The 68,422-nt window shown below is 52.8% G+C and overlaps 2 protein-coding genes and 2 pseudogenes across 2 annotated transcripts; 3 read left to right on the top strand and 1 right to left on the bottom strand.

Moving 5' to 3' along the window:
- Nucleotides 1-12,376: 12,376 nt before the first annotated feature.
- Nucleotides 12,377-13,304, top strand: LOC135999699 (olfactory receptor 14A16-like; annotated as a pseudogene).
- A 9,601-nt stretch (nt 13,305-22,905) lies between these two features.
- LOC135999698 (scavenger receptor cysteine-rich type 1 protein M130-like) lies at nt 22,906-40,296 on the top strand (annotated as a pseudogene).
- Nucleotides 40,297-46,015: 5,719 nt separating this feature from the next.
- Nucleotides 46,016-46,948, bottom strand: LOC135999599 (olfactory receptor 14J1-like). The gene has a single exon (XM_065653163.1). It carries the CDS (start codon nt 46,946-46,948, stop codon nt 46,016-46,018), a length of 933 nt encoding a protein of 310 aa, XP_065509235.1.
- An 11,975-nt stretch (nt 46,949-58,923) lies between these two features.
- On the top strand, nt 58,924-61,564 carry LOC135999697 (olfactory receptor 14J1-like). Its single transcript, XM_065653256.1, has 2 exons — nt 58,924-59,508; nt 61,448-61,564. The coding sequence occupies exons 1-2, from the start codon at nt 58,924-58,926 to the stop codon at nt 61,562-61,564; spliced, it is 702 nt and encodes a 233-aa protein (XP_065509328.1).
- Nucleotides 61,565-68,422: the final 6,858 nt, after the last annotated feature.

The following is a 68,422-nucleotide window of genomic DNA, read 5'->3' as shown; positions in this document are numbered from 1 at the left end:
GCTGGCAAGGCTGGAAGGGACCAACAGAACCCAGGTCTCTGTCCCCTTGGCCATGGCAGTTTTCTGTGCCACTGAGGCCTAGGAGAAGACATGTTGTCCTCATGGCACTGGGGCCTCGTTGCCTCCTTGCAGCCCCATGGGGAAGCTGGAAGTTGTTGTACCAGTGTTGTCCTTCCCTCGGCCTTGCACACCCACATCCCACGGTCCCAGGAAGAGCCCTGAGCCGTGTGTGAGGGACAGGGTCCCCCTTCCCTTTGCCTGGAGGTCATGGCTTCTCCTTTCTGCTTCAGAAAGCAAAGCAAGGGGTTTCTCAGCATCAGAGCTGAAGAAAGGACTAAAAGGAGACCTCATGGTGGCTACAGCTTCCTCACAAGGGGAGAAGGGAAGGTACTGATGTCTTCTCTTTAGTGACCAATGAGAGAACCCAAGGGAATGGAAGGTAGATGTGCCAGGGAAAGTTTAGGTTGGAGATGAGGAAAAGATTCTTCACGTAGAGGGTGCTGGACACTGGAACAGGCTCCCCAGGGAGGTGTCACGGCCCCAAGCCTGACAGTGTTGAAGAAGAGACTGGACAACGTCCTCAGATACATGGTGTGAACTGTGGGGTTGTCCTGTGCAGGGACAGGAGTTGGATTCTATGATTCCTTGTGGGTCCCTTCCAACTCAGGCCATTCTATGATTCTATGAAATACTAGGTCAAAAATCCATATTTTCATTGTACAGATGAGTTGTAAACATACACATCATGTGCATGTCCATTGTGTGCATGTGGTAGAGATGAACCCAAGAGAGCACAAATGCTATCAGCTATTCTTTGGGGTGCCATATATATCATTGGGATAGAGATAGTGTTCAGGGGTCAATTCCAATCTGCGTTATTGTATAACTCCATGAATCTTTGCCCTGGAGAGCTCCTTCAAGATGGAACAGACACAGGAAGAAGAAAAAAAAAAAAGGCAGAAGCAGAGATATAAAGTGTACCCGGGTAAATAGAGCAGCTCCTCTGAGGAAAGTTTCTCCACTCAAACCCTTGATAGGAAATCTATTAGATAAATTTGATGAAAGCAGCTTAGTTTTATCTGCTCACACACTGGACCACAAGGAGGGTGATGGCTGGGTACGATGCCATGTGCTCAGCTGTGTCTCAGGAACTCATAGGCCAGTAGGAAGCCAATGGCTGTGGAGGGGACTGCGAGGTCACTTGTGCCTCTGCAGGGGATAGATCAATAGCAGGAACATGGCTGGGAAAGGGACTGTGAGGTCACACATAGGAGATGAGCAATCGGGCCCAATCAGTATGATTTATGAAAGGCAGGTCCCGCTTGACCAGCCTGATCTCCTTCTATGACAAGGTGACCGGCTTAGCAGATGAGGGAAAGTCTGTCGTGGGGGAGTGAATCCGCCACACAGGCTGTGGATGTTGTGTACTTAGACTTGAGTAAAGCCTTTGACACTGTATCCCACAGCATCCTCCTGGAGAAGCTGCAGCCCATGGCCTGGATGGTGTATCTGTGATGGATAAAGAACTGGCTGGAGGGCCGGGCCCACAGAGTTGTGGTGAACGGAGCCAAATCCAGTTGCGGCCGGTCATGAGTGGTGTTCCCCAGGGCTCAGTATTGGGGCCAGTTTAATCTCTTTATCAATGGTCTGGATGAGGGCATCGAGCGCACCCTCAGTAAGTTTGCAGATGACACCAGGTTGGGTGGGAGTGTTGATCTGCTGGAGGGTAGGAAGGCTCTTCAGACCAATATGGAGCAGCTGGTTCATTGGGCTGAGGTCAATTGTCTGAGGTGTAACAAGGCCAAGTGCCAGGGCCTGCACTTGGGTCATAACAACCCCATGCAAGACTACAGGCTTGAGGAAGTGTGGCTGGAAAGCTGCCTGTCAGAAAAAGACCTGGGGGTGTTGATCGACAGTGACTGAACACGAGCCAGCATGTGCCCAGGTGGCCAAAAATGCCACTGGACTCTTGGCTTTTATCAGGAATAGTGTAATAGGCACAACCGGGGCAGCGATCATCCCCTTGTACTCAGTGCTGGTGAGGCCAGAAGTTGAATCCTCGGTTCAGTTTTGGGCCCCTCACTTTAGGAAAGACCCTGAGGTGCTGGAGTGAGTGCAGAGGAGGGGACAAGGCTGTTGAGAGCCTGGAGCACAAGTCTTCTGAGGAGCAGCTGAGGGACCTGGGGGTGTTTAGCCTGGAGAACAGGAGGCTGAGGGGAGAGCTTTTGCTCTCTACAACTATCTGAAAAGAGGTTGTAGCATGAAGAGTGTTGCTGTTCTTCTGAGTAGCACGAGATAGGATGAGAGGAAATGGCCTCAGGTTGTGCCAGAGAAGGTTCAGAATTGGTATTAGGAAGCATTTTTTCATGGAAAAGGTTGTGAAGCAGTGGAACAGGCTGCCCAGGGCAGTGGTTGAGTCACCATTCTCTGTTCCATAGCAGAGCTTCTAGGAGGATCTGTTTCATGTTCTTCCCAGGCACAGGTAAGAGGCTGACAGGTCAGTAGTTTTCAGGGTCCTCCTTTCTACAGTAGAGGAGAGAAACACTGCCACCCTCAAAGGGTAGTGCTGTGGTACAAGAAATCATCCAGAAGGAGCATGAGATCAGTCCACCACCTTGTGTTTCGAGGAACAGAGCATGAGATTGGAGACACATCAGTCAATGTATGGAAACTCCAGGGTGAGAGCAGGGGGAGAAAGCGAGTTGGGTGTCTACGGACTGCAGGGAAAGAGAAGCAGCCATGGGACAGTGTAGGACAACCTGTGGTGGAGATGGCAAAGGGCACTGGCAAGGCTGGAAGTCACCAAGAGAACCCAAGTCTTTGTCCCCTTGGCTATGGCAATCATCTCTGTCACCAAGGCCTATGAGGAGCCATGTTGTCCTCAGGCACTGGGGCACCTCATGGCCTCCTTGCACACCCCCAGGAAGGCTGGGAACTGTCACACCATTGTCCTTCACTCAGCATCACACAGCCCACATCCCCCTGCCCCAGGAAGAGCCCTGAGCAATGGGTGAGGGACAGGATCTGCCTTCCCAGGGGCTGGGGGTCAGGCCTTGGCCTCTCTGCTTCATCCAACAAAACCAGGGTGTTCTCAGCACCTCAGCTGCCTGCACATGACCCTTTGTTTATCTGCCATCATGGCCTCCAATTCTCTGCTCTAACGAGTCCCTGGGGAGGCTTTGCTGGTACTTGCCCTCAGTGGAACTCATTAATACTTCAAGGTACTCAGTACTTTTTTCTTCTGACTTTGACTTCTGGCAAGGTTTGTGCAATCTCCTCTCAGCACCTCAGTGAGTTTCAAGGACTCAGTACCAAATGCACCATGGAGCTCATTACACAGAAGAAAGCTCTAAGAAACCATGTCTCTTCTTGTGAATTCCTTCCAGTCTGTTACAGTGAATTAGAGAGGTCACTACTGTAGCTATGGAGAGTGATTTCAAAAATCTTCTAATAAAAATGACTTTTTTTTTTGGTTTCAGGGTATAGTTTAATTTTTTTTTTAGTGTGGAGAAGAGGTGATTGCAGCATTATCTGATATTGATCCAGGGTCTCTCCTAAGGAGGTCTGGGCTGGTTGGAGAAGGTCTGACACTTGAGGCCTGACACTGTGTGGACAACCTTGCTCCTCACCTCCCCAACCCCATCATTTCTCTCATTGGCCACCTGGCACTTGCATCCCTTTTCCTTACCCCAGACTTCTCCACTGCAGGCTGCAGCTGGATGTTCCAGCTCCTTTGCACCAGCTCCCACCTGCTCTCCTTGGAGACCTGGCTGCACACAGGCAAAGAGGGACTTTTCTTTCCTTTTGAACAAACAAAATAAAGCTGATAAGATTCATGATTAAAAGAAAGCACACTCCTCAACTGTGTGCCAAGGACAAACTGCCACCAATGAGATTCACCATTCACAAGGCATAACCATGAGAAAATATTTTAGGCAGAAATGAATTACAAAATAAACACAATAAAAGAGTTGGCTAAAGACAGAATTAGACAGACTACCGAAAGACAAGGAAGCTTTTACCTCCTTGAAGCTGAAAGCAGCAACTGGATTGTTGACAAGAGTCCGAGTGACCAAAGAGTAAGAGGAAGGGAAATCCAGAGAGCAATCGCAAGTGCTTGTGTGCAGATCAGCTGCTGGAAATGGGACTTCAGACATGGTCAGTTTAGTTAGGGCAGGAAAAAATACATAAAAGATGAGGGAGATCGAATGCACAGCCTAAGACAGAGAGTGCTGAGTAGGGAAATCTTGTGTAAGATCAAAAATTCTCCTCTAGCTATTAATGCACATCCCGAAAAGTCTCATTTTGATGTCATGGGAAAAAACTGACATTTAAAGTATTCAAAACAAAGAAAAATAATTATAACACTAACAATGTTTGATGCTTAAAGTTGCAAGAAGACATTTCCTTCACTCTACATCTTTCATTTCGTTTCTTTTTCCCTCCATTTTAAAAAAATGTTCTCTAGATTTCGATCCTACCAAAGCCTACAGCATTAAGAGAGATAATCCTTGTATCTTGCACAGAGTGAAAGGCACCAAAAACTCCACTGCCCTGGACTGTCAATGCCCCTTTTTACCCTTGGCACAGAGTGAGTCATGCTCAAAGCTCTTGGCCACTCTTACCTGATGGAGGAAAGAAGGAGAAAAAGGTTAATTGAACTGTTCTTTTTTAAGATGGCCATGTTGGCAGTGATCTCAACAGACCTGTGTTATCTGTCTTTCTATGTGATCATAAGGAAAAATATGTATTTATGTGTTGGTAAATATATAGTAAAATATATAAGTGTTGCCAGTTACTCAGCAAAATACATTTCCTACCAGCATTCTCAAAGGAAGAGTCTTTCTTCTGAGGAATTGCTGTCTCCCAAGCCTCTGTGACTGGAGGCAGGAATCTGGAGCAGAACAACCAGCAGTGGGTGGGGATGAAGTCAGGGATCACTGGAACTAACACTCACTCTGTGCCAGAAAGTGACCAAAATGTGTTTGGATAAAGCTCTGAGTAATCTGGTCTGATCCTGCTTTGAGCAGGAGGTTGGACAAGACACCTTCTGAGGACCTATCCAGTCGGGATGACGCTGTCCTTCCTTTCCCTTCAGGTTTTCTAGTAAGAGAACACTCTCAGTTTCTCTCTGGTCACAGAAATCATTCACATGAGGCACAGGGCTGCTTTACAAGTAACCAGAAACAGTCCTGACCACAACTTTTGCATCCCTTTTCATTTGCCCCAACCCAGCTTCTTCTTTTTTTCTGTGCTAATACCCTTCCAGAAAGAACAGGCCACCTTGTCAATCCTTTCAGAGCAGGTTGTTCAACAGCTGTCAACGTCCACGTACAGATTCTGCACATCAGCCAGGCATAAAGGCACCATTACAGAAATGGAGACGAGGAACTCGACCAGCTCCTTGAACCCAGGAATCAACACGCCTTGTCTCTTGAGATTCCCGGGAACACCTAAAGTTTAAGAACACAGAAGCGTGAGTCCTCGCTGAGTATCTCGGCTCATCTCCTGACCCATGTGGTGCTTCAGACTGTGAAGAGAATCAAAAGCAACTTTTTGACTGGGGTAGTTGATTTTAAACGCTGTCACACAGGGCAGATGAAGGGAGATCAGAACTCCAATCTCTGCTGCACTAAGAGGCTTGATACCCCATCCATACGTACATATCTCTGTGCTTCAGATAAAGGGTGGTCTTGCAAAAGTCACCCTTTGCGTCCCCAGGTGCACGGACACTGCTCATGTTCCTCTCCAGAGAGTGGCAGAGGCTGGATCCCTTTCTCAGGAGAAACTCCTTGCTGGAAAGGCACAGCTATGGAGGTGGCTCAACAAGGTTTTATTGCATTTCACTCAGCATCAGATTTGATATATTTGGTGCTTTTCTGGGATAACACCTGCACAGATGATCACATAAAGACAAGCATTCCATAAGAGCTGGTTATGAAGGCCCTGACATGAACAAGGAAACTCACCATGAGGTCTGCAGGGAGCAAGAAAGATTATAACAAGCACCAGGAGGAACCAAGAAGTTCAAGTCATCTTCTGAAGAGCGAGAGGCCCTGAGCAGCAGTGACCGCCCATGTGTGGTGTGGGAGAGGGTCAGGGGATGTGAGGTAGAAAAGGGTGATGGCTGACGATGTTAGTAGATCCTTACAACCATGTCTGAGCCTGCAAGTGGAACGCGGTTGATGTCTGTGGGTGGAGGGGGAACAGGAGGAAGGTTTTTAGGGGGTTATGGAAAGAAGGCAGGCTTCTCTTGGACTAATCATATAAGGCAGTGACATTTGCATGCTGTGGGCATGGCTGTGCCTGGGAGATGGGGAATGGCTGCTTCTGGGGCTGGCTGTGCTCAGTCATGGCCCATGAGCTGACCTCGCTCTGCTCCTCTCTTACACTGACCACACTTGGATGGTCCTCAGGAATCATCCATGAGCCTGGAGGAAGCACCAACCTCCTGGAGTGTTGGCCTGTTGCTGGACGACAAGAGCGAAAGGTTTGTGAGACACATGGGAGTGCAGGATGAGAGTGGTCTATGCGTAGCAGTGAGTGTGTTAAAGGCAAGAAGAAGACCTGAAGAGCATGGGCTGGTCATGTTAATGTGGAATCGACTGCCTTTGGTTTTAATTTTAGGGCAGCAGAAGAAGGAACACGTGCATTTCAGTGCTGGGGCATGGATCCAAATTGAGGATTCAAGCAAGTTTGGGGCTGGGACAGCTTAGGTGATTGAGAACCACTGCCAGGTCTATGAAAGAAGCTGAATGGGTTTTGAGGACCTCACAGGCATGGCCAAATCCTCAGAAAACCAGAGCCTTGTGGATAAAGCAACAGCACTTGGCACCAAACCCACACCCAAAACACAAATACCTTCACAATGACCACAGGCAGAGCCTGAGAAATATAAGAGAGAAATGATCTCCTTTGGCTGGTCCTGGGGTCAGGGCTCAGCCATTCTGTCCTGGTTGAGACAGACAAAAGACATAGACCAAGTTCTTCCAGGATGAAAGTAGTAGATGCCATTTATTGCCACAAGTGCATTTTTATACAGTTTTACCAATTTATGTGTCTCTTCACTACTGGTTACAAGTTACAGAAGTAACATCTCATTGGCTGATTTTGCTATCATAAATGTTACTTTTCTACTCCCTTCTCTCTCACGGGTATACATTAATATGTCCGGATACTCCTTTACTCCCATCTTTCTCATGGGCAAGCCTTAATATCTTCAAGGCTGATCTCTGTTCCCATGCCCTCCGTCAGGGAATCCACGGACCCACTGTAGTCCCCCACACCATTCTGATGATGAACAGCCATGAAGGGCTCACATGGCATCAGAGCGACCTGCACATCACCTTTACCACCTGTAGCCAGTGTCTCAAGGGTTTTGCTTCACCAGCCTCCAGGGACAGGGACCTCAACTGCTTGTTTCCTTCAGCGCTGGGTCAGTGATGGCCCTTCGTGGGGTCCCAAACACCCTCACACACTTCAGTTTGTTTCTGCCTTTCACTTCATTAGAGGTTTGTTCATTCTTTCAGCATCTGCAGTTCAGGATCATGGCAGCAGAGGGCTCATTAACATCCAAAATGCTCTTACCAGCCAAGGCTCTGTGCAGCATTTTCCTGAAGGCTTCAAGTCTGGTGTGGATGATTAGGGAGATTTCAGGATTAGCCAAACAGAGAGCATTTCCATCATAAATAGGAATAAAGCCACATTTCTTCTATTTCCTTCCCTGCTCACCCTTCCCTCCCTTTCCAGAACAGGTGGTATCAGCAGCCTCCAGTGCATATGGATGTGGAGCATCTCCTGATAAAGACTGAATATGTCAGAAAAGTGGGTGCCTAAATCACCACGTGAGTGAGGAGATAGTCCAGGCCACCTCAAGAGGAGTCACATCCTCTGGACCAAAGCAGGGTGTTCCTGGGAATCTCAGATGCCACAGCACAGCTATACCTGTGTTCAGGGAGCTGGTCAAATGACCCATCTCCTTTTCTGTAATCGTGTTTGAGTTTACTCAGGTAACCCCTGACTTGAGCCCCATCCACTCCTGGGTGTTCTCCAGAATCCTGCGTTCGGGAACAAAGTCCTGGGAGACCTTGCTGGTGAAGATGAAGACAAAGAAGCCATGAAGTACCTCAGTCCTGTCTGATTCTACTCTTAGGAAGTTCAGCAGCAGGCCCATGATCGCCCTGTCTCTTCTTTTACTGTAAGGAAGCTGTGTCAGCTCATCTTGCTGCCCTCAGCCTCCCCTGCAGGTATGAAATCCAGGGCAGCTTTGGCATCACTCCCTACATCTATAGACAAGGTTTCTAAATTCCCCCTTTGCAGCTTCCCCTGCTTCCACCTCCTGTGTGCTGCCTTTTAGCCCTGGAGCTCCATCAGTTCAGACAAGCAGCCTCACGAGATAAATGCTTCTTTTCATGGGTACTTGGAGAGATCATTCTTGTGCTTGAAGCAGGCTGTCCTGTAAGGCCGATCAGATTTCCTGAGGTCCTTCACCCTTCACACCTACTTCGATGTCACCACCTCACCCACCATCCTCCAGTTATCATCTTCCAGGAGCCTCAGCTCCACTTTCTCATCCCTGACTGTTACATCCCTGACCAACTCTTTCTGGTTTGTAGGTGTGAAGTCCCACAGGGCACCTCACCTCACTGATCCCTCAGTCACCCGTGTCAGGAAGATGTTGTCAATGAGCTCCAAAACCCTCCTGGATGCCTGGTACCTTGCAGATATTGGGATATCTTAGGTCTGCAACAAGGAAACATGAGGCCTGGAAACATGAGGCTTCTTTCATTTATCTGAAGGAGGCCTCATCTAATTCCTCTTCCTGATCAGGGAGCCTGTAGCTGATGTCCAGTCACCACAACATAGCCCATTTTGTTCTGCCCTCTCATGCTGACTCCTCAACGTTCAGCTGACATTGTCTCCATGCATTCCAAATGCTCTCCCACATGAAGGCAAAATTCCACTCTCTGTGTCCTGTAACTCCTCATGCTGTCGTCTTAGGAGAGACACCCTCATCAGGATAAGCCATCCACATGCAAACATTAACAGCTGAGCAAATGGACCTTCAGTCAAGGGAGAGTCCAGACCTTGAGAAAATCTGGCATTCGCCCATCAGAAAGTTCTGAAACTGAACAAGGAGAAGTGAGCAGTGCTGGGGAGGCTGCAGTAATAGGAGAGAAGCCTGAGAGTGCTTGAAGGGTGGTTTCAGAGGTGGAGGTTTTCTTCATAGTGGGAAACAGCACGAGAAAGAAATAATGGCACACAGTGCAGCTGGCGAGGTCCAGGCCGAACATAAGCAGCAAGGAATGTGAGTGGAAGGGCAGTGCTGTGGTAAAGCAGGTCACCCAGAGGGAGTCTGCATCAGCCCAAGGCTTTGTGCTTCAAGGAACAGCTGGGGAGGATGGAGAGAGATCAGCAAAGGAAGGAAGATGCTCAGACAAGAGCAAGGTGGGGTAGCAGGAGGGATGTCTCCAGCCTGCAGGGAAAGAGGTGCAGGTGATGCCACAGCATAGGACAGGCTGTTGTGGAGATGGTCAAGGGATGTAAAGAGGCTGAAAGCCCCCAACAGACATGAGCTCCTTATCCCCTTAGCGATGGCTGTTGTCTCCACCTCTGATGCCTGTGAGGAGACACCTTGTCCTTACAGCACGGGGGCCTCATGGCCTCCTTGTCCCCAGCCAGGAACCTGGCAGGTGTTGGACAATAGTCCTGCCCTTGGCCTTGCACAGCCCCACATCACACTGTCGCAGGAAGAGCCCTGGGCAACGTGGGAGGGATGGGATCTGATTTCCCATGGTCTGGGGGTCAGGGATTGGCCCTTTGGTTAATGAAACACATCCAGGTGTACTTAGCATCAGAGCCACCTGTACTTTGCTTTTAGTGACTTGCCATTTCTGGCTCCAGTTTTCTGCTCTACACAGACCTTGGGGATGGTTTCTCAGTAGTGTCCCTCAGTGGGACCCATTAACATTACAAGAAACTTTGGAGTCTGAATCTGACTTTGACTTCTTGAGAAGTTTCTTCAATTCCTCTCAGGCTGTGAGGCTCATGGACTCAGCACCAAAGCCACCAGAGGGGTCATTAAAGTGCCTGGGGCTGCTCCTGTGCTGCTGAGCTGGGCTGGGCTCCTGGGACAGAGGGAGCTCATGGCAAGCGGCAGCGCTGCAGAGAGACAGCTCTGCCCAGGAGCAGCTCCTCTGCAAAGCGCAGCAGGGCTGAGGGCTCTGCCTGGGGATCTCAGGGAGACGAGCAAGGCAGAGAGAGATTAAAGGTGGTCAGGATGGGGAGGATGACTGAGAGCTCACTGGAGGAGAACTGTTTGCAGCCCTTGACACGGTAAGTCTCTGGGTGCAGGGCAATGCAGCTGTAGCTCCTGGAGGCATCTCCTAAAACTGGAACAGCCACAGCTTTTCGTATCTGTCTGAAGGGGCCTCTTGTCAGGCAATGTTGGACAGACGTGAAGCTTGGGGAGCACCCAGGGGTGCCCAGGGCTGTCCTGCAGAGCAGGGTCCCTGCACCCCAGGGCTGTGCCGGGGCAGGGACTCTGCCGCCTGCCAGGGTCAGCGCTCAGCCTGCCCGGGAGATCCCCACCGTGCTGTGGGGAGAAGCTGTGTGGGGAAGAAGCAACCTCTGGCTGGGCAGGGTCGTGCTATGAAGTGGGTGCTGCGTGTGTCAGGGCTGCTTACAGCTCCAGATCACTTTATAACATGCTCAGGAGGCTTTTAAAGAAGCACAGCAAGAGAAGGGCTCTGTGAAAGGGAAGGATCCTATTCTATCATAATCTGGGTTGTCTATGTGGCCAATGGCACATGGAAATTAACATCTCAGTTCAGGAGGAGGCACTGAAATTCCAAATCTGTTACTCTTAGCAGTGAATAAACCTGTGAGTATCAGAAATCAACACACCCTGGCATACAGACAGCATCAGGATGACTTTTCCATGCTCATTATTGTTGGTCTGACGTTCCCACCAGAGCCGGCCCACACGGAGCTGCCCTTGGGCAGTGCCCGGCTGCTGGGAGGGGTCTGCAGGGCAGAGCTGAGCACACAGCGGCTGGGATGGGGTCTGTGACACTGACAGGAGGAGACCTGGGCACAGAGACACAGCTGCAGGCAGGGACAGCTCCAGGCAGCAGAGCAGGGGCTGGTCAGGAGCTCTTTTGCTCCTGCTCTGCAGGTGGCTGCTGGGGGTTGTCTGCTGGGCAATGATCGGACTGTCCCTTTAGCACATCCCATCTCCAGGAGCCCTGACTCTGCTCTGCCTGTCCTGCTGGGCTCACCAGCTGCCCCCAGAAAGGCCCAGCTCTGCTGTAGGATGCCAGGAGTGCTGAGCCTTTCCTTGGGGTCCGCACTCTCCTGCCAGAGTCCTTTGCTTCTCTGGGTGAGGGGTCGTGTCCTGCTCTCTCCATCATATCTTCATCTCTGGGCTGGGACAGAGAAGAGTTTGCAGATCTGCCCTTTCTAAAAGGGCTCCCCTGCTCCAGTGTGAGTCCAGTTTTTTGTATTAATTAGATTAATTTGTGTCTGATGTCATTTTCAAGGTAGCACAAGCAAAAGCACAGGACAGATGAGTGAAAGACTGATGGACACTGCTGCTCTCCGGACTAAGCATTGAGCCACAGAAAACTGAGCCATTTTGCCTGCCCTCTCTCAAGACTTTTCACATTTTCCCTCATAAAAATTAGGATTTCTCCCCCTTATCAGATATGGTGGCGGAAAATAAAGTATACAGATGAAATATTTATAAAGACATGCTATGTCTCTACTCTGCAGCCCACTCTCTACAGAATCATGAGTGCAGGTATTGCACATTTCCATTAAAGCTGGACAGATGAGTAAAATCCTGATGGACACATCTGCTGTCTGACTGCACAGAGCCAGAGAAAGCTGAGCCTTTTTGCCTGTCTCGCCTCAAGACTCTTCACATTTTCAATCACAGAAATGAGGCTTTCTACCCCTAAAAAACCCCAATCACCTGATGTGGTGGTGGAAAATTAAAAAACACAGATCAAATATTTATAAAAACATGCTAATTGTCTCCTCTGCAGCCCAAGACTTTGAGAGTCATGAGCACAGATATTGAGGTTTTTCACTGAAGGTGGATTACATCTGCCATTCCTTGAGAACGTCAGAGGTGTCACAAACCAGCTCCCCCCATGTCCCCACTGCAGCAGAGCAAAGCTGGCTGCTTGGCAGTACACGGGCAAAGGTCCTGCTCCTCACCACACACTCAGCCATAACACATCAGAGAAAGGAAATGCATTTAAATTGGGGTGATGCCTATGAAAAATCATGTGGCTTAGCTCGGAGGACTCTGTCCTAATTTCATGTTGCTTTTTCTTTTTCTGAACAGAGCCCATATGCCCAAAACCAGCAAATGTCCAATAGCAGCTCCATCACCCAGTTCCTCCTCCTGCCGTTCGCAGACACACAGGAGCTGCAGCTCTTGCACTTCTGGCTCTTCCTGGGCATCTACCTGGCTGCCCTCCTCGGCAACGGCCTCATCATCACCACCATAGCCTGTGACCAGCACCTCCACACCCCCATGTACTTCTTCCTGCTCAACCTCTCCCTCCTCGACCTGGGCTACATCTCCACCACTCTCCCCAAATCCATGGCCAACTCTCTGTGGGATACCAGGGTCATTTCCTATGCAGGATGTGCTACACAACTCTTCCTGTTTTTCTTTTTAGCTTCAGCAGAGTTTTTTCTTCTCACCATCATGTCCTATGACCGCTACATTGCCATCTGCAAACCCCTGCACTACGGGACCCTCCTGGGCAGCAGAGCTTGTGTCCACATGGCAGCAGCCGCCTGGGCCACTGGGTTTCTCAATGCTCTGCTGCACACGGCCAATACATTTTCACTGCCACTGTGTGAGGGCAATGCTGTGGGTCAGTTCTTCTGTGAAATCCCCCAGATCCTCAAGCTCTCCTGCTCAGATGCCCACCGCAGGGAAGCTGGGCTTCTCATGTTTAGTGCTTTTTTTTTTTGAGGGATGTTTTGTTTTCATTGTGGTGTCCTATGTGCAGATCTTCAGGGCTGTGTTGAGGATTCCCTCTGAGCAGGGTCGGCACAAAGCCTTTTCCACCTGCCTGCCTCACCTGGCTGTGGTCTCTCTGTTTGTCATCACTGGCATATTCGCCTACCTGAAACCCCCCTCCATCTCTTCCCTATGGCTGGACGTGGTGATGGCAGTTGTCTACTCACTGGTGCCTCCAGCAGTGAATCCCCTCATTTACAGCATGAGGAACCAGGAGCTCCAGGATTCAGTGTGGAAACTGATAACTGGACGTTTTCAATAACAAACAACAACAAATTGTCATTGTCTGCATAGAAGTTATAGTGTAACTCATTGCAGGCTCAGCCATTCTTATTTTGTTGCTGTCATGGTGGTGGTGTTTTGTGATAATGTTCTCATCCCTTATTCACTGTCTGCCTCTTTTTTCTGACTGTCTATGGAAATGAGTAGCCATTTTCTCTCTGTTTAAAAAAAAAATAAAGGGCCCTGCACTGTTTTGTTTTGGTTTGGTTTCCCCCTGAGATCTCCTTTTAAGGCCTTTTTGGAGCTGCAATGACAGTTTCTGTCTGCATTAGTGGAGAGGAGCAGAGTCCCAGCCTGGCAGCGCTGCCAGGGAGCAGCAGCCCTTGGTCTTCCAGAGCTGTTCTCGTTCCACTCCCACACTCTCCTTCTCATCCCTTGTGTTGGTGCAAGGCCTGAGTGCTCTGGCAGCTTGGTCACCGTCCTGCTGTGTGTCAGTCCTGTGAGCGCAGGCAGGGACAGGCAATGGGCACTGCTGTGACAGAGCTGGCCTCAGAACAGCCTTTCCAGAAAGAACGGTCATCTCCTCAGGGCAGTGCATGATGGTTTATATCTTCTTGCAAAGTTTCTCTCAAGCATATGCCTACAAAAGTGGCCCACAGATGAAACACCATTGTGCAGCTGCACAGTGTGTGTGTGCAGGGCTGGGCACACAGCAGTGTCCTCTCACAGCCAGGCCTCCTGCCAGAGACCTGCAGGACCAGCAGAGCAGGGGCTGGGCTGTGCCCGTGTGCACTGGACACCCCTTGGGAAGGAGCCTCAGGTCAATCATCATGCACTGGCCCCTCACAACCACCATTTCCTGCACTGGCCTCTCACCCACAGAGGTTGTTCTTCCCTCCATGGATGGACACTGAATGGGTAGTTCAGCCGTCCATGTTTGCATTGTACAGATGAGATGTGAGCACGCACGTCATATACGTGAGGTGACATGAATGCGAGTAAGCACAAACACCAGCAACTATTCCTTAGGGTTCCATGAAGGCTTGTGGCACAGAGGAGGTCTTGATGTCACTTCATGTTGAGAGGAACACCCCATGGGAAATCACCTGAGTGCTGCACCGGGATGTGATTGCTTGAACTGTCCATTCCTCATGTCATGGGACATCTCAGATGAGTGCAGAACAGGGTGACACACCGCAGGGCTGAGGTGTCTCCCGTCCTTTGGGAGTGGCAACCGGGAGTCAGAGAGACACTGTGACTCCTACCTCTGTCTCTGAGCATGCCTGGGTGCATAAGGAGTCCATGAGGTCAGCTCAGATGTGGACAACTGACAGAACCCTGACATTTCTGTGTGTGACTCCAGGCACACACTCCACTGTATCAGTGAGACTGATCTCAGCCGCCTTGGACAGGCTCATTGCAAGTGCTCCTTTCTGCTATGTCACACTTGCCCGTGATTCTGGATTATGCTCTCAAAAACACCAGAGAAACCAGAGAGATTCTGGTGTCCTTGGAAAACACAGACATCAAAGCCATCTTCAAGAATGGCAGGAACAAGAATTGGGAGAACTGCAGGTTGGTCAGCCTGCCTCTGTCCCTGGGAAGGGGATTGGACACGTCCTCCTGCAGCCATTTGCCAGCACTTGAAGGACAAGAAAGGGATTGCTGAAGCAAAATGTGCAGGGAAAAGGAAGGTATGTCGTGTACATGGAGTTTTGCAAGGCCTCAGACTTGGTCTCCCATGGTGTCCTTATAGCCAGATGGGTGCTGTCTGGGCTGAAGAAGTGGACATTGGGTGGCAACTTGGCTGAATGATTGAGCACAGATGATATGAAAGGTACAAATATTTCTGTGCAACCAGTTACTGGTGACATCTCTCAGTGACCAGCATTGGGCAAACACTGTTGAATGTCTTTTTCTCCCCCTGTATGATGGGACGAGTGCACTTGCATCTCTTTTAAGGATGATGCAAAGCTGGGCAGAAGCCTTGAGTAACCTCACCTGGTTGACCCTGCCTTGAGCAGGGGAGTCAAACAAGATGATGTTCAGGGCTCTCTTCAAATCTGAGTTATTCTAGGATTCAATGAATCTTTACCTTCGAGAGGTTTTTGAAAACTGAACATATGTAGGAAGAAGAAAAAAAAAATAAACAGGCAGAGGAGGAGATCTAAAATGTGTGAACACAAATATGGCACTTCCTGTGAAGAATGTTTCTCCCTTCTCTCATTCTCCATTAGTAGCAAATAGATTTCATCAAATTCATAAAACAAGGATACTTATAACTGGTCAGGTCCTGGGCCAAGAGGAGGTTATGGATGGCTACGGCCCCAAGCCTGACAGTGTTCAAGAAGAGACTGGACAATGCCTTCAGACACAGGGTATGAAATGTGGAGTTGTCCTGTGCAAGGACAGGAGTTGGACTCAATGATCCTTGTGGGTCCCTCCCAGCTCAGGACATTCTAGGATTCTATGAAATACTAGGTCAAAAGTCCATGTTTTCGTTGTACAGATGAGTTGTAACCATACACATCACGTGCATGTCCATGGTGTGCATGTGGTGAGATGAACCCAAGTGAGCACAAATGCTATCAGCTATTCCTTGAGGTGCAATAAAGGTCAGTGGGACAGAGATGGTGTTCAGGGGTCTCTTCCAACCCGCGTTATTGTAGGATTCCATGAATCTTTTCCTTGGGGAGCTCTTTCAAGGAAGAATACACAGAGGAAGAAAAAAAAAAAAAGGCAGAAGCAGAGGTATAAAATGCACCAGTGTAAATACAGCAGCTCCTCTGGGAAACGTTTCTCCACTCAAACCCTTGAACGGAAATCTATTAGATGAATTTGATGAAACCAGCTTAGTTTTATCTGCTCAGACACTGGACCACAAGGAGGGTCCAAAGAGTTGTGGTGAATGGGCCAAATCCAGTTGGTGGCCAATCACGAGTGGTGTTCCCCAGGGCTCAGTACTGGGGCCAGTTCTGTTCAATCTCTCTATCAATGATCTGGATGAGGGGATCGAGTGCACCGTTAGTAAGTTTGCAGATGACACGAAGTTGGGTGGGAGTGCTGACCTGCTGGACAAGACGACAGGAAGGGTCAACAGGGGGATGTGGAGCTGCTGGTTCATTAGGCTGAGTCCAATTGTCTGAACTTTAACAAGGCCAAGTGCCATGGCCTGCACTTGGGTCATAACAACCCCCTGCAACACTACAGGCTCAGGAAAGAGCGGTTGGAAGGCTGCTTGTCAGAAAAGACCTGGGAGTGTTGATCAACAGCAGCTGAACATGAGCCAGCATGTGCCCAGGTGGCCAAAAAGGCCAATGGCCTCCTGGTGTGCATCAAGAATAGTGTAGTGGGCAGAACCGGGGCAGCGATCATCCCCTTGTACTTGGCGCTGGTGAGGCCACAACTCGAATCCTCAGTTCAGTTTTGGGCCTCTCATTATAGGAAAGACCTTGAGGTGCTGGAGTGAGTGCAGAGAAGGGTACAAGGCTGTTGAGGGTCTGGAGCACAAGTCTTCTGAGGAGCAGCTGAGGGACCCGGGAGTGTTTAGCCTGGAGAAAAGGAGGCTGTGGGGAGACCTTTTTGCTCTCAACATGTATCTGAAAAGAGGTTGTAGCATGGAGGATGTTAGTGTTCTCATGAGTAGCAAGTGATAGCATGAGAGGAAATGGCCTCAGCTTGTGCCAGAGAAGGTTCAGAATTGATATTAGGAAACATTTCTTCATGGAAAAGTTTGTGAAGCAGTGGAACAGGCTTCCCAGGGAAATGGCTGAGTCACCATTCCTGAAGGTGTCTAAAAGATGTATAGATGAGGTTCTCTGGGAAATGGTTTAGTGCTAGAGTTAGGTTGTGGTTGGACTCGATGACATTAATGGTCTCTTCCAACTGAAATGATTCTATGATCCTACGATTCTATTCTTCAAGGGAGACAAAGAGGCTGGGGGGAGACCTTATTGCTGTCTAGAACTACCTGAACGGAGGTTCCCATACGGTGGAGCTATCCTTTGAGGTAGGAATCATAGAATCATAGAGAGTGTTGGAAGGGAGCTTCACAGGTCGTCTAGTCCAACCCCCCTGACATGAGCAGGGACATCTTCACCCAGATCAGGTTGCTCAGAGTGCCATCCAGCCTGGCCTTGAATGTCTCCACGGATGTCTCCATCCACCACCTCTCTGGGCAATCAGTGCAGTTGTTTCATCACCCTCATTGTAAAAAATTTCTTCCTCATGTCTGACCTGAATCTCTCCTCTTCTAGTTCAAAACCATCACCCCTTGTCCTATCACAACATGCCCTGCTAAAAAGTCTGTCCCTATCATTCTTCTCGGCCTCATTAAGGTATAGAAAGCTGACAATAAGGTCTCCCTGGAGCCTTTTGTTCTCCAGGCTGAACTACACCAACTCTCTCAGCCTGTCCTCACAGCAGAGCTGTTTCATCCCTCTGATCATCTTGGTGACCTTGCTGTGGCCCCTCTCCAACAGGTCCATGTCTTTCCTGTACTAAGGACCCCAGAGCTGGATGCAGGACTACAGGTGGGTTCTCACCACGGTGGGGCAGAATCCCCTCCCTTGATGTGCTGCTCATGCTCCTTTGGATGCAGCCCAAGATATGTTTGGCCTTCTGGGCTGCAAGCGCACTTTGCCAGCTCCTGTCCGGTCTTTTACCCACCAGTATCCCCAAGTCCTTCTCGTCAGGGCTGCTCTCCATCCCTTCATCCCCCAGCCTGTATTGATAGTGGGGGGTTGCCCCAATCCAGGTGCAGGACCTTGTGTTTGGCCTTCTTGAACCTCAGGACACTCACATGAACCCACTTCTCGAGCTTATCCAGGTCCCTCTGGATGGCCTTCTTTCCCTAACATGTATCAGGAACTCCACTCGGTTTGGTGTCATCTGTAAACTTGCTGAGGGTGCACTTGATCCCACTATGTCACTGATGAAGATACTAAACAGTAGTGATCCCAGTATGGACCCCTGAGGGACACCACTTATCACCAGTGTCCATCCAGACATTGTGCCATTGACCACCACTCTCTGGGAGTAAACATTGAGCCAGTTCCTCACTCACCAAACAGTCCAGCCATCAAATCCTCTCCAATTCAGAGAGAAGGATGTCGTGAGGGACCATGTCAAAGTCCAGGTAGATGACATCCATAGCCCTTCCTTTGTCCACTGATGTCGTTACTCCATCGTAGAAGGCCACCAAGTTAGTCAGGCAGGACCTGCCCTTGGTGAAGCCATGCTGGCTGTCTCAAATCACCTTCCTGTCCTCCTTGTGCCTTAGCACTGCTTCTAGGAGGATCTGTTCCATGATCTTCCCAGGCACAGGTAAGGGGCTGACAGGTCAGTAGTTTTCAGGGTCCTCCTGTCTACAGCAGAGGAGAGAAACACTGCCACACAGCACAGTTTGGAACATGAGGAGGAAGAAATATCACTCAAAGAGTAGTGTTGTGGTACAAGAAATCATCCAGAAGGAGCGTGAGATCAGTCCACCACCTTGTGTTTCAAGGAACAGAGCATGAGAGTGGAGACACATCAGTCAATGTATGGAAACACCAGGGTGAGAGCAAGGGGAGGAAACGAGATGGGTGTCTACAGCCTGCAGGGAAAGAGAAGCAGCTGTGGGACAGTGTAGGACAACCTGTGGTGGAGATGGCAAAGGGCACTGGCAAGGCTGGATGTAACCAAGGGAACCCAAGTCTTTGTCCCCTTGGCTATGGCAATCATCATGTTGTCCTCAGGCACTGGGGCACCTCATGGCCTCCTTGCACACCCCCAGGAAGGCTGGGAACTGTCACACCATTGTCCTTCACTCAGCATCACACAGCCCACATCCCCCTGCCCCAGGAAGAGCCCTGAGCAATGGGTGAGGGACAGGATCTGCCTTCCCAGGGACTGGGGGTCAGGCCTTGGCCTCTCTGCTTCATCCAACAAAACCAGGCTTTTCTCAGCACCTCAGCTGCCTGCACATGACCCTTTGTTTATCTGCCATCATGGCCTCCAATTCTCTGCTCTAACGAGTCCCTGGGGAGGCTTTGCTGGTACACGCCCTCAGTGGAACTCATTAATACTTCAAGGTACATAGTACTTTTCTCTTCTGACTTTGACTTCTGGCAAGGTTTGTGCAATCTCCTCTCAGCACCTCAGTGAGTTTCAAGGACTCAGCACCAAATGCACCATGGGGCTCATTACACGGAACAAAACTCTAAGAAACCATGTCTCTTCTTGTAATTGTCTTCTACTCTTGTACAGTGAATTAGAGAGTTTTCTTGGTGTAACTATGTAGAAAGATTTCAAAAAGCTTCTAATAAAAGCGTCTTTCTATTTTAAAGGGTGTATTTCTTTAATTTTTCCGTTTAAAGAAAATATTCTATCAGTATTATATCGATCCAGGGTCTCTCCTGTGGAGGTCTGGACTGGTTGGAGAAGGTCTGACGCTTGAGGTCTGACACTGTGTGGACAACCTTGCTCCTCACCTCCCCAACCCCATCATTTCTCTCATTGGCCACCTGGCACTTGCATCCCTTTTCCTTACCCCAGTCTTCTCCACTGCAGTCTGCAGCTGGATGTTCCAGCTCCTTTGCAGCAGCTCCCACCTGCTCTCCTTGGAGACCTGGCTGCACACAGGCAAAGAGGGACTTTTCTTTCCTTTTGAACAAACAAAATAAAACTGATAAGATTCATGATTAAAAGAAAACACACTCCTCAACTGTATGCCAAGGACAAACTGCCACCAATGAGATTCACCATTCACAAGGCATAACCATGAGAAAATATTTTAGGCAGAAATGAATTACAAAATAAACACAATAAAAGAGTTGGCTAAAGACAGAATTAGACAGACTACCGAAAGACAAGGAAGCTTTTAACTCCTTGAAGCTGAAAGCAGCAACTGGATTGTTGAGAGATGTCTGAGTGATCAAAGAGTAAGGGGAAGGGAAATCCAGAGAGCAATCGCAAGTGCTTGTGTGTAGATTAGTTGCTGGAAATGTGACTTCAGACATGGTCAGTTTAGTTAGGATGGGTGGAAATACATGAAAGATGAGGGAAATCAGATGCACAGCCTAACAGAGAGAGTGCTGGCAAGGCAAATCTAGTGGAAGATGAGAAGTTCTCCTCTTGCTCTAAATGCACATGCTGAAAAGCCTCATTTTGATCTCAAGGGAAAACACTGATATTTTATTTAAAGTATTTAATGTTTTCAGCTGATGATTTCCTGCTCCTGCTTTTAAAGACGTCTGCAAATGTCTCGCATTTTCAGGGCGAGCTCCATTGCCTGACCACAAGTATCCAGGGCCACCTCCAGAGGAGCCAGTGTCTCTGCAGTCTATGTCTGGACTGGTCGCTGTCACAGAGAACCTGCTGGAGACCAGAGCCCCTCGGAAGCTGCAGCTGGAGCCTGGGCAGAGGGTCTCAGGGCACCTACACTGGCACCACCCACCCCTGTCCCTGTAACTGCATCCCAGCCCAACGTTATGATCACTTGCCTTTGCAAACAAAGGCAGAACATAAAATCCCCCGGAGACCAGTATAGTAAAACAAGGCAAAACAAAGGAAGGAGGTTAACAACACCAGATATATTTGAAGCCTAAATCTGCAATAAGACTTGTCTTTCACTCTACATCTTTCATTCTATTTTTTATTGCTTAAAACAAAAAAAAAATGTTCTCAACATTTCCATCATATGGAAACCTACAGCATTCGAAACACTTTATTTTTGTCTTACACAGCCCAGGGCCCCAAAAGCTCCCTGCCAATAACTGTCCATGCCACTTCTTACTCTTGGCACAGAGTGAATCCCCCTCTGAGGTTTTGGCGACACTTGCCTGATGGAGAAAAGCAGGGTAAAAAGCTTCAGTGTAATGTGCCCATTTGGGATGGCCAAATTTGCACTGATCTTATCAGATATCTGTCATCTGTCTTTTTATATGAGAAAATCTGTATTTGTGTGTAGGTACAAGCACAGAAGAATCATAAAATAATAGAATAATGGAATCATAGAATCATGTAGGTCAGAAAAGACCTTTAAGATGATAGAGTCCAGGCATAAACCCAACACTGCCAAGTCCACCACTAAAGCATGTCCCTAAGCCCCATTTCTACATGTCTTTTAAAACCCTCCAGGGATGGTGACTCAACTACTTCCCTGAGCAGCCAGTTCAAATGCCCAAAAATCCTTTTCATGAAGAAATTTTTTCTATTACCCAGTCATTCCCTGGCACAACTTGAGGCCATTTCCTCTTGTTCTATCACTTGTTACCTGGATAAAAGAGACTGACCCACACCTCACTACAACCTCCTGTCAGGTAGTTGCAGAGACCAATAAGGTCTCCCCTCAGCCTCCTTTTCTCCAGGCTAAACAGCTTCAGCTCCCTCAGCTGCTCCCCATCTGACTTGTGCTCCAGACCCTTCATCAACTTTGTTGTCCCTCTCTTAACTGACTCCACCACCTCAAAGTCTTTCTTGCTGTAGGGTGCCCAAAACTGACCCCAGGATTCGAGCTGCAGCCTCACCAGTGGCCAGGACAGGGGAACTATCGCTTCTCTAGTCCTGCTGGTCACACTAGTGCTGATACCAGCCAGGATACCATTGGCCTTTTTTGGCCACCTGAGCACACTGCTGGCTCAGGTTCAGCCACTGTCGACCAACAGCTCCAGGTCCTTTTCCACCAGGCAGCTTTCCAGCTGCTCCTCTCCGAGCCTGTAGCGTTACCTGGTGGTGTTATGACTTTAGTGCAGGACCTGGCACTTGGCTTTGTTGAACCTCAGGCAACTGGCCTCAGCCCATCATTTCATCCAGTCCATATCCCTCTGTAGAGCCTTCCCAGCCTCCAGCAGATCAACACTCCCACCCAACTTGGTGTCATCTGCTAACTTACTAAGGGTGCACTTGATCCCATTGTCCAGATCATTGATAAAGAGATTAAACAGAACTGGCCCCAATACTGAGCCCTGAGGAACACCACTCATGACCAGCCACCAACTGGATCTGACTCTGTTCACAACTCTTTGGGCCCAGCCCTGCAACCAGTTCTTTACCCAGCAAGGAGTATGCCTGTCCAAGCCATGAGCAGCCAGTATTTTTACTTTTTTGTTCTATTTTATTTTATTTTGTTTTATTTATGAATAAATATGGTATTTAAAATGTATATATGCCTCTGTACATGTGTATAAGAGTATACACATTATATATAGATATATACGTATGTATAAAACCAGAGAAATTAAATATACATAGCCATTATAACGTACATGTAAAATGGATAATGCCTTCTTTAATAAGATCTAATGGAATGAAGAAGTAGATTTTAAATGAGAGTAGAAAGAAAAGTATAAGGATGGGTCAACATCCCCCATTTTACCTGGTGCAGAAGCAGCCCACAGATGTCTGGGGAGGAACTTCAATCAGGTGGGGAGGACACAGACAAGCTGGATCATGCCCAAGGGCTATGTCCTCCCCCAGGAGGCCACTGAGGGGCCCTCAGCACAGATCCTTTCACATACAAGGAAAAGCCCAGTCCTGTGGGCTGGACTGGATGGCCCCCGCATCCCAGCCCAGACCAGCAGGACATGCTGTGCGGGATTACTGGGTCAGACTCTGAGCTCTTCTGGGTGCTGCAAAACACAGGCAAACTGTCTGTGAACATGGAAAACCAGGACAAAATGCCAATTTCAGAAGAACATGTGCATGGGGACAATACGGAAAAGACCCGAAGAGGATCTCAAAATAGACAACGTGAAGCAGAAGATGTTGCCAATGAACCCATGAACCACAAATTGGATGTTGAGGTGCCAAACAGAGGCACCTCCCTGGTTGTGGGGGTCACCCAGCTGCCTGTAAGGCCACTGTGGGGTGCAGGCTGGTGATAAATAGGTTTCCTTGTCCTTAGGATCATAACCTGATTGAATGTTCCTAACTGCTCTGAGTGAGGGGAGAAGTGATGGGACTTGCCCAGGTCCACCTGAGCCACACCAGCCAAACCCAGTGTGCTGTGTGTGCCATGTCAAGGAGTGGGGAAGGGGGTGGTGGTGGATGTCAATGTCTTGAACACTGTAGGACCTGAGCAGGGTGCACATGGTATGGAATAAGGGGTGGAGATTGTACTGGCTGGGATGGAGCTAATTTTCTTGTTCACAGCCCCTGCTGATGGTGCCCAGAACAGCTTTGACAACACTCTGACGTTGTAGCAGTTGCTGAGCAGCACTGGCACAGCCTCAAGGCCTTTGCTGTTTCTCCCTCTGCCCTAACAGTGTGGAGGCTGCAGGTGGCAAGAGGCTGGAGGGGACGAAGCAAGGAGAGCTGACCCCAACTGGCCAGAGGGATATTCCACACCATATGACGTCATAGTCAGCAATAGAACTGAGGAGGCAGGTGTGTTCTTCAGAACATCCTTTGCTCAGAGACAGGCTGAGCATATATATCTCCTGCTCTGAGTGATTACTTCTCCACTTATTAAATTGTCTTTATCTTGACCCATGAGATAATTCTTTCTTGCTTTTGCCCTTCCAGTTCCCTCCCCCATCCCGCTGCTGGGGATTGAGCAAGTGATTGGGTGGGCGCTGCCAGATGGGGTCACCCCCAACATGTGCACAGAGCAAATAGGTTGTGCTGGTGAGGTCCCTGGTGTCTCAGTAGATCACAGGCCAGGAGCTGACTCAGCGATTGTGTAAGTGGTTGCAGGTCACTGACACCCGAGCAGCTGACAGGCCCAGCGCAGGCACACAGTTTGTGTCACAGCTTGTGAGGTCACTTGTGCCTTTGTGTCTCGCAGGCGAGCAGACAGCAAGTGGGTGGATGTGACGTGGTCAGGTCACTGGTGCCTGAGGAGCTGAAGGCAAGAGGGAGAAACGTGGCTTGGGATGTACTTGTGATGTCAGTCCTGGCTGAATGGCTGATGGGCCAGGACCAGGTGCACGTCCTTACAGGTGCTGGGGAGGTCACCAGGTGTCTGAGTCAGCCACCCCTGAGTAGCTCACAGGCCTGGAGTAGGCCCATGGCATGTGTAGGTGCTTGTAATGTCACTGCTGCCTGAGCAGTGATAGGGCAGGAGCAGGCCCACAGTTTGTGTAGGTGGTTTTGCGGTCATTGGTGTCTGAATAGCCAATAGGCCAGGAGCAGGCCCATAGTTTGTGTAGGTGGTTTTGTGGTCATTGGTGTCTGAAGAGCCAACAGGCCAGGAGCAGGCCCATATCAGACATAGATATTATGACATCACCAGTGGCTGAGTAGTAGATGGGCCAGGAACAGACACATGGCTCATCTGGGTGCTCCTGATGTCACAAAAACATATTTATACCCCACCCAAATTCAGCTTTTTGGAGCCATTGTCAGCAGAAGTCCATAGATTGCACACACACGTGTGACAGTGTAACCAATGAGCACACAGCGGTGGCGGTAGAGGTGTGAGGTCATTGTCAGTGTAACCAATGAGCGCACAGCGGTGGCGGTAGAGGTGTGAGGTCACTGTCAGTGTAACCAATGAGCACACAGCGGTGGCAGCAGGAGCTGTGAGGTCACTGTCAGTATAACCAATGAGCACACAGGGGTGGCGGTAGAGGTGTGAGGTCACTGTCAGTGTAACCAATGAGCACACAGCGGTGGCAGTAGGAGGTGTGAGGTCACTGTCAGTGTAACCAATGAGCACACAGCGGTGTCAGAAGAGGTGTGAGGTCACTGTCAGTATAACCAATGAGCACACAGCTGTGGCACTCGAGGGTGTGAGGTCACTGTCAGTGTAACCAATGAGCACACAGCGGTGGCAGTACGAGCTGTGAGGTCACTGTCAGTGTAACCAATGAGCACACAGTGGTGGCAGTAGGAGGTGTGAGGTCACTGTCAGTGTAACCAATGAGCACACAGCGGTGGCAGTAGGAGGTGTGAGGTCACTGTCAGTGTAACCAATGAGCACACAGCGGTGTCAGAAGAGGTGTGAGGTCACTGTCAGTGTAACCAATGAGCACACAGCGGTGGCGGTAGAGGTGTGAGGTCACTGTCAGTATAACCAATGAGCACACAGCGGTGGCAGTAGGAGCTGTGAGGTCACTGTCAGTGTAACCAATGAGCACACAGCGGTGGCAGTAGGAGCTGTGAGGTCACTGTCAGTATAACCAATGAGCACACAGCGGTGGAAGTAGGAGCTGTGAGGTCACTGTCAGTATAACCAATGAGCACACAGCTGTGGCACTCGAGGGTGTGAGGTCACTGTCAGTGTAACCAATGAGCACACAGCGGTGGCAGTAGGAGCTGTGAGGTCACTGTCAGTATAACCCATGCACACCCAGCACTGGCAGTAGGACGGTGCAGTGCTCACGTCACCGGTGACACCCCATGGCCATGGAGCTCGGTGCAGACCGTCCATGTGCTGTCACAGGGTCCCCACGAGGTACCGGAGGTGCCCGGCCCCGTGTCTGCGAGGCCGAAGGAGCAGCCCCTGCAGCCCTGGCTGCAGCCGTCGGGGTGGGGGTGGCTCGGGGGCACCGCAGGGATGTGCCCGGGCACGGCGCCCGGAGGAAACCACAGACTTCCTGCCCGGGCGCCGCGGGGGGAGCGCGGGGGCTGTGGTTTGTGCACCTGCAGGCTGCAGCTCTGATCCACCCGTGGGGAATAACGGCCCCTCGGTGACACACTGACAGGCAGGGACGCGTCTGAGCCCCTGGGCTGCACGTCTGCTGCCAGGACAGGGACGTGTCCCAGCTCCAGCTCCTGCGAGGGACCTTCCGTGGGCTCTCCAGGGAGCGGTGGGTGAGCCAGCGCTCCTGGGATGGGGCTCTGCCCTGGGCTAAGGCCCTTTCCCAGCTGCTGCTCCCAGCACAGTGGGGTCTGTCACAGGGGCTGTTTCCTTCCCTTCCTGACACAGCCCTGGTGCAGTCGCAGCCCCATGGGTCTTATAGCACAGGAGTGTTTGGACGCTCTCTACCTCGAGCTCTTGGATAGTCTGTCACAGGACATGCTCGGTGCTCCTGGTCCCCACCACAGGGCTCAAGGAGTAAAAAATTGTTTGCCCCACTACAACCAGCCCTGTCCTGTGACGTTCCACCAGCACAGTGATGTGACACCTGCAGCGGAGCCGTCCCTCATATATGGTCATGAATGGCGCTGGAGAAGTTCATTGGAGGACTGGGCTGTGTCGGAGGGGAGATAGCTCCCGATAATGTCTAAAAAGGTGCTGCTGCTTCGATTGGCTCCTCCTGTAGCTGGGGAACATCTGCAGAGATATATTGCCCTCCCGTCATCATTGTTCCCACGAGTCCCTGGAGCTGTGGCAGGGAGTGCGGCACAGAGGGATGCGCCATCAGGGCAGGAGGCTCAGGATGGGCACAGAGGGACTCCTGTCCCCTCAGACGCTGTGGCTGCTCCTCTGGGTCCAGCTGTGCAGGGGTAAGTGCTGACTCCCTTGTCCCACCGCCCAGGGCCAGCGGGTACCAGTGTGGTCATGGGGATCTGTCTGGGAATGGGGTTTCTTTGCAGGTGCTCCTGAGACAAGGGGCAGAAGGTGCTCAGATCCATGGAGCCTGTGCCCTTCCCTGTGCCTGTCTTGGTGGGAGAATCTCCTTTTCCATGGCTCCAGTGTTCAGGGCAGCCTGTGCCTGCCTGGATTCACAGACACCCTGTCCTGGGGTGCCATTTTGGACCCCCTTGTTCCCAGCACTCTGCCTCTGGAGCCAGTGGTGGCCTCACTGGTGATGGCAGCACCCAGAGATCCCCAGGGCACTGCCAACCTCTGGGGTGCCCCAGAGGGTTTGTGTGCTGCTCAGCGCCCCTTGTTCCAGGGGAGCCCTGACCCCACGGGGGCAGTTTGTGCCCTGCAGAGAGAAGAGGACGGGGACATCTGTAGTAGGGAGAAGCCCTTCCTGGGGGGCCTGGCCCAGTGCAGGGGCTGGGCTGACACCAGGAGAGGAGGGGATGTGTGATCCTGTGGATGGTCTCAGTGGGAACAGGGAAAGCCCTGGGGCTGGGCAGGGTTTGGATGGTGCTGGGGCAGGTGGTTTGCAGGGGAAGCTGCAGCCCTGGGTACACGGGACTGTTCAGGGTGTGCTGGGCTGGAGACAGCTGCTGCCCAGTGCAGGGCTGGGCAGTGTGTGTGTGGGCATGGGTGGGGGGCAGGTGGCTGTTGGGGAGGGAAAAGGTGCCTTGTGTGGTGGGATGGAGAATGACCCAGCAGTGCTGGACCTGGGCACCCCACCCTTGCACAGCTGTGGGGACAGAAGGGACCCTCACACAGCTCTGGGGACAATGAGGAGCAGAGGGGGCTCCCACCCTGGTACCTCTGATTCAATGCGGGCAGGAGGTTCCCCCAGACCTGCAGCACTGGGGCTCAGTGCTCTCCTGACTCATCCCGTGTTGGTGTTTGAAGGTGCTGCGGAGGTGAGGCTGGCGGATGGCGGCAGGCGCTGTGCTGGGAGAGTGGAGGTGAAACAGCATGAACCGTGGGGGACTGTGTGTGCTTACCACTGGAGTATGAACGACGCTGCAGTGGTTTGTAAGCAGCTGGGCTGTGGGTCTGCTGTTGGAGCTCACCGGTACGGACACTTTGGGGCAGGATCTGGCCCCATTTGGATGGATGATGTTGGCTGTAATGGCACCGAATTTGCCCTGTCTGACTGCAAACATGCAGGGAGGGGTGAACATCACTGTGGGCACATTCACGATGCTGGAGTGACATGTTCAGGTAAGGGGTCAGCCTGTATACATCGATGGCCTTGGAGGGACTTTTCAGAGAGCACGAGCGCTGGGCCCTGGGCAGAGGAGCAGGCAGCACACGGCCCCTCGCTATCCAACCCCAGGGCTCGGCTGTGGCGTCCCGCATTGCCAGGCTTTAGGAGATTAGCAACTGCTTGACTCTGGCCGCTGCTTCTGCATCACTGCATACACAGGCTGGTCCTGGGACATCCCTGAGGCTGTGACAGCCCTGTGGGGACAGGACCCCATGCAGGCAGTGCTGGCTCTGCAGGGGCTGAGCAGCTGCAGTTTCATCATCATCTGGGCCAGTTCTCCTGGACCCCAACTGCTCACACGGCTGCGGTGCTGGGGGGACCGTGCCGGGCAGCACAGAGGAGCTTGTGTGGGAGCCCTTTGTGTGAGCAGCACCTGTGGCTGTGAGTGTGTGGCAGACACACACCTCGGGTGCTCTGGTGGTGTAGACAAGGGGAGGAGGAGTCTTGGATGTGTTTCTGGCACCAGCCCTTCCCCAACAGCTTCCTCTGGGATGTGCAATGGGCACTTAGGCCACGGCTTGCTCGGAGGTGATGTGGGACGTGGGCATGTAAGTGCCAGAGGGCTCTGGGAACTCCCAGTTTCTTTGGTGTATTTTTCCAGGATTTTTCCGTCTGGTGGGAGGGAAGAGCCGCTGCTCAGGACGTGTGGAGATCCATGATGGGGACCAATGGAAAACTGTTTGTGATTCCCACTTTGGCCCCAAAGCTGCTGAGGTGGTCTGCAGGGAGCTGCAGTGTGGTCTGGCCCTGCCTGTGTCTGGAGGAGGTCACTTTGGAGAAGGGGTTGGTCCCATGTGGGATGGAGAGCTGCAGTGTGTGGGGAATGAGTCCCTCCTGTCCTCCTGCCCCATGGGGTCCTCCCGGGACCAGTTCTGCATCCAGAAGAACAGCGCTGCTGTCAGCTGCACACGTAAGGACTCAGGGTGGGGTGTTGAACCCTGGGGTGAGTTCCAGCCTGAGGAGGGGACAGTTGGTGCTTGTGGAGACAAGGGAACTGGGGCATCTGTTCCCACAGGCTGGCAGAGACGTGACCTTCCTGGGGATCATTGATAACGGCAGATCTGGGTCGAGGCCCAAGGACAAAGAGGGGCCATGGGCTGGGAGGGCTCCCTGGGATCAATATGTTGCTCCACAGCGGATACACAAAGGCCTGAGATGATTATCTGGGAGGTGCCCAGGGTGGACTGCGGTCCATGGCAGCTGGGGACCCTGGGAGAAACAGCAGCGGGTGCTTGGGAATCCCTAGGGACAGGTCTCTTGTCAGGGTGCTGGCCTGGGAGGAGTGGGTGCACTAGTTGGGTCTGGGCCAGGGTCAGGTTGAAGGGTCTGTTATGGTAGAAGGAAGCGCCGAAAACGTTGGGGACATAAATGACCCAGCAGGGCTGGAGCTCTTCACTCCAGCCTTGCACAGCCCATGGGGATACAAGGGACCTCTGGCAACATATTGGGGACAGTCTGGAGGGGAGGGGACTCCCACCCTGACACCCACAGTGCTGGGGCTTGACGCTGATCTGACTGGTCCTGTGTCAGTGTTTGAAGGTTCTGCGGAGTTGAGGCTGGCGGATGGTGGCAGGCGCTGTGCTGGGAGAGTGGAGGTGAAACAGCATGAACAGTGGGGGACTGTGTGTGGTGACTACTGGAGCATGAACGATGCAGCAGTGGTTTGTAAGCAGCTGGGCTGTGGGTCTGCTGTTGGAGCTCCTCAGTACGGACACTTTGGGGCAGGATCTGGCCCAATTTGGATGAGTGATGTCGACTGTAATGGCACTGAATCTGCCCTGTCTGACTGCACACATGCCAGATGGGGTGAACATTACTGTGAGCACATTCATGATGCTGGAGTGACGTGTTCAGGTAAGTGGTCAGCCTGTTCTTCACCTTTGGGGCTGGGATGGGGGAAGGCACCTGGCTGTGCCCTCAGGGAACAAAAAGCATGAGCCAGAGAACGTGCCAGTGATGTTGGTCCAACTGCTGAGCTGAGACTGTCATTGCTCATGTTCCCAGTCCCTGGGAAAGCCCAGAGGGAACCTACCCCAGGGTGAACTAACCCTGCCACAGTGTCTCAGCCCCACCTCAGTTGGTGTCTTGGGCTGCACATGAATCCTCCATCCTGCCATGGAGTGTCCGCTGGTCTTTGTCAGTCCTCACTCATTCTGCGAGATCCCAGCCAACAAGGCTGAGGATCCCTGAGCTGGAAACACCATGGGGGGACATGCTGACACCCCACACCTTGGAGGAAGAGCATGAGAGGGCTGATCACGCTGGGATGTTCCCCCTCAGGGACACGTGTACATCGATGGCCTTGGAGGGACTTTTCAGAGAGCACGAGCGCTGGGCCCTGGGCAGAGGAGCAGGCGGCACACGGCCCCTCGCTGCCCAACCCCAGGCTTGGCTGTGTGGTCCTGATCTGTGAGGCTTTAGGAGATTAGCAGCTGCTTGACTCTGGCTGCTGCTTCTGCATCACTGCGTGCACAGACTGGTCCTGGGACATCTCTGGGGCTGTGACAGCCCTGTGGGGACAGGACCCCATGCAGGCAGTGCTGACCAGCTGCCAAACCCCTCCTGCCTGCCCACAGCTCCCCACACTGACCCATGAAACAGGGTCTCTGCCAGCACTTGCTGACTCTCGTCCGTGCTGCTGTCATCCTCTGAGGCAGCATGAGGCCAGGGGGACATGTGGGTCTCCTGTCCCATGCCTGGCCATTGGCCTGGGACCTGCGCACCCCTGGGCAGAGCACGGTGTCCCTGGATGAGAACATCCCCCTCGAGCAGGCAGGGGAGGGCTCTGGAAAGCACCAGCCATGATAACAGCTGCTCCATTTCTGTGCTCTGGGACATCTCCCACCTAAAAGGAACCTCTCAACACCCGAGGAACACCCCTGGGAGCAGAGTGCATTTCTGGTGGCACCCAGGTGATGATGGTCCTGCCTGGCCCAAGCTCTGCAGGGGCTGAGCAGCTGCAGTTTCATCATCATCTGGGCCAGGTCTCCTGGACCCCAACTGCTCACACGGCTGCGGTGCTGGGCGGACTGTGCCGGGCAGCACAGAGGAGCTTGTGTGGGAGCCCTTTGTGTGAGCAGCACCTGTGGCTGTGAGTGTGTGGCAGACACACACCTCGGGTGCTCTGGTGGTGTAGACAAGGGGAGGAGGAGTCTTGGATGTGTTTCTGGCACCAGCCCTTCCCCAACAGCTTCCTCTGGGATGTGCAATGGGCACTTTGGCCACGGCTTGTTCGGAGGTGACGAGGGATGTGGGCATGTAACTGACAGAGGGCTCTGGGAATTCCCAGGTTGTTTGGTGTATTTTTCCAGGATTTTTCCGTCTGGTGGGAGGGAAGAGCCGCTGCTCAGGACGTGTGGAGATCCATGATGGGGACCAGTGGAAAACTGTTTGTGATTCCCACTTTGGCCCCAAAGCTGCTGAGGTGGTCTGCAGGGAGCTGCAGTGCGGCGTGGCCCTGCCTGTGTCTGGAGGAGGTCACTTTGGAGAAGGGGTTGGTCCCATGTGGGATGGAGAGCTGCAGTGTGTGGGGAATGAGTCCCTCCTGTCCTCCTGCCCCACGGGGCCCTCTTGGGACCAGGCCTGCACCCAGATGAACAGCGCTGCTGTCAGCTGCACACGTAAGGACTCGGGGTGGGGTTTTGAACACTGGGGTGAGCTCCGGCCTGAGGAGGGGACAGTTTGTGATTGTGGAGACAAGGGAACTGGGGCATCTGTTCCCACAGGCTGGCAGAGACGTGACCTTCCTGGGGATCACTGATAACGGCAGATCTGGGCTGATGCCCAAGGACAAAGAGGGGCCATGGGCTGGGAGGGCACCCTGGGATCAACATGTTTCTCCACAGTGGTTACACAAAGGCCTGAGATGATGTTGTGGGAGGTGCCCAGGGCGGACTGTGGTCCACGGCAGCTGGGGACCCTGGGAGAAACAGCAGTGGGTGCTTGGGAATCCCTGGGTACAGGTCTCTTCCTAGGGTGCTGGCCTGGGAGGAGTGGGTGCTCTAGGTGGGTCTGAGCCAGGGGCAGCTTGAAGGGTCTGTAATGGTAGAAGGACGTGCTGAAAGCTCTGGGGTCACAAATGTTCCAGCAGGGCTGGAGCTGGTCACCCCAGCCTTGCACATCCCGTGGGGATACAAAGGACCTCTGCACCATATTGGGGACAGTCTGGAGGGGAGGGGGCTCCCACCCTGACACCCACAGTGCTGGGGCTTGACGCTGATCTGACTGGTCCTGTGTCAGTGTTTGAAGGTGCTGCGGAGGTGAGGCTGGCGGATGGCGGCAGGCGCTGTGCTGGGAGAGTGGAGGTGAAACAGCATGAACAGTGGGGGACTGTGTGTGGTCACTACTGGGACATGAACGATGCAGCAGTGGTTTGTAAGCAGCTGGGCTGTGGGTCTGCTGTTGGAGCTCCTCAGTACGGACACTTTGGGGCAGGATCTGGCCCCATTTGGATGGATGATGTCGGCTGTAAAGGCACCGAATCTGCCCTGTCTGACTGCACACATGCAGGATGGGGTGAACATGACTGTGGTCACAAACTCGATGCTGGAGTGACGTGTTCAGGTAAGGGGTCAGCCTAATAACTATCTTTGGGCCTGGGATGCAAGAAGTGACATGTCGGTGCTCTCAGCAAAAAACAAACATGGTAGATCTGGGCCTAGTGTGGCCAGTCATGCTGCTGAGCTGGGACTGTCATTGCTGGTGTAACTGGTCCCTGGGGAAAGCTGTGACATCCCTGTGGGGACAGGACCCCATGCAGGTAGCGCTGACCAGCTGCCCAACCCCTCCTGCCTGCCCACAGCTCCCCACACTGACCCATGAAACAGGGTCTTTGCCAGCACTTATTGACTCTCGTCTCTTCTGCTGTCACCCTCTGAGGCAGCATGAGGCCAGGGGGACATGCGGGTCTCCTGTCCCCTGCCTGGCCATTGGCCTGGGACCTGTGCACCCCTGGGCAGAGCACGGTGTCCCTGGATGAGAACATCCCCCTCGAGCAGGCAGCGGAGGGCTCTGGAAAGCACCAGCCATGATAACAGCTGCTCCATTTCTGTGCTCTGGGACATCTCCCACCTAAAAGGAACCTCCCAACACCCCAGGAACACTCCTGGGATCAGAAGGAGCTTCTGTTTGTACGCAGGTGATGATGGTCCTGCCTGGCCCAAGCTCTGCAGGGACTGAGCAGCTGCATCTTTGTCATCATCCGGGCCAGTTCTCCTGGACCCCAACTGCTCACACGGCTGCGGTGCTGGGGGGACCGTGCCAGGCAGCACAGAGGAGCTTGTGTGGGAGCCCTTTGTGTGAGCAGCACCTGTGGCTGTGAGTGTGTGGCAGACACACACCTCGGGTGCTCTGGTGGTGTAGACAAGGGGAGGAGGAGTCTTGGATGTGTTTCTGGCACCAGCCCTTCCCCAACAGCTTCCTCTGGGATGTGCAATGGGCACTTTGGCCACGGCTTGTTCGGAGGTGATGAGGGATGTGGGCATGTAACTGACAGAGGGCTCTGGGAATTCCCAGGTTGTTTGGTGTATTTTTCCAGGATTTTTCCACCTGGTGGAAGGGAGGAGCCGCTGCTCAGGACGTGTGGAGATCCGTGATGGGGACCAGTGGAAAACTGTTTGTGATTCCCACTTTGGCCCCAAAGCTGCTGAGGTGCTCTGCAGGGAGCTGCAGTGCGGCGTGGCCCTGCCTGTGTCTGGAGGAGGTCACTTTGGAGAAGGGGTTGGTCCCATGTGGGATGGAGAGCTGCAGTGTGTGGGGAATGAGTCCCTCCTGTCCTCCTGCCCCACGGGGCCCTCCCGGGACCAGGCCTGCACCCAGATGAACAGCGCTGCTGTCAGCTGCACACGTAAGGACAAAGGGTGGGGTGGTGAACACTGGGGCTGTGCCAGGGCTTGGGAACAGAGCAAGAACCAGGCTGGGTGGGTGTAGGACAGGAGGGATCATTGCACCGTCTCCAGCACAAAAACCGTGCACAAGGAGAAGAAAGGCATCTGTCCCTTTGGACTCTCCACTGGCTACCGAGGCTACAAAAGCACCAACCCACCCTCTCTCCTCCTCTGTCCCCAGAGTACACAGTGTTCAGGCTGGTGAACGGCAGCACAGCCTGTGCGGGGAGGGTGGAGGTCCAGGTGCTGGGGACCTGGGGGACCCTCTGTGCCTCCTGCTGGGATCTCTCAGATGCCCATGTTCTCTGTCGTCAACTCAACTGTGGGTTTGCTGAGTCCATTCCTGGAGGAGAGTATTTTGGGAGAGAGACTGGCCCTGTCTGGAGAGACTCGTTCCACTGTGACGGGACTGAAGCCCACCTGGGACAGTGCCCAGTGACCACCCTGGGGGCCTCCCCATGCTCCCACGGGAACAACGCTGCTGTCATTTGCTCAGGTGAGTGCTGGGAAAATGGTGCATTAGCTCCATTTCCCTTTGTGGGAGACATGGCCACCCAAAGCTGGGTCCCATGGCAGCACCAGGCTGAATTTCTCCCTGGAGGATCCCTGGGGGGCTTTCCCTGCTCACACTGACCACTCTGCTCTGGGAGAGCTGAGGTCTGAACAGAGGCAGACACCTGTCCCCAGGGCAGCACCTCAGGCCCTGGCACCACTGCCAGGCCTGTGTTCCATAGGATGAGCCCAGGACAGGTCGGTGGGGCTCTGCTCCATCCCTGTGACTGCAGACAGCCACATCCCATCCCCACAGAGAGCCCTGCAGAGCCTCATCCCACCACCCAGCAGCAGCAGACCTGGCTGTGAGCTGCAGACAGGGCCTGGGCTTTGCCCTGGCTTCTCGTCAGCACAGGGCTCAATCTTGTCCTGTCTGGTCGAACAATCCCCCCTTGCCCTCCTCCCTGGAGGCTGCCGTGCTGCCCGGTGCCGCTGATGGCTGTGGCTCCTCTGCTGTCCCCAGGCCCAGCCGACTCTGCGTCCCTGCGGCTGGTGGGTGGAGGGAGCCGGTGCGACGGGCGAGTGGAGATCTTCCAGCGCGGGACGTGAGGCAGAGTCCTAGACAACCAGTGGGACGTGCAGGAGGCCAGCGTGGTGTGCCGGCAGCTGTGGTGTGGAGAGGCAGAAAAAGCCTACAACCCCCCAAAGCCTGAGCGAGGGACGGGCCCCGTGGGGCTGCGAGGGGTCCGGAGCGCAGGGCACGAGGCCAGCCTGACCCTCTGCAACACCTCCCTGCCCGGGAGAGCCCTGTTGGGAGGGGTTGTGGAGGACGTGGGAGTCATTTGCTGGGGTGAGCGGTGCTGCACGAGCCCCGAGATGATGGGGTGGGGGGCAGCCACCCCCTGACAGCACCTGGGGTTTCTCCCCACTGCAGGGAGCCGGCGGGTCCGGCTGGTGAACGGGTCCGGGCGCTGCGCAGGGAGAGTGGAGATCTACTACCAGGGCAGCTGGGGGACCATCTGTGACGATGGCTGGGACCTGTCTGATGCCGCCGTCGTTTGCCACCAGCTGGGCTGCGGAGGGCCGGTGGAGGCGGCCGGCTCCGCTCGGTTTGGGGAAGGCTCCGGGCACATCTGGCTGGACGGTGTGAACTGCTCTGGGTCTGAAGCTGCTCTCTGGGACTGCGCTGCCGGGCCCTGGGGGCAGCACGACTGCGGGCACAAAGAGGACGCGGGCGTCATCTGCTCAGGTCTGTGCTGGGAGATGTGCTGGGATCCTGGCTCTTGGAGAGGCTGGGATGCAGGGAAAGCCGGGCATGGCCAAGGTTGTCCCTGGCTGAGCCCCTGCCTGAGCCCGGCCTATGGACACCCATGCACGGGTGCCCTCAGTCCCACTGGGGTCCCTGGGGAGCTCAGCTGTCCCCCAGGGTGAGTGGGCAGAGCAGGGCTGTGTGTCCATCAGGGACTTCTCTCTGCCCTGGCTGCAAGGGGGACTTGCTGGCCCTGCCCTGCCTGCCTGGGGGCCTGGGGAGTGCAGAGGTGTCCTGGCTCCCACAGCCCCAGACCAGCCTGTTCCTCTTGCTGCCTTTCCTCCCAGAGTTCGTGGCCCTGAGGCTGGAGAACAGTGACGGCTGCTCCGGGCGCCTGCAGGCTTTCTACAATGGGACGTGGGGGAGTGTTTGCTCCAACGCGATGACTCCTGACACGGTGTCCCTGGCGTGCAAGGAGCTGGGCTGTGGGGACGGAGGATCCCTGGAAACAGGCCTGCCCTATGGCAGGGTGTCTGGCCCTGCCTGGCTGGATTACGTGCAGTGTGGGGAGAAAAACATCTCTTTTTGGCAGTGTCCCTCTGCTCCCTGGGACCCACAGTCATGCGATGACCTGCGAGATGAGACCCACATCACCTGCAATGGTAATTCTGAGCCACTCGGGTCCGGTGTCACCCCAGCTTCTGCTCCCCTCTGGGCACAGCCAAATGCAGAGAAAGAGCTTGGAGGGGTTTTCATTTCCATGTCAGACTCTTCTGCTGCTGGTGGCACAAACGTGACCACAGTTCTCAGAGCTCCACACATCCAGCAGCAGTTGCCACCCAGCAGTGCCTGGGGGAGGCAGTGACATCTCCAAGTGAGGTCTCAGCAGAGACCAGATGGGGTTCAGAGAAGCCTCCCCTCCATGGACACCCCCTGCTGCTCTGTGACCAACATGGCACACACAGGCACGAGCAGAGCTCAGCCCCGCTCTCTTCTGCACAATCCCCCGAGCCAGCCCCTTCACCGCAGTGTTTCCTTCTTCAGGGAGACGCCCAGAAATGCCCCCAGAGCCTTTGGCCCCGTGCCCCAACTCCACCAGCTGCACAGGTAGGGAGCTGCTCGTCTGTGTGCTCCTCTTGCCTGGCAGGGCTCTGCTGTCTGAGTGCCATGGGAGCTCTTTGCCTTCTCCAGACAGGGAGAAGATCCGTGCCGTGGGAGGCGAGGACGGGTGCTCGGGCAGAGTGGAGCTCTGGCATCACGGCTCCTGGGGGACAGTGTGCGATGACTCCTGGGACATGCGGGATGCCCAAGTGGCGTGCAGGCAGCTGGGCTGTGGCCCCGCGGTGTCTGCCCTGCGTGAGGCTGCTTTTGGGGTGGGGCAAGGCCCCATCTGGCTGGAGCGGGTGGAGTGCCGGGGGACGGAGTCGTCTCTGCAGGACTGCTGGGCCCGGCCTGGGGACGGACGTGCTTGCCGGCATAAGGAAGATGCTGCCGTGCGCTGCTCGGGTGAGCTGGGGCTGGGACCCCTTGCTCGGGTATTGGCAGGGAGCTGGGGAAGGCCTTTCACCTGCTTGGTCCTGGCACAGCCCCTGAGCTCCCGAGAGCAGGAATGTTCCTGTGGGGTGCAGCAGGCTGGTGCCACGCAGGGAGCAGCCTCGGTGGAACTGGATGTCCTTGGGCCACTGCCCGTGGGGCCCTGAAGCTCCAGGGCCATCCCCTGGGCTGCCTGTGCCACCCTGCCTGCCACCCAGAGCAGAGGCCACGGGCCCTGGGTCCCTTTCTAGCACTACAGGAGGGGCAATTTGGGCAGGATGTGTCAGGAACACCTACAGACACACATGGGTGTGTTGGAGGGGAGGCTCCCTGGTACGTGCACTCCCACCCTCTCAGCCCAGATCTCCTTTTCCTCCTCTGCAGCTGCACCCAGGACAGCAGCATCCCCACCCCAAGCAGGTAACTTGTCCTCCCCCCAGGGCTGGGTATCCAGGGCCAGACTCTGACCTACAGTTGGGTGGAAGGGGCTCCTTGCTGGAGTGTGAAACTCCCAGGAGGAGGCACTGGGGTGGTTGTGTGGGGGTTGAGGAGGGCTGTAATTCACTCAGTAGGGTGGTAGCTTCTCCATCACTCTCCCCCTGGGCCCTCCACTCCCTGCTGCCTTGTGTGATGGGGGTCAGGACTGGTGCTGCCTCCACCTCTCCCAAAGCTGGTGCTGTTCTTCCATGTTCTTGCCCATGCAGGTCCCACCCGGGGCCGTCCGGCTGTCAATGGGAGGATCTCAGTGCCCGTCATCATCTGCATCATCCTGGGGGCCCTTCTCTGCCTGCTCCTGGCCCTGCTGGCCGGGCAAGTGCTCAGAGCCAGGGCTGGACGCAGAGGTGGGTCCTTCCACAGAGGTCCCAGTGATGCCTCCTGGAAGGGCTGTGGGTGCTGCGGGGGGTCAGTAAGGGGCACAAGCAGAGCTGAGGGGATGAGACTGTGTGCTGCCACCTGTTCCACGCACCCCATTGACTGTCTGGCCATCGGGCACCAGCAGCAAGGGGTGGAGAGAGCCCAGAGGTGGTGGGAGCAAGAGATGGGGCAAGGAGAGAAATGGCAGAGCAGGAGCAGGGAACATGTTATCCTGGGGGAAATGCTATCCTTTGGGAGATGTTATCCTGTGGGAGATGTTGTCCTGGGGAGATGTTATCCTTGGGGAGATATTATCCTGCGGGAGATGCTATCCTGTGGGAGATGTTATCGTGGAGGAGATGTTATCCTGTGGGAGATGTTGTCCTGGGGAGATGTTATCCTGGAGGAGATGTTATCCTGGTGGAGATGGCCAAGGCTGGCAGTGCTCTGGGTAGTGCTGGAGGGTGCCCTGGGGCAAACAACAAGACAGGAGGAACACAGAGCAGCAGGGCCCATCTCCACGGTGTCAGGCCCCAGGCTGACCCTCTGCCCAGCCCTGCCTGCCCTTGGTAAGGCTGGGGCCCTACTATGGACTCATGGGGCAGACAGGGGTCAGCTCCACATGGAGAGGAAACATGTGAGCTGCTCTGGGGTCAGACAAGGGGGGATGACCCAGGGGCCAGAGGGGCTTGGGCGCTGTCTCCAAGGGTGTGATGCTGCCCCAGATCATGTCCACAGTGATGTGGCCCTCACTGGGGATGTGGCAGCTGTTCCTGGACAGCACAGTGGGGCTGTGCTGTTGGAGCAGTCCTGGGCTGGGCCAAGGAACAGGTCTGGGGGAGCACAGTGGGGTCCAATCACCCCTCTGCCTGTCCCTGTGCCAGCCCTGCTTCTGTCCCCAGGCTCCAGGACAGCCCAGGAGCTCTTCCCCGAGGCCGTGTATGAGGAGATCGGTTACAGCCCAGTGCAGGAGAAGCAGGCGAGGTTTGGTCGCTCAGGTGGGTGTGGGCACATCTGCAGGACCCTTTCCCCTGGCCCACCCCAGGGCTGACCCTCTGAAGCCCCCAGCCCGTGGTCCCTGCAGTGCTGGGGCTGTGTGGTCTGTGGGGAGAGCACCCAGGTCCTGGGCCCGGGAGAGGAGCTGCCTCCCAACCAGCTTTGCTGATCGCAGCTGGGCAGCCCCTCTCTTCCTGCCCCTGCACCCCACTTGACCAGTGAGGGATGAGCTGTCCTGGGGCAGCTCTGGGAGCACCTTTGAGACAGAGCTTGTCCCAGGGGAACAGGGTGAATTCCCAGCCCTCCTCCCCATGCAGCCCCAGCTCTGTGGGTCCCCCTTCCCCAGCAGTGCTGGCCACGAACCAGGTCAGTGGGCTCGCTCCTTAACACCCGCTGCGCATCTCTCCAGGCTCCTCTTCAGAGCAGTCCCTGACCCAGCTGCAGCCCTACCGTGGGTACCGTGAGGAGGAGGATGGTCTGGGATCAGCACCAGGTAATGAAGCAGGAAGGGGCTGATCTGCCTGCAGACAAGTGATGGACAGAGGTGTCACTGAGTGTCACTGTCAGATGGGTAGGACCTGAGGGTCTCCTGTGTTGCTGCCAACACCAGTGCCTCCCATCCTCTGCTCTGCAGGATGTATCTTCTCACTGTCACCAGCTCCCCTCTCTTTTCAGATGTTCTTGTTCTGCATGGGGATGACCCAGCAGAGGGCTATGATGATGCCAGGGAGGTTTCTCACCCTGAGGAGGACGATGGCCCTGGACAGGGAGCTTGGGAAACGCCCAGGGTGCCAGAGGAGGGAGCAGGACCCAGGGATGCACCCAGAGGTAAGAGGGAAATTCAGCGCTGCTGGTTCCTGGGATGCCATCCCTGCTCACACCCTAGTTGCTGCTGTACTGAGACCTAAACCTCTTGGGAAGGGGAATCCTGCCCCAGGAGCTTCCCATGGAGGGACTGAAGGGTGGAAGAAGGAGCTGAATGTGGTGAGGAGCAGGGAGGAAGGTGATGCACAGACCCCATGGGGTGAACTGCAATGTCCTGCATTGCTGCTTTCAGGGGGCAGCCTGTGCTCCCAGAGAAGTGCTGGGGTCCCTGGAGCTGAAGGAGACACCTCGTCCCTGTCCCCGGGGAGCATGGGCTATGATGATGCTGAAGAGATCTCTCTGGCACATCCTCGTGAGGACACAAAGGCTGTGACAGAGCTGGGTGCACAGCAATCCCTGAGCCCCCGGCCAGGAGAGCCCATCCCTGCTGTGCAGGTGGGTGCAGCCGGGAGGGAGGAGAGGTCTGTGCAGCTGGGAGAGCCGTGAGCACCGGGGAACCGTCTCCCTTTGCCCATGGGCAGCAGAAACAGCCCAGAGTTTCCTCCATTTTTTTCCTATTTTTACACTGTGCATCATATTTGTTCCTATTAAAAGTCTCAGTGGACTTTAGCCGGGATCTGGTTTGTGTCTGCCCAGGCATCAGGAAATCTTCCTGAGTTTGTTCAGGGGCAGCAGAGAACAAAGACATGGCGGTGGGGAAGGGGTTTGTCTCAGGGACAACAGGTTTGGGGTCAGGTTGTGGGGCTGCTAGAGCCCGTGGTCCCTGTGGAATAATCCTGCTGACAGAGACATTCCCATCCTGCTTTGCCACAGTCAGTTTCTAGACAAAATGGCTCTCTAATAGGTCCCATGATGCACCCCAGTGCCCATTTCTTCACCCCAAGATCTCCCAGCTGCTCTTTCCCCCAGGCCCTGCCTGGGCCAGGCTGGTCCCACAGCGCAGAGGCCATGACAGAGCTGCCAATCAGGGTAAGTCCTGGGCTGTGACCCCGCAGAAGTGAACCCTAAGGTGGTCAAGGTGCCCTTTAAACTCCAGATGGCCCCAGAGGTGATGATGGCCCACAGATCTCCTCCCGCAATGGTCAGGAGGCACATGGGTCCCCGAAGCCCGTCTTCATCAATGACTCTCCTGTTCTTGCTCAGCAACAACCTAGAAGGACTCTTTTGGAGCAGTGACAGTCATGCAGGCACTACCCCTGCAGACAAACATTTTCAAGCTCATTCTCAAAGCTGAAAAGACAGTAACTTTGCTTGGACATAAAGTCTGTCCCTCTCCTCTCAGTTGTTCTCAGTCACAACAAAACCCAACTTCCCTGGAATATTTGGGTATGGAAACGGGGGACAGTTGAGACACTTGTGCTGTGAGCCCTGGCTCTGGGCTGAGAGGATGGAGAGCACAGCAACTTGTGCAGTGCTCAGGAAATGCAAGTAAAAGTAAAAATGACATTCAGTGGTTGAGCTGGGGCTGTTTGGGAGTCCCAGTGTGATGGCTGGTGACTTCCAAGCTAGACCCCAGGGGAGCCACTGCTGGTATTTCTGTCCTGACCTGTGCCCTGGCAGCAGGGAGGAACTGATGCAGAGGGATGTTCATGTGGGGCCTCAGACAGATTCCCCTGTGCTTGTATCTCTCTGCTGATGCCCAGAGAGGAGCGTGTCTGTGATTCATCAAACATTGCAGCAGGAGGGCAAAGCGGGGAGGCACAAAACTCTGCTCAGGACAGCGTGTGACTGAACAACACTGGTGCCCACGCTCCCCAGGGGACGAAGCTCAGCACGGCTTTGCCAGCTGTCCTTGGCACATCAGAGGTCCAGCTGTGACAAACCTCCAGACAGAGGATGCTGCCACTCACACCTCAGCTCAGGAGAGTGCCCGGCCCTGGGATGGGGGCGACGGTGGTCAGGATGCTCCGGTCTGGGAACTGAGGTCTAGGCAAGGAGGTATATGAGGGGAGCAGTCTGTGCACCATCGAGAATGACAAAGAGGAGAGAGACAGGGTCTTTGCAGAGGCCTCACAAAACAGAGATCCTGATTGCTGATTAGAAGGAGGGACAGCTGGAGATCACCCCAAAAAAGCACTGAATAGAGATTCCTGGCCAGGGAGAGGCGGGAACTTGTGGTGCAAGAAGAAGGCTCCTTCTGACCCACAGATCTGCAGGTACAGGGCATGGGCAGTGCTGTGGCAAGAGCTGGAGGCGCAAGGAGGGCCAGGGCAGGATGGAAGAAGGCAGATGGGCTCCGCAAATGTCAAAGGGAGAAAATCATTGCGAAGCCCAGGGATGAACCAGGGGCCTTTAGATCTTCAGTCTGATGCTCTCCCAGCTGAGCTACTTCAGCTCTGCCCGAACATCCAGCTGCAGACTGCAGTGGAGAAGTCTGGGGTAAGGAAAAGGGATGCAAGTGCCAGGTGGCCAATGAGAGAAATGATGGGGTTGGGGAGGTGAGGAGCAAGGTTGTCCACACAGTGTCAGGCCTCAAGTCTCAGACCTTCTCCAGCCAGTCCAGACCTCCACAGGAGAGACCCTGGATCGATATAATACTGATAGAATATTTTCTTTAAACGGAAAAATTAATGAAATACACCCTTTAAAATAGAAAGACGCTTTTATTAGAAGCTTTTTGAAATCTTTCTACATAGTTACACCAAGAAAACTCTCTAATTCACTGTACAAGAGTAGAAGGAAATTACAAGAAGAGACATGGTTTCTTAGAGCTTTCTTCAGTATAATGAGCCCCATGGTGCATTTGGTGCTGAGTCCTTGAAACTCACTGAGGTGCTGAGAGGAGATTGCACAAACCTTGCCAGAAGTCAAAGTCAGAAGAAAAAAGTACTGAGTACCTTGAAGTATTAATGAGTTCCACTGAGGGCAAGTACCAGCAAAGCCTCCCCAGGGACTCGTTAGAGCAGAGAATTGGAGGCCATGATGGCAGATAAACAAAGGGTCATGTGCAGGCAGCTGAGGTGCTGAGAAAAGCCTGGTTTTGTTGGATGAAGCAGAGAGGCCAAGGCCTGACCCCCAGCCCCTGGGAAGGCAGATCCTGTCCCTCACCCATTGCTCAGGGCTCTTCCTGGGGCAGGGGGATGTGGGCTGTGTGATGCTGAGTGAAGGACAATGGTGTGACAGTTCCCAGCCTTCCTGGGGGTGTGCAAGGAGACCATGAGGTGCCCCAGTGCCTGAGGACAACATGATGATTGCCGTAACCAAGGGGACAAAGACTTGGGTTCTCTTGGTGACTTCCAGCCTTGCCAGTGCCCTTTGCCATCTCCACCACAGGTTGTCCTACACTGTCCCACAGCTGCTTCTCTTTCCCTGCAGGCTGCAGACACCCATCTCGCTTCCTCCCCTTGCTCTCACCCAGGTATTTCCATACATTGACTGATGTGTCTCCACTCTCATGGTCTGTTCCTTGAAACACAAGGTGGTGGACTGATCTCATGCTCCTTCTGAATGATTTCTTGTACCACAGCACTACCCTTTGAGTGACATTTCTTCCTTCTCATGTCCAGTTTCCACATTCCAAGCTGCGCTGTGTGGCAGTGTTTCTCTCCTCTGCTGTAGAAAAGAGGACCCTGAAAAGTACTGACCTGTCAATCTCTTACCTTTGCCTGGGAAGATCATGGAACAGATCCTCCCAGAAGCTGTGCTAAGGCACAAGGAGGACAAGGAGGACAGGGAGGTGATTTCAGACAGCCAGAAGCAGAAAGGAGAAGCCATGACCTCCAGGCAATGGGAAGGGGAATCCTGTCACTCACACACGGCTCAGGGCTCTTCCTGGGACCATGGGATGTGGGTGTGCAAGGCCGTGGGAAGGACAACACTGGTACAACAACTTCCAGCTTCTTCATTGGGCCTCCAAGGAGGCAACGAGGCCCCAGTGCCATGAGGACAACATGTCTTCTCCTAGGCCTCAGTGGCACAGACAACTGCCATGGCCAAGGGGACAGAGACCTGGGTTCTGTTGGTCCCTTCCAGCCTTGCCAGCACCCTTTGCCATCTCCATCACAGGCTGTTCTACACCGTCCTACACCTGCCCCTCTTTCCCTGCAGGCTGCACACACCCATCTCGCTTCCTCACCTGCTCTCACCCCAGCATTTCTGTCCCTTCACTGATGTGTCTGCACCCTCACTGGCTGTTCTTTGGAACACAAAGCCATGGGCTGATCCAGCTCCCTCTGCGTGACCTCTTGCATCACAGCACTGCCCTTCTAGTGACATTTCTTCCTCCTGATATCCAGTTCTCACCTTCCAAACTGCACTTCATGACTTTTTTTTCCCTCTTCTTTTTTTTTTCCCATTACCAAGGAAAGCTCAGCCACCTGAGTAACTGCCCATCAAACAGAGAACCCAACCTGTTAGTCTTCTTGTCATCTTGCACTCGAACAGAGAGAAGTAATCTCACAATGATCTTCTAAATCCCAGGACTGCTGCTGGCCTTTCAGCTTCTCTGATAGACACGACCATGTCCCTGCTGCTGTCCCATCATGTACTCAGATGAGATGAACATGACAATCCGTCTCCAAGGCCTCTTCCTGGGTGGGACCTGTGGGTACTTAGGCAGAGGTTCTTTCCCAGCCGTGTCCCTGCTGCTGGCCTGTCACCTCCAGAGACAGAACTGACCTCACAGTCCCCTTCACAGCCACACGCTTCTGACTGGATTAGGAGACACTGACACACAGCTGATGTCATAACACACCATACCCATCCATCAACCTCCTATGGCCCAGGACCTGACCAGATGAATGTATGCTTGTATTATGGAAGTTATCAAATGTATATCCTACTAACGATTTGAGCACATAAACATCCCAGTGCTGCATCCAGGCAGATTCCTCTGGTATGTAACATCCAACGTGAAGTGACCTCTAGACACTGTCTGCCCCACAGGCCTTCATGGAAGCTCAAGGAATGTCTGGTTATTTTTCACTTGGGCTCATCTCACCTCGGGTTCCTGTCACCTCACATACATGATGTGCGTGCTCACAGCTCATCTGTTCAATGAAAACCTCCTGTTGCCACTCTCAAGGGATGGGAGGTACCTCAGCCTTAAGGTGTGTGTCCCTGCTCTGTCTTCATCTGAGATGTCCCACGTCATGTGGAATGGGCAGAGACATCTCAGTTCAAGGAAGGACAACCCAGTGCTGCATTCACGTGTTTTCCCATGGGATGTTCCTCCCAACATGAAGTGACCTTGAGACACTGTCTGTCCGCCAGTCCTTCACGGAAAACCCTGGAATAGCTGATGGTGTTTTGGCTCACTCGGGTTCATGTCAACTCACGTACATGATGTGCGTGCTCATATCTCATCTGTACAAAGCAAACATGGACTGCTGAACTACTCATTCAGTGCCCATCCATGGAGGGAAGAACAACCTCTGTGGGTGAGAGGCCAGTGCAGGAAATGGTGGTTGTGAGGGGCCAGTGCATGATGATTGACCTGAGGCTCCTTCCCAAGGGGTGTCCAGTGCACACGGGCACAGCCCAGCCCCTGCTCTGCTGGTCCTGCAGGTCTCTGGCAGGAGGCCTGGCTGTGAGAGGACACTGCTGTGTGCCCAGCCCTGCACACACACACTGTGCAGCTGTACAATGCTGTTTCATCTGTGGGCCATTTTTTGGCATGTTTTTGGGAGAAGCTTTGGAAGAAGACTTAAACTTTGAGTCACTGCCCTGAGGAGATCACCTTTCTCTGTGGAAACACTGTTCTGATGTCCAGCTCTGTCACAGCAGTGCCCATTGCCTGTCCCTGCCTGCGCTCACAGGACTGACACACAGCAGGACAGTGACCAAGCTGCCAGAGCACTCAGGCCTTGCACCAACACAAGGGATGAGAAGGAGAGTGGGGAAGTAGAACGAGAAAACCTCTGGAAGACCAAGCGCTGCTGCTCCCTTGCAGTGCTGCCATGATGGACTCTTTTCCCCACCTCCCATGCACAGAGGAACCATCTCTGCAGCTCTAAAAAGGCTTTGCAGGAAGGACATACTGAAAAACAAGTCATTACAGGAACCTTTGTTTTGTTTAGAGACAAGGAGAATACTGCTCCTCATTTACATAGCCAGTGCTTATAAAAGAAAAGGAGACAGTGGATTACAAAGGGGATGACAACATTATCACAATAAGAAAACAACTAATAACAACAAAAAATCCGGATAACAGTTTGGGCCTGTAATTAACTACATTAAAACTCCTATGCAGAAGAAGATGGACTGTTTATTGCTTCAGAAAACACTGAGATATGAGTTTCCTCAGGGAATCCTTGAGCTCCTGGTTCCTCATGCTGTAGATGAGGGGGTTCACTGCTGGAGGTAGCACCGAGTACAGAATGGCCATCACTAGGTCCAGGGATGAGAAGGAGATGGAGGAGGGCTTCAGGTAGGCAAAGGAACCAGTGCTGATGAACAGAGAGACCACAGCCAGATGAGGGAGGCAGGTGGAAAAGGCTTTGTGCCGTCCCTGCTCAGAGGGGATCCTCAGCACGGCCCTCAAGATCTGTACATAGGACATCACGATGAACACAAAACACATAAAAGCTAAACAGGCACTGACCACCATAAGCCCAAGTTCCCTGAGGTAGGAGTGTGAGCAGGAGAGCTTGAGGATCTGGGGGATTTCACAGAAGAACTGATCCAGGGCATATTCCTTGCACAGTGGCAGTGAAAATGTATTGGCCGTGTGCAGCAGAGCATAGAGAAACCCAGTGGCCCAGGCAGCTGCTGCCATGTGCACACAAGCTCTGCTGCCCAGGAGGGTCTCGTAATGCAGGGGTTTGCAGATGGCAATGTAGCGGTCGTAGGACATGACTGTGAGGAGACAATACTCTGCTACTGCCAAGAACGCAAATGAGAACAGCTGTGCAGCACATCCTGTGTAGGAGATGGACCTGGTGTCCCATAAAGAATTTGCCATGGATTTGGGGAGAGTGGTGGAGATGGAGCCCAGGTCGAGGAGGGAGAGGTTGAGGAGGAAGAAGTACATGGGGGTGTGGAGGTGCTGGTCACAGGCTATGGTGGTGATGATGAGGCCGTTGCCCAGGAGGGCAGCCAGGTAGATGCCCAGGAAGAGCCAGAAGTGCAAGAGCTGCAGCTCCCGTGTGTCTGCGAATGGCAGGAGGAGGAACTGGGTGATGGAGCTGCTGTTGGACATTTGCTGCCGATGGGTATGGAGCACTGTCACAGGAGCAAAAGACAGTGACAAGTTAGGGGAGACTTCTCTGAGCAAAATCAAAGCATTGCTTATGCACCCTCCCCCTGCTCCACACCCCTTTGTCCTTTTCCAGACGTTTCTTCAGCTCCGTGGCTGAGCCCTGGCTCGTGCTGGCTGGAGGTGCCGTGAGGAGCAGGATCTGTGCCCGCTGGCTGCCCAGGGGTCAGCCCTGCTCTGCAGCAGGGGTCATGGGAACGGAGGGCAGGGGCCAGACCTGGGGTTCAGCTGTGTCAGATGGAACCGTTCCTGCTGCAGAAGGGTCTGTCAGCATCTGCTCTCCCAGTGATAAGGAACCAGGATTACACAAGGCAGTTTGAGATTTTGGGGTTTTTACAGCTTCCTGCAATTGCCCTGGAGAATGTTCTTCTATCTCAGAAACTCTCAGCATTTCTGCTCCATGTCTGTGGGTCAGTGCAGATTAAGGGGACCTGGTCTGTCCCTCTGTCTTGCTCCAGCTGCCCTGGGCTGGCACCTTTCTGAGATGGAGGCTGATCACACTGCCACGTTACCCTGAAAAGCCACCAGGCACTGCTGAGAGCAGAGGGATCCACATCAGACAACGACATGTCTCACCCTTTCCTAAGGTCTCAGCACCCCACGTTTAGCCCAGGACACACATGGCTCATTTCACAAACCCAACGGCATTTTCGCTGTTGTAGCATCTCTGTGTTTCTCCATGGGGCTTAAGATATCACTAAGGTGTTATAGCACAGGTTTGCATCCTGGTGGGGAGCTCACAGCTTGGATGGAAACCTCAAGGAGATAGCAAATGTCCTAATGATGGCATTTGATTAAGGGAGACTCAGCTCATTCCCCAGCCCCACAGACTGCATTGCCCACACCCCACAGGTCAGAGGAAAGCTGGGACAGGTGTTCCCATGGACACAGCTGCAGGAAAGGACCCACAAGATCAGGCTGTGACTCTGCAGCTGAAACTCCCATCCCCAGAGAGCCTGACAGCAAGAACCAGATCACAACAGCAGTGACCCAGAGCAGTGGAGCAAGAAGGAAACTGTGGTGAGGGTGGGTGTGAGAGAGGCCAGGGCAGAGGCAGCCGAGCACTCAGACAGCGTCACCCTTCCCCAGCTGTGCAGCCACCTCCCACACACCAGCATTGCCGGGCAGCTGCTCTCAGCCCCTGTGCTCTGCAGAGGGAACTGGAGCTCTGGCTGCACAGGAGCTGCTTCATGCCTTGGAGCCCCCGGCCCTGAGGGCAGAGGCTTTGCTGGGTGGGAGAGGAGGCGAGGGGGCTGCTCACAGGAGGGATCTGCACTGCAGGGGATCATACTGAGTTTTCTCTGTTCTCCCTCCCATAACACTTCTGGGATTAGTTTCCTCTCATTTCTGATCTTTTCCCTGCTGCTTGGAGATTCTCCCCCTGGGAGGTGTTTCCCTGTCCATGTCTTTTCCCTGTCAGTGCTCACAGACCCCATCCCACCCTCTGTGCCCTCACCCTGGCCCTACAGAAACCTGCCTGTTTGCAGGGCACTGCCTGGGGGCATCTTCCTGTTTGCAGGTTGGGAAACAGGACAGGTCAGATTGAAGCTTATGGGTCCAGCAAAGGTGATGCAGGTGCTGTCCAGAGGCAGAGGGGTGGTGAAGGGATGTTATGAGGCTTCTGGCAGATGTACTGATCACTCGAAACTGCAGTTCAGGAATCTCAGTGACTTTTTTAAGCATGAGGGCTCACTTTCATTTTATCCTTTCCTGCACCCCCCCACCCCTTGCGATAGGAAACTAAAAAGACAGGGTCAGGAAAGCTCCTTATCTTTCTGGTAGTCCTCGCATTGATCTTGTCCTTAGGGCATCCCTTTGGAAAAACGCTGGGGGTGATCTGGAGCTGTGAGTAGCCCTGACCCACAGAGGACTCTCCACAGCAGAAGCACCTTTTCTGCCCTGATACGGGTCGCTTCTTCTGCCCACAGCTTCTTCCCACAGCACCGTGGGGATCTCCCCGGGCAGGCTGAGTGCTGACCCTGGCGGGCGGCAGAGTCGCTGCCCCGGCACAGCCCTGGGGTGCAGGGACCCTGCTCTGCAGGACAGCCCTGGGCACCCCTGGGTGCTCACCCAGATGCACATCTCTACAACCATCCCTGGGAGAAGGCAGCCGTCATGTCCTGTCCCCCTGATGGTGCAGCAGGGAAGCTCTGAAGCACGTCCTCCTCAATATTAGAGACACTGAGAGACTCCTCCTGAAAAGTCTCATAAACTGTTAGAGGTACCAGCTTAGGAGATCTTTCCAGGAACTGCAGCTGCATTGCCCTGGAGCCAGAGACTTACCATGCTAAGGGCTGTGAAGATTTTTCTCCAAGTGAGCGAGAGCTCTGTCCTCCCACCCCAGACTGTCTATAAACTTTCTCTGCCTGGCTCCATCCCCTCGGTGCTGCAGACAGAGCCTTCAGCCCTGCTGCGCTTTGCAGAGGAGCTGCTCCTGGGCAGAGCTGTCTCTCTGCAGCGCTGTCACTTGCCATGAGCTCCCTCTGTCCCAGGGGCCCAGCCCAGCTCAGCAGCACAGGAGCAGCCCATGATGTCCCTTTCTCTGTCCCCTCTGGGCTCCCTTCTGGTATTCCTGGGGCTCCAGGGGAACGTCCCATGAAACAGTGTGAAGTAATCAGTGCTGTTTCTTCTCTCACCTCTACAGAGACAATTCCTTCCCGCAGTAGTATTTTTCATATTAGAATTTGGGCATGAGAATCATCTTCTCTTGTCCCATCATTAGATAGGACACCAGGAAGGTTACAGCAAAGATCTAAACTCTCCAAGCTAGAGAGAAGAATATCTCCAGTTGAATGAGTTTCGGTATTTTATTCTGTGTTTGTAGTCCTTGGGTTAGAAAGACATTCAGCAATCTTCTGGCCATGTCATGTCTCTGTTCTGAAGCAAAGCCTTTGCACACATGGAGTCTTGCACACTTGGTACCAGGTTTCCTTGTGACAGGTCAGAGCTGGGCTGGTGCCACAGCTGGGGTGGTTCAGCCCAGATGTGAGGCAATGTCCTCAGCCAGGGACCTGACTGGGGGAGCTGGAGCTGTCAGTGTTGCAGACAGAGCTGTGACACGGATGGAATAAACTGCCAAGGCAGGGTGGCAGAAGTCAGTTCATCTGGTCTTCAAGGACAGCAGCCTCCAAGCATAGCAACAGTCCAGATGAAAACTCAGTCTAGACCTGTAAGGATATTCAAGAGCCACATAATGATCTGTTCCTACTTCAGGAACAGTTAAAGGAGAAACAAAGACACCGTGTGGCCACTGATGAATTTAGTAAGAGAAAGAGGTGAGAGTCTCTGTGTCCTCTTGTCCTCCATCTTCACCAGCATGTTCTCTCAGGCCACTGTGACATGAGACAGGAATCTGGAGGAAAACAACCAGCAGTGGATGGGGATCAAGTCAGGGGTCACTGGAACTAACACAATCCTGACCAGTCCATGGGACAGGAGGGGCAGCATCCCAGGAGCTGAGACAGCAGGACCATGTCACAGGGAGGCCACTCTCCACCATCTCTGAAAGCTCATGGACATGGGGGGACTCCCTGACCACTGGCAGCTCTCACGCAGTGTGTGCACTTTTCAAAAATGGCCAACAGATGAGCAGGGGAACTCAAAACTGTGCCCCAGAGCATGTCCACTGGGACCCCATTTCTGGGTGTCTGAAAGAGAAGGTGATGGGGTTTACCCAGGGTACATTGTGCCTGTCCGCCCTCTTTGCTTTCTGTGAGGAAAGGACAGGATTGTTGGTTGCGGGGAGAACACTGATGGTCTGTTACCTGGAAGTCAGGAAGACATTCATCATCATCCCCTGCAATATTAGTGTCCAAGTTAGGATATTATGGTCTGTGTCAGTGTGTAAGTCGATGAGTAAAAAGCAATCTGGATGGTTGGACTTGGAAAGGTGCTGTAGAAAGGGAGAAACTTTGCAGTCATGAGGACAGTCAAGCACTGGAAGCTGTTTCCCAGGCATGTGCACTCACTCTGTCCCAGCAAGTGTCCAAGATGTGTTTGGATAAAGCCCTGAGTAATCTGGTCTGACCCTCCTTTGTGCAGGAGGTTGGTCAAGACACCTCCCAAGCTCCCTTTGAGCCTGGATGATGCTGTCCTTCCTTCCCCTTTGTATTTTCAATTTCGGGAGAGCTCTCAAGTTCTCCCTGACCACAGAAATAATTCACATGAGGTGCAGGGCTGCTTTACAAGTACCCGAAGCATGCCGGACCACAACTTTTGCATCCCTTTTCATTTGCCCCAACCCAGGGTCTCCTTTTTTTTTGCTCTCCTCATGCCCAACTCCTTAATCCTTTTAGAGCAGGTTGCTCAAGAGGTGTCAGCATCCATGTACGGAGTCTGCACATCAGCCAGACATCAAAGTCACCATCAAGAGTCTTTTACCCCAGGAAGGGGAAAACTTCCAATGCAGGCACCAAACCAGTGCCCAACCTGCCTGGAGAGCCAGGACAGTTGTGCCACACAGCAGCAGCCTCTGAGGGAAGCTGGAGGTGATGGGAATTGAAATGGTTTCAACCCAAATCATAGAATCATAGAATCATAGGATCATAGAATCATTTAGGCTGGAAAAGGCTCTTAAGAACATGGAGTGCAACCGTAAATCAAACACTGCCAAGGCCACCACTAAGTCATATCCCAAAGCAACACATCTCCACATCTTTTAAATACTTCCAGGGATGGAAGATAAAATCCTGAGCTGGCAGGACACCATTAAGTGCAGTTAGACATAAGATACTTGTCATGCCTGTGAGTTCAGACCTTGTTGGCAGAATGTCTCAGAACCCCTCAGTGAGGAGGGCAGGGTGTTGGGCAGATGGGAGCACGTTTCAGTTTCCTAGATCCCAGGACAGAGCCTAAGCCATCCTTCCCTTCGAGTCTGGCATCCAGTTTCTTGAGATGCAAATCTGTTGGGCCTTCTGTGGATAATCATGTTAAAAGGCATGAATAATCCTTCAAGTGTTTGTGTAATTTGTCTAGGCATGTCAGTTTTTAAAGAAAAAAAAGTTTAACATGCTTATATTTAAATATCTGTTAAAAAGTACTCTGCGTCTGTGTTAGCCCCTCTGGTAATGGCAATTCAATAGGTATTTGCACTATAAGGCTTCATACCTCATCCACAAGTACACATCTAAGTGGTTCAGATGAAGGGTGGTCTGGCAAAAGTCACCCTTTGTGTCCCCAGGTGCACGGACACTGCTCATGTGCCTCTGCAGTGAGGGGCAGAAGCTGGATCCCCTTCTCGGGACAGACTCCTTCCAGGAGAGACACAGCAATGGGGGTAACTCATCAGGTCTTTACGGCATTTCACTCAGCATCAGTTTTGACATATTGGGTGCTTTCCTGTGACTACCCTTTCCGTACCAATGATCATAAAAAGACAACCGTTTAGTAAGCCATGGTCATAAAGGGGCTGTTAGGACAAGAAAGCTCACCATGAGCTCTGGAGAGAGCGAGGAAGTTTCTAATAAGCAGCAGGAAGAACCAAGAAGCTCAAGGTCTCTTCTGGGGAGCGGGAGCCCCTGAGCAGCTGCGATTGGCCACGTGTAGGTGTGGGAGAGGGTCAGGGCATGTCAGGGAGAAGCAATGAGATGGCTGATGGTTTAGTGAACCCTTACAGCCATGTCTGATCCCAGAAACGGAAAGCAGTTGATGTCTGCAGGTGGAGGAGGAATAGGAGGAAGATTTTCCTGGGAATATGGAAGGAAGAAAGGCCTCTCTGGGGCTAATCATATATGGCAGTGACATTCCCATCTCGTGGTCATGGCTGTGCCTGGGAGATAGGGAATGGCTGCTGCTGGGGTGGCTGTGCTCAGTCATGGCCCATGAGCTGATCTTGCTCTGCTCCTCTCTTACACTGCCCACACTTGCATGGACCTCAGGAAATATCCATGAACCTGGTGGATGCATGAACCTCCTGGAGTGATGGGTATGGATCCAAATAGAGGATCCAAGCAAGTTTGACACTGGGACATTGAGGTGATTGGTGACCATTGCCAGGTGTATGAAAGAAGCTGGAGGAGTTGTGAGGAACTCCCAGGCATTTCCAACTCCAGAGAAAACCAGAGCCTTGCAGTTAAAGGAGCAGCACTTGACATAAAACTCACCCCCAAAACACAAAACACTCGCATTGACCACAGGCAAATCCCTGAAAAACATTTGAGAAATACTTACCAAGCCCCAGGGGTCAGGGCTCAGCCATTCTGGAGATAAACAAGCATCAAGGGCTGACATGGCATCAGAGCCACCTCCACATTGCCCTCACCACCTGTAACCAGTGTCTTCAAGTCTTTCTTTCACCAGCCTCCAGGGACAGGGACCTCGACTGCTTGTTTCCTTCACAGCTGTGTCAGTGCTGGCCCTTCATGGGGTCCCAAACGCCCTCAGAAACTTGAGTTCTACTTCTGCCTTTCACTTCATCAGAGGTTTGTTCATTCTTTCAGTAGCTGCAGTTCAGGATCATGGCAGCAGAGGGCTCATTAACATCCAAAATGCCCTTACAAGCCAAGGCTCTGTGCATAATTTTCCTAGAGGCTTCAAGCCTGGTGTTGATGATTAGGGAGATTTCAGGAATAGCCAAACAGAGAGCATTTCCATAATAAATAGCAATACATCAATACTTCTTCTATTGCCTTGCCCCGTCTCCCTCCTCTCCATTTCCAGAAGAGGCGGTATCTTATTGATCTGGGGCATTTTCTGATGAAGACAAAACAATATGTGTAGGAAAGTGGGTGCCTGATGCACCACTTGAGTGAGGAGACATGCCAGGGCAGCTCAAGAGGAATCACACTCCTCTCGACCAAAAGGCTGTCCTGCAAGGCTTCTCAGATTTCCTGAGCTCCTTCACCCATCAGACAGACTTCCATGTCACCACCTCTATCGGCTGCTGTCTCCTAGTATGTCAAAGTCTTCTTCTCTGGCGTACACCAGCCTGTGCTCTGCTGCTGCCCTTCCTCCCTCCCCTCTGGTGCCTGGGACCCCACTGTTTCCTGGTCACCACAGCCAAGGTGGACACTGATGTTCACATCCCTCACCAGCTCTTCCTTGTTTCCCAGTGCCAGATCCAGGTGAGCATCACCCTTGTTGGCCCACCAGGTAGACATTTTAAGAAGTTGGCCCAAGATCCTTTGGACTGTTGGTATCCACAGCTTTGCCTGGCCAGTGAATGTCAGGGGGATTTCAGTTCCCCAGAGGAACCTGCTCATTGACTGGACACTTCCTCGTGTTGCTGACAGAAGATCTTTTCCATTTCTTCTCCATGATCAAGTAGTTTGTAACACCCAACATGATGTCACCCTCTGCTGGATTTACATGGCGAAGTCTTGGAACTGGGGATGAGGGTGGGTGTGCTACAGTTGTCACCTCTCTGTGAAGACAACTGCAGTTTGACCCATGTCAGACAGAGCTGATTTCAGCTGGCTCCAAGATGGACCCACTCCTTGACAAATCTGAGCCACTCACTCAGTGACGCTGGCAGCACCTCTGTGATATTGTATTTGAGAAAGGGTAAAAAATGCTACACAACAGCAGGTGGGAGAGAGGAGGGAGGAAATGTGAGGGAAAAGCATTGCAGGCGCCAAGGTCATATCCCACAGGACCCAAGTAGATCCCTCAGCAGGCCAAAGCCTGCGCTCCTGAAATCCTGCTCTTTGCCTTGTTATCATCTTCCAGGAGCCTCAACTCCACTTTCTCATCCCCGACTGTTACTTCCCTGACCAACTCTTTCTGGTTTGTAAGTGTGAAGTCCCACAGGGCACCTCACCTCACTGACCCCTCAGTCACCCGTGTCAGGAAGATGTTGTCAATGAGCTCCATACCCCTTCTGGATGGCTGGTACCTTGCAGATATTGGGATATCTTAGGTCTGCAACAAGGACAGGAACTAGAAACATGAGGCTTCTTTCACTCGTTTGAAGGATCAGTGAGCGTGTAGCTGATGTTCACCCACCACAAAACTGCCCTTGTTGTTCTGCCCTCTCATGCTGACTTCTCAACCTTCAGCTGACAGTCTGCCCCTAGGCAGAACTCCAAGCATTCCTGCTGCTCTCCCACATGAAGGGAAACTTCCCCTCTAAGTCCAGACCTCCAGCATGATGAGCACGAGACCCTCAGCACTCCACTGTTTCTCCAGGAGAGGCTATTTGTAGTACCCTCATGTTCTTTTCTTGGGAGAGGCAACCTTATCAGGATAAGTGATCTGTATACAAACATTGAGAACTGAGCAAACAGACCTTGAGAAACTTTGGGATTCACTGATCAGAAAGCTCTGAATCTTGATAAGGAGAAGTGGCCAGTTCTGTATCAGGGCAGGAGAATAACCCCATCCACCAGGACAGACCAGGATCTGACACGCTGAGCAGTGACCCTGAGGAGAAGGGCCTGGGCACTACAACGGCCGCCACACAAGCCCATGCCGCACGCTCACCATGAACAAGGCAGCTGCACATGGGGCTGCATGAGGAGGAGCGTGGGGACCCAGACACCTGGAGTTCTCATCCCATTCGCTTCAGCACTGGTGTGACCCCACACACACGGGTGTGTGCCAGTGTGCGGCTCCCAGTTTGGAGAAGCAGGGAGGAACTGGAAAGTGCAGGGCTCTACCAAGGCAGGGTTCAGGACCTTGTGCACATGGTGTGGGATGCTGATGGACCTGGGCTGCTTTGGCCCAGCAACGCTGGGGAGGCTGCAGCAGTGTAGGAGTAGCCTGAGAGTGCTGGAAGGGTGGTTTCAGAGATGGTGGAGGTTTTCTTCATAGTGGGAGACACAATAGGAAAGAAATAATGGCACAAAGTGCAGCTGGGGACGTCCAGGCTGGACATGAGCAGGAAGGAATGTGTGTGGAAGGGCAGTGCTGTGGTGGAGCAGGTCACCCAGAGGGAGTCTGCCCAAGGCTTTGTGCTTCAAGGAACAGCTGGGGAGGATGGAGAGAGATCAGCAAAGGAAGGAAGATGCTCAGACAAGAGCAAGGTGGGGCAGCAGGGGGGATGTCTCCAGCCTGCAGGGAAAGAGGTGCAGGTGATGCCATAGCATAGGACAGGCTGTCGTGGAGATGATCAAGGCATGTAAAAAGGCTGAAAGGCCCCAACAGACATGAGCTCCTTCTCCCCTTAGCGATGGCTGTTGTCTCCACCTCTGATGACTGTGAGGAGACACCTTGTCCTTACAGCACAGGGGCCTCATGGCCTCCTTGTCCCCAGCCAGGAACCTGGGAGGTGTCAGACCATAGTCCTGCCCTTGGCCTTGCACAGCCCCACATCACAGTGTCCCAGGAAGGGCCCTGGGCAATGTGAGAGGGACAGGATCTGATTTCCCAGGGTTTGGGGGTCAGGGATTGGCCCTTTGGTTAATGAAACACATCCAGGTGTACTCAGAATCAGAGCCACCTGTACTTTGCTTTTAGTGACTTGTCATCTCTGCCTCCAGTTTTCTGCTCTACACAGACCTTGGGGATGGTTTCTCAGTAGTGTCCCTCAGTGGGACCCATTAACATTACAAGAAACTTTGGAGTTTGAATCTGACTTTGACTTCTTGAGAAATTTCTTCAATTCCTCTCAGGCTGTGAGGCTCATGGACTCAGCACCAAAGCCACCAGAGGGGTCATTAAAGTGCCTGGGGCTGCTCCTGTGCTGCTGAGCTGGGCTGGGCTCCTGGGACAGAGGGAGCTCATGGCAAGCGGCAGCGCTGCAGAGAGACAGCTCTGCCCAGGAGCAGCTCCTCTGCAAAGCGCAGCAGGGCTGAGGGCTCTGCCTGGGGATCTCAGGGAGACGAGCAAGGCAGAGAGAGATTAAAGGTGGTCAGGATGGGGAGGATGACTGAGAGCTCACTGGAGGAGAAATCTTTGCAGCCCTTGACACGGTAAGTCTCTGGGTGCTGCAATGCAGCTGTAGCTCCTGGAGGCATCTCCTAAAACTAGAACAGCCACAGCTTTTTGTATCTGTCTGAAGGGGGCGCTTGTCAGGCAATGTTGGACAGCTGTGAAGCCGGGGGAGCAGCCAGGGGTGCCCAGGGCTGTCCTGCAGAGCAGGGTCCCTGCACCCCAGGGCTGTGCCGGGGCAGGGACTCTGCCGCCTGCCAGGGTCAGCGCTCAGCCTGCCCGGGGAGATCCCCACGGTGCTGTGGGGAGAAGCTGTGGGGAGAAGGAGCAACCTCTGGCTGGGCAGGGTCCTGCTATGGAGGGGGTGCTGCATGTGTCAGGGCTGCTTACAGCTCCAGATCACTTTATAACATGCTCAGGAGGCTTTTAAAGAAGCACAGCAAGAGAAGGGCTCTGTGGAAGGGAAGGATCCTATTCTATCATACTCTGGGTTGTCTATGAGCACAATGGGACACAGAAATTAATGTCTCAGTTCAGGAGGAGGCACTGAAATTCCAAATCTGTTACTCTTAGCAGTGAATAAACCTGTGAGTATCAGAAATCAACACACAATCACTTGCAGACAGCATCAGGATGACTTTTCCAGGCTCATTGTTGTTGGTCTGATGTTCCCACCAGAGCCGGCCCACACAGAGCTGCCCCTGGGCAGTGCCCGGCTGCTGGGAGGGGTCTGCAGGGCAGAGCTGAGCACACAGCGGCTGGGATGGGGTCTGTGACACTGACAGGAGGAGACCTGGGCACAGAGACACAGCTGCAGGCAGGGACAGCTCCAGGCAGCAGAGCAGGGGCTGGTCAGGAGCTCTTTTGCTCCTGCTCTGCAGGTGGCTGCTGGGGGTTGTCTGCTGGGCAATGATCGGACTGTCCCTTTAGCACATCCCATCTCCAGGAGCCCTGACTCTGCTCTGCCTGTCCTGCTGGGCTCACCAGCTGCCCCCAGAAAGGCCCAGCTCTGCTGTAGGATGCCAGGAGTGCTGAGCCTTTCCTTGGGGTCCGCACTCTCCTGCCAGAGTCCTTTGCTTCTCTGGGTGAGGGGTCGTGTCCTGCTCTCTCCAGCACATCTCCACCTCTGGGCTGGGGCAGGGAACAGTTTGCAGATCTGCCCTTTCAAAGAGAGCTCCCCTGCTCCAGTGTGAGTCCAGTTTTGGGTTTTCTTTACAACGAAATCGTTTTCAAGGCAGCACTAGTGAAAGCACAAGGCAAATGGGTAAACGCTGCTCTCCTGACTCTGCACTGAGCCACAGATAGATGAGCCATTTTGCCCGTCCTCTTTCAAGAGTCTTCACATTTTCTGTCACGTAAAAAAGGATTTCAACCCCTGCAAAACTACAGTCATGAGATGTGATGGTGGAAAATTAAAAACACAGACAAAATTATTATAATGACATGCTAAGCCTCTGCTCTGCCGCCCCTGCTATTAAGTGTCATGAGTGCAGATATTGAACTTTTCTATTAACGGTGCATAAAATATGAGATTGCTTGTGAATGTCAGAGCTGTCACAAACCAGCTCCAATGTTCCCACTACAGCAGAGCAAAGTTGACTGCTTGTCAGCACACGGGCAGAGGTCCGGGTCCTCATGATGCACTCAGCCAGCACACAACAGAGAAAGGAAATGCATTACATTTGGGGTTATTTCTGTGAAAAATGGTGTGGCTTTGCTCAGAGGAGTCTCATCTCATGTTAAGTTATTGTTTCCTTTTTTTGAACAGAGCCCCAGGCTGAGAAACCGCAGATGTCCAACAGCAGCTCCATCACCCAGTTCCTCCTCCTGCCGTTCACAGACACACGGGAGCTGCAGCTCTTGCACTTCTGGCTCTTCCTGGGCATCTACCTGGCTGCCCTCCTGGGCAACAGCCTCATCATCACCACCATAGCCTGTGACCAGCACCTCCACACCCCCATGTACTTCTTCCTGCTCAACCTCTCCCTCCTCGACCTGGGCTACATCTCCACCACTCTCCCCAAATCCATGGCCAACTCCCTCTGGAACACCAGGGCCATCTCTTTTTGTTTGTCTTCTTGTTAGCAGCAGAGTATTCTATGCTCACCATCATGTCCTATGACCGCTACGTTGCCATCTGCAAACCCCTGCACTACGGGACCCTCCTGGGCAGCAGAGCTTGTGTCCACATGGCAGCAGCTGCCTGGGCCACTGGGTTTCTCTATGCTCTGCTGCACACGGCCAATACATTTTCACTGCCACTGTGCAAGGGCAATGCTGTGGACCAGTTCTTCTGTGAAATCCCCCAGATCCTCAAGCTCTCCTGCTCAAACTCCTACCTCAGGAAACTTGGCCTTATGGTGGTCAGTGCCTGTTTAGCTTTTATGTGTTTTATTTTCATTGTGGTGTCCTATGTGCAGATCTTCAGGGCTGTGCTGAGGATCCCCTCTGAGCAGGGACGGCACAAAGCCTTTTCCACGTGCCTCCCTCACCTGGCCGTGGTCTCCCTGTATGTCAGCACTGCAGCATTTGCCTACCTGAAACCCCCCTCCATCTCTTCCCCATCCCTGGACCTGGTGGTGTCTGTTCTGTACTCGGTGGTGCCTCCAGCAGTGAACCCCCTCATCTACAGCATGAGGAACCAGGAGCTCAAGGATGCCCTGTGGAAACTGATGACTGGATATTTTTCTAAAGCAGTAAACTTCTCATCAGTTTCTGCATAGCAGTTATAAAAAGAATTCATTATATTACATCTTTTTTGGTGTGTTTTGTTTTTCTTTGTTTGTAGGGGGTTTTTTCATTTTTTTTTTTTGTAGTGGTGGTGGTTTATTTTTAGTCACTAGAATATTGTCATCCCCTTTCTAATTCACTCCCTTATGTGCTTTTCTGTCTGAGTGTTTTTTTAAATAAAGAGTTGTTGTCTTTATGTGTTTAACCATGACAAAGGCCAGTGCAATTTGGTTTTCTTCCTGAGATCCTTTCTCCAAGGTCTTTTTGGAGCTGCAGGGAAAGTTCCTGTATATGTATGGAAGGGAATAAAGGCAAGGCACGGCAGCACTGCTGGGGAGCATCATCTCTGGATCTTGCAGGACTGTTTTTTTTCCAATTCCACATTCTCCTTCTGATTCCATGATGTTGGTGCAAGGCCTGAGTGCTCTGGCAGCTTGGTCACCGTCCTGCTGTGTGTCAGTCCTGTGAGCGCAGGCAGGGACAGGCAATGGGCACTGCTGTGACAGAGCTGGCCTCCCTAACAGTGCTTATATAAAGAAAAGTGATCTTTTTAGGGCAGTGCCTGGAGGCTTAGGTCTTTTTGAAAAGTTTCAAAAGAATGTGGCCCACAGCTGAAACACCATTGTGCAGCTGCACAGTGTGTGTGTGCAGGGCTGGGCACACAGCAGTGTCCTCTCACAGCCAGGCCTCCTGCCAGAGACCTGCAGGACCAGCAGAGCAGGGGCTGGGCTGTGCCCCTGTGCACTGGACACCCCTTCGGAAGGAGCCTCAGGTCAATCATCATGCACTGGCCCCTCACAACCACCTTTTTCAGCACTGGCCTCTCACACACAGAGGTTGTTCTTCCCTCCATGGATGGACACTGAATGAGTAGTTCAGCAGTTCGTGCTTGCTTTGTACAGATGAATTGTGAGCATGCACATCATGTACTTGAGGTGACATGAACCCGAGTGATCACAAACCCCATCAACTATTCCTTAGGGTTCCATGAAGGCCTGTGGGACAGACAAGATCTTGAGGTCACTTGGTGTTGGAAGTAACATCCCATTGTTAACTGCCTGAATGCAGCACTGGGATGTGCTTCCTTCAAGCGAGCTCCTTGTGTCCATTCTTCCTGCCATGGGACAAGTCAGATGAGTGCAGAGCAGGGTGACACACCATGGGGCTGAGGTGCCTCCCATCCTTTGGGAGTGGCAACAGGAGGCCAGAGAGACACTGTGACTCCTGCCTCTGTGTGTAAAAGGGACAGACTCTGTCTCTGAGCAGCCCTGGGTGCATAAGGAGTCCATGAGGCCAGCTCAGATGTTGACACCTGACAGAACCCTGACATTTCTGTGTTTGACTACAGGAACCATCCCCATTTGACCAGTGAGATTCATCTCAGCTGCCTTGGAGAGGCTCATTGCACGTGTTCTTGTCTGCTACGTCACCCTTCCCATGATTCCGGATTGTGCTCTCAAAAGTGCCATAGAAACCAGAATGGTTCTGGGGTCCTTAGGAAACGCAGACCTCAAACCCATCTTCAAGAAGAGCAGGAATAGGAACTGGGAGAGTTACAGGCTGGACACCCTACCTCCCTCCCTGGGAAAGGGATGGGACATGTCCTCCTACACCCATTTCCTGGAATGTGAAGGCAAAGGAAGGGATTGCGGAACCCAAATGGACAGGGGAAAGAAAGGCATGTTGTGTACAGGGTGCTTGCAAGGCCTCAGCCATGGTGTCCTTCTGGGCAGAGTAGTGCTGATGGGGCTCGAGAAGTGGATCCTGGGTGGGAAGCTGGCTGAACCATCAAGCCCAAATATCATCAGTGATACAAAGTCCTCCATGCAGCCAGTTACTAGTATCATCTCTCAGTGACCAGCACTTGGGCCAACACTGTTGAACATCTTTATTCTCCCCTTCTAGGATGTAACAGAGTGCACTTCCATTGCGTTTGAGGATGATGCAAACCTGGGTGGAGGCCTTGAGCAACCTCACCTGGTTGACCGTGCCCTGAGCTGGAGAGTGAGACAAGATGAGTGAGACAAGGGCTCTCTTCAAACCTGAGTTATTCTGTGATTTGAAAGAATTTTTTCCTTGGAGAGGTTTTTGGAGAGAGAACAGGTAGAAGAATAGTAAAAAAAAAGTCACAAGAGGAGATATAGAAGGTGTTAACGGAAATACAGCAGTTCCAGAGAAGAGTGCTTTTCATGCACATTGTTAGTAGGAAATCTATTTGATGAATTTGAACAAGGTGAGGAAGCCAGATGGGTGTCTACAGCCGGCAGGGAAAGAGGGGCAGGTGTAGGACTGCGTAGAACATGCTTCAGTCTTGGTCAGGTCCCGGGGGCTAAGGAGGGGGATGGATGGGTGCTGGTATTATGAGGTCAGTTGTGTCTCAGAAACTCATAATCCAGTCAGAAGCGTGTGGCTGTGAAGGGGAATGTGGGGTCAGTTCTGTCTCTGGAGCTGACAGGCCAGCAGCAGGGACATGGCTGGGAAAGAATCTCTGCCAAGGTACCCACAGGTCTTATCCAGGAAGAAGCCTTGGAGATGCATTGTCATGTCCATCCCACCTGAGAACATGACGGGACAGCAGCAGGAACATGGTCGTGTCTGTCAGAGAAGCTGAAAGGCCAACAGCAGTCACGGGATTTAGAAGATCGTGGTGAAGTTACTTCTCTCTGGTCAGGTAAAAGACCACAAGAAGCCTAACAGGTTGGGTTCCCTGCATGAAGGGCAGTTTCTTAGATGGTCGTGCTCTCCTTGGAAGTGGGAAGAAGCAGGGAAGAGTCAGAAAGTGCAACTTGGGAGGTGAGGACTGGATATCAGGAGGAAGAAATGTGACTGGAAGGGCAGGGCTGTGGTGCAAGAGGTCACGCAGAGGGAGCTGGATCAGCCCATGGCTTTGTGTTCCAAAGAACAGCCAGTGAGGGTGCAGACACATCAGTGAAGGGACAGAAATGCTGGGGTGAGAGCAGGTGGGGAAGCGAGATGGGTGTCTACAGCCTGCAGGTAAAGAGGAGCAGGGATAGGACGGTGTAGAACAGCCTGTGATGGAGATGGCAAAGGGCGCTGGCAAGGCTGGAAGGCACCCACAGAACCCAGGTCTCTGTCCCCTTGGCCATGGCAGCTGTCTGTGCCACTGAGGCCTAGGAGAAGACATGTTGTCCTCATGGCACTGGGACCTCGTTCCCTCCTTGCAGCCCCATGGGCAAGCTGGAAGTTGTTGTACCAGTGTTGTCCTTCCCTCGGCCTTGCACACCCACATCCCACGGTCCCAGGAAGAGCCCTGAGCCGTGTGTGAGGGACAGGATCCCCCTTCCCATTGCCTGGAGGTCATGGGTTTTCCTTTCTGCTTCCGAAAGCATGCCAAGGGGTTTCTCAGCATCAGAGCTGAAGAAAGGACTAAAAGGAGACCTCATAGTGGCTACAGCTTCCTCACAAGGGGAGAAGGGAAGGTACTGATGTCTTCTCTTTAGTGACCAATGAGAGAACCCAAGGGAATGGAAGATAGATGTGCCAGGGCAAGTTTAGGTTGGAGATGAGGAAAAGGTTCTTCACGTAGAGGGTGCTGGACACCGGAAGAGGCTCCCCAGGGAGGTGTCACGGCCCCAAGCCTGACAGTGTTGAAGAAGAGACTGGACAATATCCTCAGATACATGGTGTGAACTTTGGGGTTGTCCTGTGCAGGGACAGGAGTTGGATTCTATGATTCCTTGTGGGTCCTTTCCAATTCAGGCCATTCTATGATTCTATGAAATACTAGGTCAAAAATCCTGTTTTCATTGTACAGATGAGTTGTAAACATACACATCATGTGCATGTCCATTGTGTGCATGTGGTAGAGATGAACCCAAGTGAGCACAAATGCTATCAGCTATTCCTTGGGGTGCCATATATATCATTGGGATAGAGATAGTGTTCAGGGGTCAATTCCAATCTGCGTTATTGTATAACTCCATGAATCTTTGCCCTAGAGAGCTCTTTCAAGATGGAAGAGACACAGGAAGAAGAAAAAAAAAAAAAGGCAGAAGCAGAGATATAAAGTGTACCCGGGTAAATAGAGCAGCTCCTCTGAGGAAAGTTTCTCCACTCAAACCCTTGATAGGAAATCTATTAGATAAATTTGATGAAAGCAGCTTAGTTTTATCTGCTCACACACTGGACCACAAGGAGGGTGATGGCTGGGTACGATGCCATGTGCTCAGCTGTGTCTCAGGAACTCCTAATCCAGTAGGAAGCCAATGGCTGTGGAGGGGACTGTGAGGTCACTTGTGCCTCTGCAGGGGATAGGCCAACAGCAGGAACAGGGCTGGGAAAGGGACTGTCAGGTCACACATATGAGACGAGCAATCGGGCCCAATCAGCATGGCTTTGTGAAAGGCAGGTCCTGCCTGAGCAACCTGATCTCCTTCTATGTCAAGGTGACCAGCTTAGCAGATGAGGGAAAGTCTGTCGTGGGGGAGTGAATCCGCCACACAGGCTGTGGATGTTGTGTACTTAGACTTGAGTAAAGCCTTTTACACTGTATCCCACAGCATCCTCCTGGAGAAGCTGCAGCCCATGGCCTGGATGGTGTATCTGCGATGGATAAAGAACTGGCTGGAGGGCCAGGCCCAAAGAGTTGTGGTGAACGGAGCCAAATCCAGTTGTGGCCAGTCATGAGTGGTGTTCCCCAGGGCTCAGTACTGGGGCCAGTTTAATCTCTTTATCAATGGTCTGGATGAGGGCATCGAGCGCACTCTCAGTATGTTTGCAGATGACACCAGGTTGGGTGGGAGTGTTGATCTGCTGGAGGGTAGGAAGGCTCTACAGACCGATATGGAGCTGCTGGTTCATTGGGCTGAGGTCAATTGTCTGAGGTGTAACAAGGCCAAGTGCCAGGGCCTGCCCTTGGGTCATAACAACCCCATGCAACACTACAGGCTTGGGGAAGAGTGGCTGGAAAGCTGCCTGGTGGAAAAAGACCTGGGGGTGTTGATCGACAGCGACTGAACATGAGCCAGCATGTGCCCAGGTGGCCAAAAAGGCCAATAGCCTCCTGGAGTGCACCAAGAATAGAGCAATGGGCAGAACTGGGGCAGCGATCATCCCCTTGTACTCTTTCTGGTGAGGCCAGAAGTTGAATCCTCGGTTCAGTTTTGGGCCCCTCACTTTAGAAAAGACCCTGAGGTGCTGGAGTGAGTGCAGAGGAGGGCGACAAGGCTGTTGAGAGCCTGGAGCACAAGTCTTCTGAGGAGCAGCTGAGGGACCTGGGGGTGTTTAGCCTGGAGAACAGGAGGCTGAGGGGAGACCTTTCCCTCTCTACAACTATCTGAAAAGAGGTTGTAGCATGAAGAGTGTTGGTGTTCTTCTGAGCAGCAAGTGATAGGATGAGAGGAAATGGCCTCAGGTTGTGCCAGAGAAGGTTCAGAATTGGTATTAGGAAGCATTTTTTCATGGAAAAGGTTGTGAAGCAGTGGAACAGGCTGCCCAGGGAGTGCTTGAGTCATCATTCTTTGTTCCTTAGCAGAACTTCTAGGAGGATCTGTTTCATGTTCTTCCCAGGCACAGGTAAGAGGCTGACAGGTCAGTAGTTTTCAGGGTCCTCCTTTCTACAGCAGAGGAGACAAACACTGCCACCCTCAAAGGGTAGTGCTGTGGTACAAGAAATCATCCAGAAGGAGCGTGAGATCAGTCCACCACCTTGTGTTTCGAGGAACAGAGCATGGGAGTGCAGACACATCAGTCAATGTATGGAAATACCAGGGTGAGAGGAAGGGGAGGAAATGAGATGGGTGTCTACAGCCTGCAGGGAAAGAGAAGCAGCTGTGGGACAGTGTAGGACAACCTGTGGTGGAGATGGCAAAGGGCACTGGCAAGGCTGGATGTCACCAAGAGAACCCAAGTCTTTGTCCCCTTGGCTATGGCAATCATCATGTTGTCCTCAGGCACTGGGGGCACCTCATGGCCTCCTTGCACACCCCCAGGAAGGCTGGGAACTGTCACACCATTGTCCTTCACTCAGCATCACACAGCCCACATCCCCCTGCCCCAGGAAGAGCCCTGAGCAATGGGTGAGGGACAGGATCTGCCTTCCCAGGGGCTGGGGGTCAGGCCTTGGCCTCTCTGCTTCATCCAACAAAACCAGGGTTTTCTCAGCACCTCAGCTGCCTGCACATGACCCTTTGTTTATCTGCCATCATGGCCTCCAATTCTCTGCTCTAACGAGTCCCTGGGGAGGCTTTGCTGGTACTTGCCCTCAGTGGAACTCATTAATACTTCAAGGTACTCAGTACTTTTTTCTTCTGACTTTGACTTCTGGCAAGGTTTGTGCAATCTCCTCTCAGCACCTCAGTGAGTTTCAAGGACTCAGCACCAAATGCACCATGGGGCTCATTACACTGAAGAAAGCTCTAAGAAACCATGTCTCTTCTTGTAATTTCCTTCTACTCTTGTACAGTGAATTAGAGAGTTGTCTTGGTGTAACTATGTAGAAAGATTTCAAAAAGCTTCTAATAAAAGCGTCTTTCTATTTTAAAGGGTGTATTTCATTAATTTTTCCGTTTAAAGAAAATATTCTATCAGTATTATATCGATCCAGGGTCTCTCCTGTGGAGGTCTGGACTGGTTGGAGAAGGTCTGACACTTGAGGCCTGACACTGTGTGGACAACCTTGCTCCTCACCTCCCCAACCCCATCATTTCTCTCCTTGGCCACCTGGCACTTGCATCCCTTTTCCTTACCCCAGACTTCTCCACTGCAGGCTGCAGCTGGATGTTCCAGCTCCTTTGCACCAGCTCCCACCTGCTCTCCTTGGAGACCTGGCTGCACACAGGCAAAGAGGGACTTTTCTTTCCTTGCTGGAAAGGCACAGCTATGGAGGTGGCTCAACAAGGTTTTATTGCATTTCACTCAGCATCAGATTTGATATATTTGGTACTTTTCTGGGATAACACCTGCACGGATGATCACATAAAGACAAGCATTCCATAAGAGCTGGTTATAAAGACCCTGACATGAACAAGGAAACTCACCATGAGGTCTGCAGGGAGCAAGAAAGATTATAACAAGCACCAGGAGGAACCAAGAAGTTCAAGTCATCTTCTGAAGAGCGAGAGGCCCTGAGCAGCAGTGACCGCCCATGTGTGGTGTGGGAGAGGGTCAGGGGATGTGAGGTAGAAAAGGGTGATGGCTGACGATGTTAGTAGATCCTTACAACCATGTCTGAGCCTGCAAGTGGAATGTGGTTGATGCCTGTGGGTGGAGGGGGAACAGGAGGAAGGTTTTTAGGGGGTTATGGAAAGAAGGCAGGCTTCTCTTGGACTAATCATATAAGGCAGTGACATTTGCATGCTGTGGGCATGGCTGTGCCTGGAAGATGGGAATGGCTGCTGCTGGGGCTGGCTGTGCTCCATCATGGCCCATGAGCTAACCTCGCTCTGCTCCTCTCTTGCACTGCCCACACTTGGATGGTCCTCAGGAATCATCCATGAGCCTGGAGGAAGCACCAGCCTCCTGGAGTGTTGGCCTGTTGCTGGATGACAAGAGCGAAAGGTTTGTGAGACACATGGGAGTGCAGGATGAGAGTGGTCTATGCGTAGCAGTGAGTGTGTTAAAGGCAAGAAGAAGACCTGAAGAGCATGGGCTGGTCATGCTACTGTGGAATAGACTGCCTTTGGTTTTAATTTTAGGGCAGCAGAAGAAGGAACACGTGCATTTCAGTGCTGGGGCATGGATCCAAATTGAGGATTCAAGCAAGTTTGGGGCTGGGACAGCTTAGGTGATTGAGAACCATTGCCAGGTCTATGAAAGAAGCTGAATGGGTTTTGAGGACCTCACAGGCATGGCCAAATCCTCAGAAAACCAGAGCCTTGTGGATAAAGCAACAGCACTTGGCACCAAACCCACACCCAAAACACAAATACCTTCACAATGACCACAGGATGAGCCTGAGAAATATGAGAGAAATGATCTCCTTTGGCTGGTCCTGGGGTCAGGGCTCAGCCATTCTGTCCTGCTTGAGACAGACAAACGACATAGACCAAGTTCTTCCAGGATGAAAGTAGTAGATGCCATTTATTGCCACAAGTGCATTTTTACACAGTTTTACCAATTTATGTGTCTCTTCACTACTGGTTACAAGTTACAGAAGTAACATCTCATTGGCTGATTTTGCTATCATAAATGTTACTTTTCTACTCCCTTCTCTCTCACGGGTACACATTAATATGTCCGGATACTCCTTTACTCCCATCTTTCTCATGGGTAAGCCTTAATATCTTCAAGGCTGATCTCTGTTCCCATGCCCTCCGTCAGGGAATCCACGGACCCACCGTAGTCCCCCACACCATTCTGATGATGAACAGCCATGAAGGGCTCACATGGCATCAGAGCGACCTGCACATCACCTTTACCACCTGTAGCCAGTGTCTCAAGGCTTTTGCTTCCCCAGCCTCCAGGGACAGGGACCTCGACTGCTTGTTTCCTTCAGCGCTGGGTCAGTGATGGCCCTTCGTGGGGTCCCAAACACCCTCACACACTTCAGTTTGTTTCTGCCTTTCACTTCATTAGAGGTTTGTTCATTCTTTCAGCATCTGCAGTTCAGGATCATGGCAGCAGAGGGCTCATTAACATCCAAAATGCTCTTACAAGCCAAGGCTCTGTGCAGCATTTTCCTGAAGGCTTCGAGTCTGGTGTGGATGATTAGGGAGATTTCAGGAATAGCCAAACAGAGAGCATTTCCATAATAAATAGCAATAAAGCCACCTTTCTTCTATTTCCTTCCATGCTCGCCCTTCCCTCCCTTTCCAGAACAGGTGGTATCAGCAGCCTCCAGTTCATATGGATGTGGAGCATCTCCTGATAAAGACTGAATATGTCAGAAAAGTGGGTGCCTAAATCACCACGTGAGTGAGG

The sequence above is a fragment of the Caloenas nicobarica genome, chromosome 29, assembly GCF_036013445.1.
Source record: "Caloenas nicobarica isolate bCalNic1 chromosome 29, bCalNic1.hap1, whole genome shotgun sequence".
Lineage (NCBI taxonomy): Eukaryota > Metazoa > Chordata > Aves > Columbiformes > Columbidae > Caloenas > Caloenas nicobarica.
The sequence above is the reverse complement of the archived record's forward strand: the minus strand, read 5'-3'. Positions and strand labels throughout refer to the sequence as shown.

Bases quoted from the DNA above. Each gene is read 5' to 3' on its own strand.
- LOC135999599 (XM_065653163.1), bottom strand. From the start codon at position 46,948: ATGTCCAACAGCAGCTCCATCACCCAGTTCCTCCTCCTGCCATTCGCA.
- LOC135999697 (XM_065653256.1), top strand. From the start codon at position 58,924: ATGTCCTATGACCGCTACGTTGCCATCTGCAAACCCCTGCACTACGGG. The intron at 59,509-61,447 runs GTAAACTTCTCA...CTCCCCTTCTAG, and splicing joins CTGGATATTTTTCTAAAGCA to GATGTAACAGAGTGCACTTC.